Source organism: Platalea leucorodia (assembly GCF_965183815.1).
Source record: "Platalea leucorodia genome assembly, chromosome: 2".
Classification (NCBI taxonomy): Eukaryota; Metazoa; Chordata; class Aves; order Pelecaniformes; family Threskiornithidae; genus Platalea; species Platalea leucorodia.
Window position 1 is genome coordinate 70,717,868 of NC_138824.1, and position 69,331 is coordinate 70,787,198.

At 44.6% G+C, this 69,331-nt stretch overlaps 3 protein-coding genes across 3 annotated transcripts in view; 2 read left to right on the forward strand and 1 right to left on the reverse strand.

Moving 5' to 3' along the window:
* Positions 1-53,261: 53,261 nt before the first annotated feature.
* Positions 53,262-60,321, reverse strand: PDCL3 (phosducin like 3). The gene is made up of 6 exons (XM_082305164.1): positions 60,211-60,321; positions 58,664-58,793; positions 57,867-57,957; positions 57,081-57,224; positions 56,012-56,220; positions 53,262-53,643 (listed from the first exon to the last, which is right to left on the reverse strand). The coding sequence occupies exons 1-6, from the start codon at positions 60,214-60,216 to the stop codon at positions 53,501-53,503; spliced, it is 723 nt and encodes a 240-aa protein (XP_082161290.1). The 5' UTR covers positions 60,217-60,321; the 3' UTR covers positions 53,262-53,500.
* A 4,686-nt stretch (positions 60,322-65,007) lies between these two features.
* Positions 65,008-65,412, forward strand: LOC309602544 (histone H2A-like; the record flags this gene model as incomplete). Its single annotated transcript, XM_082336207.1, has 1 exon — positions 65,008-65,412. One exon carries the CDS (start codon positions 65,008-65,010, stop codon positions 65,410-65,412), a length of 405 nt encoding a protein of 134 aa, XP_082192333.1.
* Positions 65,413-69,204: 3,792 nt separating this feature from the next.
* The window catches only part of LOC309602555 (histone H2A-like), a gene marked incomplete at both ends in the record, with an annotated part of 414 nt that continues 287 nt past the window's right edge, over positions 69,205-69,331 (forward strand). Inside the window, one exon of the mRNA XM_082336216.1 lies at positions 69,205-69,331. This exon is cut by the window's right edge and continues 287 nt beyond it. Within this exon, the coding sequence (XP_082192342.1) occupies positions 69,205-69,331 (127 nt within the window).

Below are 69,331 nucleotides of genomic sequence, written 5' to 3' on the forward strand. Positions count from 1 at the left end.
AGGGCTCTGGACAACTTCCACACTCTATTGCTGTTTTTCTATTACATGCATTCGCCGCTAAAATGTGTAATAGAATCGAGGACACAGTTATGAGTAAAGAGTCTTCTCGCACATGCTGTTCCATAATTAAAGAACAGCTATAATAGAAATCCTACTTTTTTTTTTTTTTTGCATTAACGAGCTCAAATTCTTATAGGCATTAAAAGGGCATATGCTTTTCTTCTAATTTAGAGATTAAAAAATCTCACGGCAGATCAAGAGGAAGGCTGTAGTCTGAACTCTCTAGTGAAAGAAGATGCACTATCATTAGCAACGAAACAATTTTAATTAGCCCATTCCTGGATCTGTGGTGACACATGCCAAATGGATAGAAGTTTGGAAGAACGGGAGATATTATCCTCTTGGCTAACAAAAGGGGGTTTAAGTCCATAAGAAACTAACACCTTTCAAAATATTTTAATTTACAATTTTTAATTACGTGGGTTTTATATTATCTTTTTGTTGTGTTGTTTTTTTTTTTCACTAAAGGTACTAAAATCCAGTTTGGGGATTCCCCCCTCCCCCCTTGAATTGTACTTCTTTCAGTCCCATTTGTGGATAGAGCATATTTTTATTAAGCTAAAGAGAAGAAAGTCATCCTAATTAGCAATGCCTCATTGCATTAGAAATCAAGGTCTGTGGCTACCAACCTGCGGAGACGCAGTGGGAAGACATGATTGCAGTTTGATTCAGCTGTATCAGGCACTGAGTAAAGATTATGCACTCACAGACGGGCACGCTGTCTCGGAGCGCAAGTGAAGAACGCCGTCCTAACTGCACCGTGCATGAGCAGTGACAGCAGACCCTTTCTTTTGTGGTTTGAAATCTCAGCTCTGTTGTGTTAAAAAACACAGGATTTTTAAGGGAGTTTCCCACAAACCTCATCTCTGGGACACGATATGTGCCAAAACCACCCCAGCAGCTGTGTGCTGCAGCACAGTGGCTTGCCTTCTGCCCCAGCGGAGCCTGGAAGGATTTTAAAGAGAAAGGCTAATTGCAACACAGGGTAGCTGCACACTGGAGCTGGCTAACATATAAGTCCCAATTTCTCATCCCTCTGCTTGCCAACTTATATCCGATGTGGTTAATGGAAAGCAGCTGCAGAGCTACTGTAATGATGCCCAGCAGCACTGTTTCTGGGTCTCCCACCCCACAACTTCCCAGTTGAGGGGATGTGCTAGAATCAGGCTGGGAAAAGGAGGATGAAGTTTGCGCATGCCTTCATGGCCACAGTGCGTAACCCTCGTGCTTCCCTCCCGCATTGCGCTACTGAATCACGCTCGTGATGGCAGGAGAGGGAGCTCGTGTTTCTACATTGCGTCATGTCATGGGGTGGTTCAAGGTGCAAAGGCACAACGGGGGAGCACCTGTCTGCTGAGGCGTCTGGCGTGCAGGGCCCTGCGAGCCAGTATGCCCATGGCATAGGTCTCTGCGTGGTAGCCCTGGCCGCTGCCACCCCTCCTGGGCCTCCAGCCCACCCCACTGCCCTGCCTGGCACCCGGCACCCAGTGCAGCACTGCAACAGGGGGCTGCACACCAGGGCCATGGGGAGCACATGGAAGGCAGGAGTCACGCCAAGGCATCCCATGCTTCGACTTCATAGCCAAGTCGGATTTTAATTTCTTCTTTTTAAAAAAAAAAAAAAAAAAAAAAGAAAAAAGAAAAGAAGCTTCCGTCCTAGAGGCACCCTCAGGAGGAGCAGGCAGCACTGGGTGCACTCAGGAGCCTGCGCAGGTTGACACAGCCTCTTTAAACATTTAACATCTCTTGAGGTGTGATGTGTTTTTCTGTCTCTTGGGAGACTATTTTTGTGCCCTTTTCTTCTGACGGGCACTTTAGTCTTCTGGCTTTTAAGTCCATTTTTGGTATCCTGGCACGTATTGGTATGCCCTCTGAGGTCACACAGAGACTTACAGACTCTGAAAGTCTAGCAGGGGTAGCACTGTTGGTATTTTGTGTGATTTAGTTCGATGGGTGTCTTCTCCCTGTTATTGAGAAGGATACACTCAGATACTCTCAGCAGAGGGTAGGTTTGGGTTTTCACCCTCTTTTTTTTTTAGCAGAGCAGTACAAGGAGACATTTTGGCTCATGGAGTATGGTTAAACCAGATGATCTGACTTGAAAATAGAGGTAAACATGAAGAAATTTTTTTTTAAAAATCACTAAATGAGAAGCAGCTCAGCAGAACAAGATCTTTTTTTTTGAAGGATCTCCTCCTTCTTAATGTCTGTGAAAAAACATAGTCAGTCACCACGAGCTGTGCAAAAGACCTTGACCCAGTGGCTTTGCTGAAAAAGGGGCCAGCATTCCAATAGCAACATCTTTCTAGGTTGTTGAATCCTGTGTTGCATGGAAACAGTATAAAACAGAAATACAAGGGCAGAAATCAGAGAAGTTGCTAAAAAAACGAACAGAGAATTTTATTTTCTTCCTTTACGCTGAGGCAAAAGTACATTTTACAGCTGTCACGTGCTGCTGACCGCAGGGGTGACCCAGGCAATCTCCCACTGCCACCAGCTTCCTCCCTGTCCAGGCTGGCAGTTAGAAACCTTGTTCTTCTGCCAGTAAACAGAGCAGATTTGAGCTAGTTGTCATTGTGATGGCAGAAACCCCAGAATATCAGCATAAAAGTCTTTTTTTTCTTCTGTAGCACTGTATTTTAAAGAGATTTTTGAAACTTACTGGGAAAATACTTCCACCTTGAAGAAACAAATGAATGGTAATGGTAGTTTGCATACTTACACGGACAGCTGTTATCTATTTTATTAGTCAGTGCTTGGATCTCAAAATCAAAATCTGAAATTCATCAACATTGGCAACATCCTACAGTGGTTTCACAAGAAATAAATACTTCTGACCATAAGCGTTCTGAAGTGGCTTTGATATTTGCATTAAACTCCTGTTCAGAATTATTTCTTTGGGAGCAGATTTCACAAAACTCCTTCCTTTGTTAAAGGCAAGGTATCATATCAAAACACAGGCATTTGGATCTAATTCATAACAGCAAGATTTTTCTTCATGAAAAAAACAGAGTGCTACCTTGGCCCACTGTGTTTCCTGCAGATGGGTTAGATGTTAGGAAATAATTTCTAGCGTCTTCTTCTCTTTGTTTTTTTTATTTTGTATACCCTTTCCTGGCAAAGGCAGCATACTGTGGTAGTCTTAAAGCCTTTTCAAAATACAGGCAAACGCTCCCTTTTTTTCCCCTGAAGTTACATACTAAATTATAATGAGGGGCTATTTAATTTTCCACTCATCTGTCTCAGGGAAATAAACACTGAAAAATCAGAAGTCATTCATAATCTCCAGACAACCTTGTTATTTTTAATGCGAGAGAAAATATTTTCCTTGTATGTTGCTGCCACATAGCCCTCCCAAAGAGCACTTGGTGAGTAACTCTGATATTATGCTAAAGCCTAACACTCAGGAAAACTGAGCTGATCAGGAAAATATTCAGGAAAGTACACTCATGTGCCCCAGAATGATCACTTTTCTATTAGAATAGCAAAACACACCCAAAGCTGGGATTCTCCAGCTATGCACCATCCACACGTGTGTCTGGATTTGTGTGCACATACATATGTAGCCTTTTGGTCCCCCTTTAATGCTGAATTTGCTGGTGAGTAGATGGATAATGACTGCACCTATCTCCAGGTGCTTTGATACATATGCTACAGAGATATTTCAGTAAAAGAATTTATCTGCAGAGGCTAATTTTTTAACACCTCATACAAACTGTGAGTTTTTGCAAGTCTACTCAGTGTCCTCAGCTATGAGGAGAGTGGTTGAAAACTCAATGAGCTGCGTGAACAGATCACCGAGGAGCCTGAAAGCACGTCCTTCTAAAAAAACTTTCCTGGGTCAACAAAAGGCAACCAGGTCTTGCACCGTCCTGCACCGGCACATTAGTGATCATGCCAGTGATCCGCTGACCTCCCCCTTCCCACTTTTGGAAGTTCTCTGTCCAGAGGGAAGGAGTCAATGGCCCCTGTTGCATCTTTTCTCTGTGAGTGCAGCCCAGCGCCAGGTATTGCTGCCCCCCAGCTAGACACCACCTCCATCCCCTCTTATCTGCTCCTGGGGTATCAACTGGCTGAGTAGATGCATTTTTTTCCTTATATCAGTGCCATGACATTTTCTGCAGGATTTTCTTTCATTTAAATGTTCTTCAGTGTTCCTCCAAAATGCATATTCATTTTTCTTACCTTCTGAAAGGAAGGCTTGGCCCCTCTTCTTTATTACCTAGAAAGATTAAATTAGCTTCTCCACTGATAGTAGACAAGATATACTTCATATTCCAGAGGCAATCTGACTACAAGACCTGAACTGAGCAAGACTAATTCAGTTGACTTCACTGAAGCTGCACTAATTTACACCAACTATAAATTCATCTTTTCTTGTGAAATATGCCTAGGAGTGACCTTGTGGTATCCAACTGACTGAATTAATTATGGGCAGCATCTCACCCTCAAAATAATGCAGAAATTGAGGAACTCCTTTTTCAGGAAATTGACTGAAACATTGCATTTTCACCTTCACAGAGTATGTCAAAGGGCAGTACTGGAATAAATACAGGGGCAGAATTAGGCCAATGTCTTACATAGTCCTCATACTAACCACCATTCATCCATGATGCTTTTAATATACAGATGAAGAAAACACGGTGTTTTTCATAGTATCCTTCTTTCCTCTCCTTGCCTGTTCCCTTCTTTTCACAGTAATTTTTTTATTCTCATCAAAGTTTGTTTGTTTCTGAAAAAAACCCACTCTGTATAATGTATTGATTATTAATATGGAATACCACAGAATATAAAAGATCCAGGTGGCTACATAGAGACCATGAGAGAGATCTTTGCAACCTTTTCTTAAGCCACCCGTGTTTTGTTTATCTGTGCAGGGTCACAGCTCTTGGCAGGAGAGCCAGCGTGACCACAGGGAGACCACCATGCCAGAGGACCAGGGTGCTGTTCCAGCCAGGCAAGGGAAGGTAAAAATTCCAGTTTTCTGGAAGGGGCACCTGATTTCACCCAATGAACTAGGGCTCAGGCCAGCAAAACCTGGCCATGTCATGCTGCCTGCAGTTTCTTTACCATCACCATAGAAATCCATATGCATCAGGTCATTCAAATTGAACATTGCTGTGCTATTTGGGACTGCAATAGCAAAGGCCCTAATTGGCATGAAGCTTCCTGATCTTCCTATGCTAACACTAAAAGGCCACTGTCAGGAGCATTCAGGAGAACAGGGGAGAAGAATATACATGTTTTTCTATATGCATGCTCTATATTCTAAAAAAAAAAAAAATCAGCAAAATCTGACTTGACTTACTGTCCCTTCCCTCATGAAAACTTCAACCAGCATCCCATCTGCCCCTTCTACCTGGCAAATGAAATCAGAGCTCTTTACTTAAAGTAAATAACTGAATACATTTGCCTTAACCTACCCTAGCTCCTTTTTAATCAGGGAAAGAAAGCACTTAGAGCAATTAAAGCAAAAATCAGTGTATAAAAATCAGCTTATAAATTAGTTTCTCTGCACTGTCAATTATTTTAAAACCATTTTTGACTGCTTAAATTAATTCCAATTTGAATTCAAGACACACACTGCCACAGAGTGAAATTCAGGATACCAATTTTTTCTCACCACTACTGAGTTTTGCAGTCATATCTTTTCTCTTTTTTTTTTTTTTTCTGCTTGTCTTGAGTCATCACTAATGAAAGTTCTAAATATAAGTATGACTAACAATGCAAACTTTAGAAACTGTATGTAAACTACCACAAGAAAAACAGATCAGAGAGTTATGCTCACCAGAAATTCAAACAACTGTTGCCAACCGCTACATACAAGTAATGATTACTGCATTTTTCTCATTAGAAAGGCAGCTGTCATATAGCTTACGGTTTGGACAGAAAGAAATAAGTTAGCATATTGCTTAAGAGCTGTCTGCTATATCCTTAAATGTGACACTCTTACTGCATTTTGCCAAAAATATGCTAGAACACAAAATCCTTCATTCTGCAGAATAATAAATGTCATGTTTCCATTTCCCACTGTCTCGTCAGATTGTTTAAGATAATCAGGATCAAATAAGCACAACGAGCTCAGGACCTCAGACTTCAGAGCAGTGGTTTTGACACTGTCACAGACAAGTGACAAACTGAGCAAAGACGAAATGCCTGGTACCGTCGCTGAACCCATCACAAGGATATGGTTTTTATCTTTTAGCCACAGCTTTCGACAACAAGCTACCAATACAACCTGAGAACTCCGCCATCAGACAGCAACACTTAAAGACTGTGGCAGACATATGGTCAGGACCAAAAGTAATTAGCTTGCATGCCCAAGTAAAGGCATCTAAATGCCTGGCATCTAAATAAGGCCTGGCAACCAGGCATCCCTTTAGATGTCGTGTGCTGGAGGACCCAGATCAACCACCAGTTCTGAGAATCTCAGTGAAAGAAATGCAAAAGCAAATTTTCAACACATGTTGCTTGTTTAAGCATACCCTACAGACATCAGTCATAAGGAATGTATGAACAATTCTCTCTGGTCCCAGGGACTTTCTGCAGATAGAGTGGAAGTAAAGCTGCTTAACACCATTGCAACTGGGACCAAAATAAGGACATGTTATCTATATTTTATCCATAATACCTGCAGGTTTTCTTTAAAAAGCCCGGCAACCTATAATTCAATAATAATGTTGATTTTTACCTGTGGATGGGTAATACAAAAGGAAGTTCACCACTGAGCCTCTTTTCCTTGGTCATTCTTTGCCACTAACTCCCCCATGGTCAGTTCCATCTTCCCCATCTTAGATGCAACTTTATGTGCATCACAAATTATTGTGCTTCACAAATTATGTGAAGAAATAAAAACTCATGTGCAAATAACTTGACCAATATCTAATCAGTGCTGATGCCGCATTTAGTGAATTCAGTGATGCTGAATTTAGCAGAATTCTGCTGTCTTGCGTGGACTTTCACTGGAGTCTTCTGTTCTGTCCTATCTTATTCTCACCATATCCAACATCATAATAGCTGAACCCATAAGGCTAGCTTTGAACAAATCTGTCAGCCTGAGATGAGATGCTCAGTGGGATTTTCAAAAGAGCTTATGTAGTTTTTTACCTTGGCGTTTATAAAACTGCCACGTTGATGAGAACGATTCCCCAAGTTTTGCTATACCATATGGTCCATGTGCTGTTAGGAGGCCATCTACTGTGTTTCCTTGTTAGTCATTCAACTACATATTGCGTCCATCTGCAACTCTCATATGTAGTTTCACTGTAATTGCCCTTTTCAGAGTAGTGCGTTTCATTCTGCTTTGTGCTGGCTTGTGATAACGTTCTTTCCAAGACATGCTTCACCACATACTTTTTAAAAGGTGCAGTAGTGGCCATGCTGAATGGCACAGGAGATGCGTACGCAGAGCACACCTGTGATGTAAAGGGAGAAGAGGATTGGTGTTCAGCTTAGGGATGAAAAGAGCACATTCCTTTCCTTGCTCTCCTCCCCCCTGAACCCGACTTCGGCAAAGCATTTCAGCTATTCCAGAGATGCAAAGGATCTCCTCAGCCAGCTGGGCTCGCACTATTCTTTCGCTACTGCCGCTCTGCCACACTTCAGAAGGTCTTGTCCCAGCTCAGTGCCTCCTGAAGAGTCTTTAACAAAACCTTCCTCAGCCACTACCTCATGGCATCTTCAAGATCCCTGGAAGCAGCGGTATGAGTGGCATCATGAGAGGCTGGAGCTGTGAGCGTGTTATTATCCCGGAGCCAGATAACTCTGTGCTGCGATCACACCACAGGCTCCCACCTGGGCAGCAGCAGCCAGTGTGGAGGTCGGACACTGCACTCTGGTGTCAGCAGCGTGAGCAGGAGGCACCTTCCCTTCCGCCAGCGCTCTGCAAATCCTCCAGCACGGCACTGGCTTTCGGGATAATTCGAGGCTGACACAATTTGTATTCCCTTAAAGACCTCATTACACATATTGCTCATTTAACCTTTAAAAAAGCTGGAAGAAAGTGTGCCAATGGATTCTGGCTGATAAATATCTAAATTAAGTAAATTTAATTAAAAACTGTTGTAAATGTCATCTAATCTGTGGATGCTGTGACAATTATGGTTGTAGCTTTGAACCAGTTTCAAAATGTGTGAGGATCTTCTTACACAATCTTGTACCGAATGATTTTTTTCTTCTTGGTTTCAGGAGAAGAGTCAGGTTGGACTTGCATTTTATTGCTCAATAAAAATATTGAACTGAAATCTTGGAGAACTTTCTTGCATCTTGTTACTGACAGGTGATGCTGGCTGGAACAGTCATTTCTCTCTACAGCCATTAAGTGTTTTTTGCCAGATAAAAGACGGGGGAGGGAAGAAAGATATGTGCTAAGTTTCATCTAGGGAATCCTACTTCTCAGTACACAGGAAATGAAAAGATCAATGCATTTTTTTTTAACTTCTATTCTGGCCACATTGTGCTGTTTGGGTGAAAACACCATCAGCCCCTATGTTACTTCAGTGCACACCAGGGATAGCTACTCAGTGGGGAGCACAGTTTGATGAATTTAGCAAAATCTGGTTGGCTGACCTTTCCGTGCTGGAGACATGATTTCATTTCTGTTGTCTGAAAACGAGCACCAACAAGACAAGTTATTTCCACGTCCCAGCTGGAATATCACAGTGCTAATGTGTTTCCAAATATTTCTTTATCTGTACAATGCTATTACTTTCAGGTCTATCTAAGAACAATAACATTTCTTTCCTTCCTGCTTTCTTTGTGTACCAGCAAAAAGTCAGTTTATTTTGCTCTGTTTTTTTCCAGTCACTCTGTATGCTGCAAATATCAAACCAAAAAAAGTGCTTCTTGGAACAGTGGGGTAGGAAAGCTCCCAGAGATATATTCTCAAACCGATGTTGAGGCACATGCAGAAACTGTTTCAAGAACTAGTTCACTAGTAGTATCCACAATATGTAGGATCCCAGACAGACAAACTGAGTGGAGTACTGGCGACCCGAGTTCAGTCATTATTTTGCTCTAGTCACCATCTGATTTTGCTGCCAAATTAGTTCTTCTGGTTTAATCATTCTTCTGATGTCATTAACCCTCAGGTTTAAAAGCCCACTCCTACTATAAAGGATTTGGATTTTTGTTTTGTTTTGTTTTGATAAAGGCAAAAGGGATCATTCAACAGATCACTCACGTAGAGGGTGACCAGGCAAAGCCACACCAGCAGAGCTGAGGTGGTGCGCCTCAGGGGTGACCGGCGGCCGAGAGAGTAAAGGAGGAACAAACAGCTACAGCAGGGCAGAACAGGTAACCCACACCAGCAACAGGAACAGTTTATCAGACTGTGCTTTTAAACTCACTGTCCTCCATGGAGGTGTTAAAAATAACCACCACTGGTCTGTTTGCCTAAGGCCTGCACTGATGTAAGGCAGGCTTCTCCGGTAAGATTTCAAGAGGTGGTAAGTGCCTAGGTGCCCTTGGTGCTTTTGCTAATATTCCTCTGCGATTGCACCCTTCAGCAAAGTGGTTTATGAATCCCAAAGAAACCCAAGAAGGATGTAAAAAATGTTCAGATAATTCAAAATATTCAAATCACTGTTCACCAGGTCACAGGTCAACCTCTACCACAGTCTGAAAAATACTTTCATCTCATTTAATAATTCACCTTTTGAAGACTTTTGAAACCTTTCTCTGCTGCCAGAGAACAGATTTGGGTCTAAGGAACGCTTGTGGGTTTATTGCTTATTGTTCAGACAGTCCGAGGCAGGGTACCAGTCCTACTCCCAGTGAAGCCAGTGACACATGCACGACTGAACCTATGGAACAGATTCCATATAAGGTGAAATAGTACAACCAATACGCAAATGGATGTATAAAAACTTGTGGTTTGGGTCAATCCTGTTTCGTGACAAGGAGAGGGAACAAGGACAATGTTTTCCTTTTTAAGTACAGCTCTCAAGTCTTTGTGGGTATGCTTATTTCAGAGAGAATTCCTTTCTGCCTGTTTTCCTGGTACCTCCTGCGCAGAGGTGAGCAATCTTTTTTTCCAGTTTCAGTTAAGGATTACTATAGCAGGTACAATATAGAAAGTCATAGGTAAGGTAGACGGATTTCTCTTTGCAAACACATTTTTCAGCTTTGCCCATGGCTTACTCCCAAGACCTTATTTCTTTACTTTTATATCCTACTACTGTTCACATCCCCCAACCAAAAGTAGCCTTTGCCTAGAAAAAAATCCTGCTAGCACTTCCAGATCTAGCTTGTATACACATCGCAGCTGATTTCAGGATCTCCTCAGGCCACGTTTTTCTCTCGTCCTCTTGCTAACACTGCCTTTCTTACCATTTCTTACCGTTTCTGCCTTTCTGTCCACAGCTGTGCCCTCGCCCAGACCCTTTGCCTCAGGAAGGCATTTCCAGGCAGGAGCTCCTGCCAGAGCTGTGACCTGGTTCCCAGTGGTCTTCAATGCACAACCAAGAACAGGACTCACTGACAAGACCAAGTGGGTCTCACTCAGGTCTTGGGGCAACAGCAGTGGGATCCCACCACCCACCACCCTCCTCTGCCAGCGCAGCCCTCCTCTGGTTGGTGCTGCATGGGGGCAAGAGGGGAGGGAAGGAGGCATCAGACTGAAGGGACATCAGCCAGAGAGCAAAATCTGCCCCGTGCTTGCTGGCACCTCCACATGCTTCCCAGTTAGGCATGCAGGAAATCCTAGTACCGTGAGTACAGCTCATTTCCTTCTTCAAAACCTGATTCCATGGAGCAGTCCCATAGAAACTGAAGGGCCAATTTACGAGAATAAGCTCTAGCCAAGTCACTAACAGCTTTTAACACTGAGCTGTAATGAGGTCAACTCAAATTTGAATGTGTGTAGCCCCAACTCTTACTGTCTGAATTTCCATAGAGACTGTCTTGCATTCAACAGCGCAGAACATTCAAGTGAATTAGACTAAAAATCACCATTCTTTAACATTAATTTGCACACATTTTCTTGCAATGCATTCTCCCACTTTGAAAAAAAAAAAAGATTACTATTTTCCCCCCTCAACATTCACACAAAGTCACTGAGCCGATTCCTTTGCACGCACAGCCAGCAATAGAAATGGCAGGTGATCTGTACATTCTCCTGCCTGCAAGATGCATATCGTATTTTTCCCTTATAGCCCGTGTGCTTTTCTGCTGAGCTGGACACCCAGCATTGTCACTCCTAAAATATTTGTGAGTGCTACAGGATTTTCTAGGGAAAGATTTCTTGGGGCGAGATTTAGTCAAATTTAATCTGAGTCACTCGGTGCAGCTCCATTTGTTAAGAACAGCCCCTGTGCTGAGAAGAGCCCGTCGCTGTGTTTTGCCTCACGATGTTGCAGAACACAATAACAACAACATTAAATTCAATACCCTTAAGGGGCAGTTGTAGTCAAGGGTCACATTTTCCTTCATTCCAATTAACCTACTTGTCATATTGGATGGTAGATGCACTCTGCAAACTGCCCTCAAGTGCTTCTCATGCTCTTTTAGTAGTAGAAAGTGGGAAGAAATAAAATAGTTCATGCTTTGCTGTTTGACTTGTCCTTGGTATTTTATCTTATTAGGAAACCCACAAGAAATGAATACTTTTGTAAAGATTTTAAGCGGTCTGAAAGCACAAACAGGTTTCTGACTTGTGCCTGGAACAGTGCGGCTGGTGACACCAGTCCTGGGGAGAAGAGGGACCAGGAACCTTGGGTTCCCCCCCAGATTTTGTTCAACCCATCTGCTCCCATGCCAAATGAAGAATAAAAAAAAATTTGGCTAGACTGCACCTTCTCTGGCATAATGCTACATACAGCAGCATAATGTTACGTGGGAAGAAGAAAAGCGGTCACTCAGGTGCCCCACTGAAGAGGCCTCTCGGCCTCTGTGGCACCACCGCCCCTTCCTGGTCCTGCCCACCTCCCCGGGGCTCCCCCCGCCCTGCCCAGGACCAGGACCATGTCAGCCCCCCAGGGCCGTCAGCCCATGCAGCAACACCACAGCTCCCCACAGCCCTGCCCTGCCCGGCCATGGGCCCTGCTGAGCCGGGCCCACTTGCAGGCCCATGTCCCTGCTTGGCCTCGGCCCGTCCCCGTCCCCAGGCAGGTGCCCAATGCCTGGGGCTGGGGCTGCTCTGGTGCCCGCCGGCTGCCCTGCTCCTGGCTGGGGGTGGGACAGGCCCTGGCGTCCAGGCCCTGCCCTGAGCCCCATGGGGACCTCCCAGCCCCACTGCACCATGGCTGTGCTGGAGGGTGCTGTGGTGGATACACATACCAGGCATCTCATGCCCTTCCCTTCTCATCTCCAAATTTGTGTCCCCTGGAGTTACTGTTCCCAACACCCTATCTATCTGCTGTATCCCACCTCCTGACAAGCTCTCAGAGACAGGCTACTCGCCAAGCTCACTGACAGTGTTCAAATAACCTTTGAGGTGCTTTCCATAGCCACATGAACCTTTGGCTCTCCCTTCAGACACGAGGGGCTGAAGTCAGTCAATCCAGTGCCCTGTCCCTAGCCTGCCCCAGCAGGGCCCATGTGAGCCTTCAGGTAGAGGAGCAGACCCAATGCCCTCTGAAGAGATCCTCTCCAGGAGGAGAAGTCTTGTCCATTGCTGTACATCCCAGGAGACTGAACAACTTCTCCAAACAGCCACATCTCTCTTTGCAAGAGTTAGTTTCCGTCCCCAGTTGCACCTGGACTGTTGTCCCTCCTTCCTTTGACCCCAAATCATGACTTCCCATGACTGGCCTTATCTGTTTCATTATATGCTTGCATATCCCACTTCCTCTGACACGAATTTCTGACACGAATTTCTGACATTCTGATCATCAGGCATTCTGATCCTCAGTTTTCTGTTAAATAAACCATCAGCTTGTGGTCATGTATGTTTTGCTGGCAACATCCTCTAATTCTGCTACATAAAATATGGATCCATGTTTGAGTCCACCTTGTTTTACTTGATGCTTTATTCTTACTCCATTTCCACCAGTCCCCTGGGTTGATGTGTTACAGACCGCAGGTTTCATGTCCAAACCACTGCTTCAAACCACTTGAACTCATGCCATTAAATTGTTAAACAATGTATGAGACACATTGACTGATAATGAACTTGACATGAACACAAGTCTTTTGGACTCTAATATCCACTAGTAAAATTATCTCAAGGGAACGAATAAAATAGCTCAGTATAACTATGTGCTTTTCCCAGACAATTAAAAAAATAATAATCTATGCTTACTTTTTTTCAAAGGGAGCAGTGGATTTCATAAGTATTAATATCCGCGGGACCCTTATCTTAGATTTTTAAGTCTCTATATTAGCTCCTAACATTTTTTTTAAACATAATTTCCTGTGTTACCTCGGGGGTTAGCATCCTGGTGTCTCTAAGCAAAGCTCTGTCTAGAGCTGAGAGCTCTCCTTTGGATGGCAGAGGAATCCCATAGACGCTTGTTTTCCTGGCAAGATGGGCAAGTACTTTATCACTTTCTGCTTTCTCACAATAGCATTGGCCTGTGGCTTTTCTGAGACTTCTTAGGTTATTTTTCACATTTGCAAGTTTTAATTCTGGACTCTGTTCTATGGCAACTTCATCAAATGCTCTATAGCTGTTGTCCCTAGACTGGGGCAAGGGGTTCCTTCAACACCTTGGGGTTGTTTCTAGGTGGGCAGGAAAGGCAAGGTACAAATTTGTACACAGCACATCCAAAAGTATGGAGAACACTGTTCTAGAGCGCCTATTTGCAGCTAACCTGTTTCTTCCAGGTTTGCATTCAATTTCCAAATCCTGCATTTATGCTGGAAAAAATATTCTCTACTTTCTAGACCTGGTTTTGCATGGTATCCATTAAAGGCCTGTACCCATTTTCAGCTAACTTGTCCCATAAATACAGTCAGGAATTGTTTTGTACCCCTGTCACTCCTTCCTAAATTGGAAGAGTTCGATCCACCTGTCAGAGGCACCTCATTCACTGCTTTATTTTACATGCCTAGTGAAGCACTCCTGAACTATGCAAGTGCCCTATCAAGTCAAGAGAGAGAGGTAGGTGCCTGTGGAGACCAAAGATCTCCCTTTCCTTGGAGCCCCAGTGGACGGTAAGCTGCGTATTCACCAAATCACCACCTTCACAGCTTTTCCTGATAAATGGCACAGATTGAGCTGAAAGACACATTACCGCTTCATCACTGTTCCTGTGACCGAAGGAGCTGGGAGGTACAGCAGTGTGTGCTGGCATCTCGCTCCCTGCTCACTGCGAAGTCGTGCTCCAGCCTGCACCATGCTGCCACGCAGGAGTGCAGCCACAGCCTGGCCCTGAGGAGTCCCGGCTTTGCTCTCATTGCTACCTCAGAGCAGCCAACGCTGTCATTGACGCCTTCGGTATCTTCAATCGTTTTTAACAACATTTTCTATGCTCATGTTTATGAAGATTAGTGATTTAAGCAATTAAATTGCAAATAAATTTCACCTCTCCAGTTCACAGTTTCAAGGAATGTTTGTGTCTCTTCTTCATCTGGTTAGAACAAGCATTGCAGCAGAAACAGCAAGCTTATGCGAGCTCCTCATATGCCCTGCTGTGTTGATTTCTCTCCTGTTCATTTTTGTGCGGAGTTTGGCACTTTTAACATTTCCATGCTACAGTTTTATTGTTAACTTTCCCTGCTTGAGTTAATTGAAAGCTATAAAGCACCTGAAATGCCTCAGAGGCTTCCATTGTCAATAGTGAGATGAGCTTTCCACACATCTTCATTTCCCTTGGAACACTTTGCTTGCAGATACAGAATAAGGTGCAGCTGGAACTTTGCTTGTTTTTTTCCTCTGTTACCAGATAGTTTTGAGCTCAGGTGAAGCTCTTAACTGCTCCAATAATCTATAAAAAGCAAAAAAAACCCAGCAAAATGAACCTTGATACTGCGAGATGTTGGGATATCTCTCTGAAAGCAATCTCTGTGCCACAGCCAGGAGATGCACTGATATTTCCAGACAGAAGAGACTTGTGTTTTTTCACAGTTGTGAAACATGCTCTTCTCCTTGCTGGCTCTGCAAGAAATGGGAGCTCTGCAGGCCTGGACAGCAGCAGCCTGCCGAGCTTTTTCTTTTTGCTTTTGCCCAAGCTGCAGTTGGACTCTTCTCCTCGCTCCCTGCCAGCATTCCTCTTTCACTGCATCCCTGACTGTCGTCTCCTCTTTTATGCTCTGGGTATTCTTGATCTTAAATCATAATGTTCAGCAAATTGGGTTTTGTCTTGACTGTAGCCCAAGCCTGAAATATCCCTTTACAGAAGCAAAGTAGCAGCTAATAAGCAAAAGGATAAGGGGATCCCCCCATCTTCAGCCTACAGGTGGTTGATGAGACCTGCTAAGCAGTGCAGACCACTAGGCAGACATGAGGACAGGAGCCTGCTGGGACACCCATCTGCATGTATCTCCTTCCCAGGTGGCTTGCAGGTGACCTGGCATCATACTGGGGCAGCAGCAGTCTGCTCTCCACAGCCATCTTCTTCCATCCTTCAGCTGGGTGTGGGCAGAATGACTGCCCTGCACCTTCTTCCCCCTCCTCATGGCATGGGGCAGAGGGCTGCCACATGTAGCCATCCTCTAATGAATTGCCACCTGGCTGAAAAGGCTGCACACCATTTCCTTGGAAAAAAAAGGGTGTTTAGCAGTCCTGCAAGGTCACCAGGGAAAGCAAAGAGCCCTGCTTTGTCACCAATGCCTTTTCCTTCTGGGGCTTCACCTGGAGCTCTGGGGCTCAGCTTGCCTTGAATGTGAGAGCTGTGCAAAGGTACCCTGATTTAGAAAAGCACTTAGGCACATAGAGCTGTACATGTGCTGAATTTTAAAAATACTGCACTGAACTGTGGTCTGATATCCCTCCAGCCTGACAGTGCTCCTTAGATGGGTAACTCCAAAAATGGCCACAGAGGAAGGGTCTGAGCTGGAAGCACTTTACCCTCCAAGAACTGGAATTTCAAAAGACTGAATTATTGTATGATAATAGAAAACATCTTCCTCTTAGGCAGAAATCTGGGAGCAATCAATATGGATCTGCCTTGCCAGTTGTTTCCACAGAGCACGGTGGTTTTGCTGTCTGCTTGCAAGCAGGATGAGGGAAAGGGCCAAGGGGAGGCTCACGCAAAGGGGGGACCCCACCAGTCGGACATCAGCCTGCTGCTCGGCCCCAGCCCACCGCCACAGGGAAAACCCTCATAGCTGGAGGCTCAGCCACGGATGAGTAATCCCCTTATCTGGCTCATGTCTTGAACCCATACAGTTTATTCTGACCCTTGATATTCAGCTCTGCTTCCTAAGGAAGTGTTAAGTTGCCTGAGTTTGTATGAGCACAGAATCCCAACAGCTCTTTCATTACAAGGGACCTAATCGAGAAGGCAAAGTGACACCCATACAGATAATTTATTTCTATCATCACTTCCCCAATTTTTTCTCCCCAGCGAAACTGCCTTGAGCATCTAGTTATTCTCTGACAGCTAGAGTGATAATAGGAGGGTTTTTTTTCAACTGCGGTGCTATTCAAGATCAGAAGACTTCACATCATAAAACATCATTAAAGTGTGAATTCAAGGTTGGGAAAGATGAGGCCTTTACAAGACTAATGCAATTAATTCTGCTCGTTAACTACAGCCTCAAAATATGTACATAGAGTCTGATCTCACTTCTGCTGTGGAGGGTTAAGTCTGAAAATGATTCTTTTCCAGTGGATTTCCCAGTGATAAGGGAGCATGGAAACTCCTTGTATTACTTACCAATAAACACAAAGTCATGGCAGGAGGAACACTATACGCTCTAAATCTTTCGGTGTGCAGGAACTTCTTGTCAAAGTAAGAAGCTTAAATAAATTAAGGTCCAATATTAAATAATTTCAGTAATTGAAATGTGTTAGATTGAAAGTGGGTTTCTTTTTTTTTTTTTTTTTTCAAATGTAATCCTTCTCACTCTGCCATCCATCTCAGCACTTGAATTCTGGAAAGCCTCAGTTCTTTACAGTTTACCAGAGCTAATTCCAACCTCAGTCCTCCTTGCTTTCTTTTCACAGAGGAAATCGCACAGTGGGACATTTTTAATATCAGGGAACTTTGATGCAAAAAAGCAATTTATTTTTCTGGCAGCCTTCAGTATTCCCTTTGCTATAGCCAAAGGTATAGCAGTAGCATCCTGATAATCAACCTCTTCTTTCTATTTGGTCCTACAAGAAAGACTATGCTTGTGTTTGCCTGCAATCATTAAATGAGCGTGTTTGTGTGCATATGAGAGAAAGAAGAGAAGAGGAAAGAAATAAACATCTGTCCTACTGATATACAGCCCTATTAGCTGGGCCCTGGGGAGCTTTCCTGTTCTCCCTTCCCCTTTGCACACATTCACATGGCTTTTCTTCTCTCACCAGTGATTACCTACATCGTGTTTCCACACTCTGGCAGCTCCTTGGGACAAGGACTTCATCCTGTATCCCAAAAAGCATAATGTCACCACCATAAACTAGCCATTCTGCAAGCAGCCAAAGTGATGAAGCCTGCTATCCTATGGACATGAGGGGAAGGGTAAGAAGGGAAGGGACAGAAAAGCAAATCAAGAAGCTCTTAGCTCTGCCCCGCAATGGACAGGGGAGAGAAGGGTGGCGTTAGAAAAATGAACTCACAGAAAGATTTCAGAGCTAACTCAGACTAGTAGCTAAAGCTAATGATACCAGAAACCTGATTCAGTGCAGTATATTTGGTATTCTCCCTTGCTTGCACTGAAAATGTTGCCCTCAGTTTAATTTTTTAACTCGTGTGAATGCATCTCTTTAATGCTTGTTTCATAGATTTTTGTTTCCATCTTATGGCCTTAATGTCTATTAGAAATACAGCCTTGAGGCAAACTTTCTCACAGCAGTGCCTTAGTTTTTGTTGTATGCTGCAGTACATGTAGTTGGCTCTGACAGCGTTAGTTCTGCACTGGTACACTGTCAAACTGGCTACAAGAAGTATTGTGAAAAAAACCCCATGAGCTAAGTGAAAAAAAAGTCCTGATTTTGGGTTTTTGTTGACTATTCAACTCCATTTTAATGTCCTCTTTTCCCACATCTGAGTTTTGAAGCCAAAATCTTACAGCAGCAGTTGAATATGACCTGACTTTGCCAATATTGAGTCCAATTGATACAGCTTAATGTGCCTTTCAGACTTCTCGTCTTATAAGACCTGCTCTGAACCGCTCAAAACTCAAGCAAAGTTGTGATCTGACTGGTTTCTTGGGTCGTTCTTTGGTCAAAACTGCATGGGATAACACATCTCAGCCTGAGGATAAAACTCAGACAAATGTGAAAGTTTCTCCAGACCCAAGGGCTGCTTTAGTAAACCTAGGCCAAATATTCATATTTAGTAATGACACTAAAAATCAAGGAATTTTGCAATGAAAGTATGAGCATACACACTGCTCATACTGTATGAGTAACTTAAATAGCTTCAACAGTGTCAAATTCATGTCTGATTCAGCACGTACCCAAAGCTTTGGAGCCTACATGGATCAGTCATAGCAGTGTTTCAGACTGGGGCACTGGGAGTGTATCTCTGAAGGCAGGTCGGATACTCCTTTTCTATGGTGTGGGAAAGACCAAGTGATCTATACACTTCTTTCAAGCACAAAAATAAATGCAGAAGTTTTACCTGCCAGGGAAAATAGCGTAAGAGGTGATACGCTGCTTGCACTCTGTGGCTCTGAGCTGTTTGGGGCTGGCTTAGAGGTCCTCCAAAGGTAAGGATAGCTCAGAGGACACCACCGCCTCCAGCGAAGGAGGCAGACTACTCAAACACTCACGTTCTCATGAGGCCAAAGGATTCTCGTTGTCTCCAGTCCCTCTTTTTCATTTAACAAGCAGTGAAGAGACATGATGTTACCATCACCATCCCAGAGCGTCTTACAAGCAACAGGCAGCTGTGTATACAAACAAGTCTTTACATCTCGGCTGTGGGGTCAGGGTAGGTGTGCGCAGAGTAATACCCTTGCTACCTTTTCTCTCTTCTCTCTGGAAGGTGTATATTTATGCAGCATGGGTAGCAAGGAATACTTTGCATTTTTCATATATTCTTTTCTCTGGTCGCTGTAATGTTGCTCATTATTTCTTGTCACTTGACTGGAATTCTCCAGTTGGCAGAAATGTAATGAGAAATTTACTCTTGTGAGGGCATTAGGTAAGAAAAAAATATTGTTTTCAAAAGGATCTCATAGATGAGATCCTGAAACCACGTTTGCATAGCTTTTAATGTTTTGCCACATTGTTTATCCTTAGTGAAGTGTAAAACTGAAGCACATCAGTGTTGCCTAGGAATTAGTATGAGGCAGCTAAGACAATTTGTTAGTATTCACTTCTTCTCTTACAGAATTTGTGTGTATTTGTGTATGGAAAACTACAGTGAACTTTCCAAAACAGTGCAATTATTTAACTGTACTGACACCATGTTTTTCTTTTGAAAGAAGGAAATGTGTCTCAAACTTATATAAAGACTGTCGCCCTTGTCCCTGCTTTTACTATAACATTGTTTGTGCTGTGGCGCTGACAAAATCTTTATGTCTCTAAAGTTAATATAAAATATAAGAAAAATAATATATGTCTCTGTATTGCTCTCTCTTTAGAGTTGCAAGTGTTTAACTTAACAAAATACTATTTAATGTCTCATATCTGAAGTATTTTTAGAAACATAACCAATAGCATTAGCTTACAATTGCTGTTCCAATTTGTGGTTGGTTCGTTTTCTTGGCTAAACTTGGGTATGAAGTTAGTATCACAGCTAGAATTACAACTGAACACAGAAATGCGTAGCCAAGCATTATTTTGTTCTTGTAAGAATAAAATAAAGAAAATCTGAAATAAATAAATATTGTTTGACTTTTATGTTCATTTTATTGACTCTCTGCTTGCAGAAATGTAGAATTCTACTGCAGTCTGGTTCAGTTTTCAGTCCACTGGTTTACTTGGATGAAATACTGATGAAAAGCTCCAGGCTAACGATCCCAGACTCACAAGGATCAGATTCTGGCCCCACTAACATCAGTGGGAGTTTTGTCATTTAGCCTCACAGAATCCAAATTTTGTGCAGCTTTGCAAAACAGCACCCAGGCAGTAACTGTGCTGCCTTTCCACCTGGTATCTTGCTTCCTTTCCATCTTCCTCTCCATCAGCTTGTCTGAAAATCATGAACGTGCTTCTGAAACCCTTCCTGACCAAGGCCCTTGGTTACTCCCTCTCAGCAAGAGTTTTGCACCTGGATGAATCATGGCTATGATCAGGAGACTAGCCCACAAGTTCTTGCACTGATTTAATAAATTAATTTCCTGCTTGAGCCAGGTGCTCCTTAGGCTCTCCGCATGTCCAGAGACAGCAACTGTGCCTATGGTAAAAAGTAGTGTGGACCCACAGACATGGGCCTACAGAGCAAAACAGTCAGTGTTGAGGTCCACATCTCCACATCGTACACATTTTATCTCAGACTAGGCCTGGTCAGTCCTGCATGCTGAGCATGCGCTCATTCGTGGCTGTGGCACCTTGGGTGCCCCCCTGGAATGCCTCCTCCAGCTTGCTTTCACCTGCAAGGAAGCCAAGAGCTGCTCTGTCATGAAAACCGATGTTGTAAGTGGGGACAATCAGCGTAGTCCCTCCTAAAGCACGCTCCTGATCTGAACTGAAATACCAATGTAGTTGATCCAGAGGCTCTGCCAAAAAATGACTCACAGCATCTGCTCTGAGCTGCTCTCTGGAAGTCCACCGGCTAAAGAGGAATGCAAGGGAAACTATGCCTAAATGTCACCGGCCCGCGCTGGCACGAGCTGTCCTTCCGCTCTTCCCTTCCTTCTCTGCCCTGCCCACACATCACTTTTAGATCCTTCTTTCACTGCAGCGTTTTTTAAATGAAGAAACAGTTTTAGTTATTGGTTTGAAAGGCTGCTCCTGTCATCTGTAGTCTGTGTTTTGTGGTGCATATATCTGGTATCCAGCTTTTCCAAGTCACAGCAATATACTGTAATTAGGATGTACAGTAAAAGTTTGGGAATTAGGTTAAATAAAACTCATCTTTAGCTCTTGATTTTTCTGGCAAAGTTACGATGGGAAATCAAAGTTTCCACTTCCCAATTTAGAAAAAAGGATGATCAAGTAAGAGCTCAGAAAAAGAGTTTCTGAATTCTTTCTTTTTTTTTCATATGGAAAATCAGAGAAGGAGTTGGGTATTTGGGACACAAATACCGATTCATTGTGTACTGTCCTCATTTTCCCCATGCAAAGTGCAGTTGGGAAGAAAAGCTCTAGTGGGCTCACATGCTAATTTTTCTCCTTGCCTCTTGAACTTGCACAGATTTTTCAAATATTGACTAGGCTTTGAACTTGACCTACTTAAAACACTGGATATGGTTTTCGCTTAAACAAACACCCCTTCAGATCATGTCAGTATTATAAAGGGGCCTTGCAGCTACTGTGAACATTGAGAATACCAGTATCTTAATACTCCTTTATACCGCTAGATGTATTGTGTGGGAAGTCAGATGTTGTTCTCTGCTTCACATGGCTTGCATGGCTTTCAGTTTTCCTCAGGACCCGTTTATACTAATTGGTATGGGATTGAATTTGTTCTCAAGTCTGGACCTGCTGATCACCTCTATGTTGAATCCTGAAACGGGAAGCTCGTCGTGAAGGCAGGGTCGGAGGCGGAGGAGGCCACAACTCCCCTCCATGTCCTCTCCTTGCCTGCCAACAGCAAACTCACAACTCATCTTCCTTCTGCAGCTCATCTCACCTCTCAGCTGCCTGGCATTTGGCCTGCTTTATTTACTCCTCGTTGTTCAGCATTTTGTGCTTTTCATGAAATCTCCCCAGGTTTCTGATTATGCTCCATGGACAAAGAAGCAAAATACAATTCAAAGTTGGCCTGGTGTGAAAACTCATAGGCATCTGCTGACAGAAAGAAAGAGAGAAAAATGATGCAACGTTGTGGCTTGCATGGATTTTTGAAACGGAGACTTGCATGGATTTTTTGATATATAAAACCCTTTTCCTTCTACACAGTTTCACAAGCAATACTCTTGCTGCCAAGAGTATTCTCAGCTCACCTGAGAAGAACAAAATAAATTACCTTTGCAGCCTAACAAGGTTTCAGTCACCCAAGAAGAAAAAAGCCTATTTTTTCCACTCCAGCAAAATCAAAGTACTCCAGTCTAAAAAGACAAGGAGAATGATAATAGTAATAACAATAAAAGTAAAATGTTACCCTTTTTGTCTAACCAAGATTTCTGCAATGAAACTAAATGTTATCTACGGTGCTGGAGGACAAATGGGGCAAGGAGGGTGAGAAGGGGCAGAGGTTTACCCTCCGCAAATGGGAGGCAGTGGCTTGTGGGCTGGGGGTTTGTGCAGGGAAGGAGACCCCGTGACCCGACAAGGGCTGGAGAAGCAGGACCTGTGCGTCGGCTCCATGGCTGAGGAAAGAGGCACGTGAATATCACACAGCTCTGGCTCTCAGCTGGAGGGTGGTGGAGGGTAAAAGAAGGCTGCAGCGGAGCAGATGGGCTAACTTTGATGGGGACTGGGGCACACTGATGCGTGACTGGCAGGTAAAAGGTCCAGCAGCTCTGCAAATGGGGACGGAGCTTTGCACCCCTATCTTCTGTGGGTCCCAGCTCCATCTCCCACCTGCTCAGCCCTGGCCTTTGCCCGCTCCAGGTCTCTCCCCCACCCAAAGGGCTGCGGGACGCGGAGTCTCACGGGTGCCCTGCTTGCCACCGAGGCACATCAGCAGCGCCGGGTTCCCGCGCCGCTCTGCCAGCGGGTGCCACGGGTGCTCGCGGGGATGCTTGTGTGCTGCACGGCCCCCCGGGGCGCGTGACAGCACCACCACCGTGCTGTCGCAGCACGACCACCGGCCCCACGCCGTGACAGCCACTTTGTGCGAAGAGCCTTCACCCATCAGCCGAGTGTTATTTAATTCTTAAACTTATGTGTACTTTAACCAGATTCTTTCATTCAGCCTGATGAAAAATATTCTGTTTGATGTTTTCACAGACAGCATCTTAAGGCGTTGCTTCAACTTCTTCTCCAGCTCTGCCCTTTCCGAAGTCATTATTACTCATTAGGTATACTGTGCAGAAAGCAAAGTAGGTCACGGATGAAAAGCCCCATCTTAGCGAGAGGCACCAGTACTGCACAAAGCTATTTTCAACTTTCATGAGATAAAAAATGTTTTCTGTAGGATGAAAGCTGTCACTGCCAACTTACAAATGAATGCCAAGTATGTAAAAACTTTCATTTCAGATTCCCAGGCTTTCATATGTTAAACGCATTGTTTTAGAAATCCATTTCAAAGATAATTTCCCCTGTATAACCCACACTTGCTGGCTCCCCAGTAAGGTACACGGCCAAGTTAAGGGACAGGTACTCAGCTGGTGTAAATCACTGTTGGCTTCATCAGGACTGGACCATTTTCACCCCATGAGGATCCGTCCTCAAGAGTCCTCAAATGGGAAGCAATAGAGGAGACGGTCCCCAGGTGGGTACCTGTGGGCAGGATGACAACCTGGTGCCTGTCTACTGTAAAAATCCCTCTCAGCCCCTGCCTATCTGTGCATGGCACTGAAAGAGTGGATTTACACCTGCAAATAATTCTTACATCACTATTAGTTTGCATCGTGACCCATTAGCTAAAACAAAGCTTTAATTTTTGTTTGACTGCTCACCCAACTCCTATTTTCGTGTTACTTGGAGATGTCAGATAAATACTCAGACTTTCTGGAGTGATCCTTAATCTCTCTAAATTGGTGGGCATCCCTCTTCTGGCTCTCAGTTTAACAAAACACTCAGCAAATGCTTTGTTTTATTCGATTTCCACAAGGACATAAACACAGTATTTGAGTAGAAATTAGCCTGCACTCATAGTACGTCCCTTCATCAACAGAATATGTCTGAAGCACTTTCAACTGCTAGAGAGGTAATTAATAAAATTATGCTTTCAAGTTATTACTGCATGAAATAAGTTGACATATATGGCAACAGTAATGCTGCTAAATTTGTTTTGTCGGTGTAATCACCTTGCTCTGCTCATTAGGAAAGTCTGTTAATCTTTTCATTAAAAATCTGGATTTTACAGTTGAAATTCAATCTTATTTTTCTCTTTAAAACAATAGTTGTTTAAAACTAAAATGCAAAATATGACAACATAAGGGAAGACCTAAATTTATTATCATATATTACAATAATATAAATTACATTAAAAGTAACAAGCAGTATATGTTTGCAGCCACAGTTTTAAAGAAAGTCATCCTACAACTAGGGGAATTTATTCAGTAAACACTTGGAAGTAGGGTTTGCTACAGTGACAAACCATTTTTTTTTTTAATCAGAGGTAACTTCTACTGTAAGTACAAACAGCACATTTTCTGCTTTACATGTTTTTCAGGTAGCTCTGGTCAAGGACTAGATCATTTAAATTGAAAACCAAGTACTCACTTGAAAACCAAAAAAACTAGTTTCCATCCTCAGATCTGTGAGTAAAAAATAATGTGAGAGGATGAAAAGTACTAGTTCTAAGACAATCAAAAGGCAAATGACTGTAACTAACCAATTTAATTAGACAAACAGAAATGTTACCTCCTTTGTTTAATAAAACTGTTCAGTTGCTTAAAGTGCTATGGCACATCCACTTTGTCCGGCGCATACAGCCCATCTAAGTTAGCATTGCTGAGATAATTCAAACAATAACAAAGTGTTGATTTCACATATTTTAATTAATTCCATTTTCATTCAAATTGTAAGTAAGAAGGAACATCATCTAATAAATAAGAGATGCTTTGTCTGGCATTTCAAAATTAAGTAACTTACAAATTAAGGATCTGAACAAATGTTTGTAAACCATAACTCCACAGATGATAAATTCATGTGGATTTTGTTTACCTTCTAGTCTTGCAAAAGTAAATATAAATTTGCATCAATTATTGAGCATGGGCCTTTGTGTGGGGAAATATTCTAGAAGTACAAATTTAAAACAAGCACCAAACAAGTATTAGCCATTCTTTGTTAATGATTGAAATAATAATTTAAAAAATTGCTTAAATCATTTTGATTTAAATCAGTATCTACAACCTGTAGGTATCCACTAGTTTATTATACACCTATTTCAAGACACACAAAACCAATTATATGCTATGCAATCCAGCGGTGAGGACCGTGCACGGGAACCAGGAGGCTCGGTGGCCGTTCCTCCTCCTGCTGTAGACCTGCTGTCTGTGCCGGGCAAATTATTTCACCCTTCAAAGAATCACAAGCTGTCCTGGCCAGGACAAGACATTCGGTCCCGTGATCTCAATAGGCACCCAGAATCACCTTGGTATTGAGTAGAGATGTGCTACACTGCTTTAATGTACGCCGTTATCTGCTGGTGCTGCACGCACCATTTGGTTGATTATCTTACTTGTCATTTCAGAAAAGTTTGAGCTAAACCAGGCAGGATAGTATATGGGATGTGTCTGTCTTCCATTTTTTTTATGATGCCATGACTGGAGAGCTGTCAGTGGCTGGAGAGCTGCCTGGCGGAAAAGGACCCGGGGGTGTTGGTTGACAGCCGCCTGAACATGAGCCAGCAGTGTGCCCAGGTGGCCAAGAGGGCCAATGGCATCCTGGCCTGTATCAGGAATAGTGTGGCCAGCAGGAGCAGGGAGGTGATAGTGCCCCTGTACTCGGCATTGGTGAGGCCGCACCTTGAGTCCTGTGTTCGGTTTTGGGCCCCTCACTACAAGAAGGACATGGAGGTGCTGGAGCGTGTCCAGAGCAGGGCAACGAAGTTGGTGAAGGGTCTAGAGCACAAGTCTTATGAGGGGTGGCTGAGGGAGCTGGGGTTGTTTAGTCTGGAGAAGAGGAGGCTGAGGGGAGACCTTATTGCTCTTTACAACTACCTGAAAGGAGGCTGTAGCGAGGTGGGGGTCGGTCTCTTCTCCCTAGTAATGAGTGATAGGACGAGAGGAAACGGCCTCAAGCTGCGCCAGGGGAGGTTTAGGTTGGGTATTAGGAAGAACTTCTTCACCAAAAGGGTGGTCAGGCACTGGAACAGGCTGCCCAGGGAAGTGGTTGAGTCTCCATCCCTGGAGGTATTTAAAGAACGAATAGATACGGTGCTTGAAGACATGGTATAGATGGACTTGGCAGTGATAGGTTAACGGTTGGACTCGATGATCTTAAGGGTCTTTTCCAACCTTGACGATTCTATGATATGATTCTATGATTCTATGACTGCGTTCAGGTTTTCCAAGTGTCCCAGAAAAGATATAAGGCCAGCCAAAAGAAAAGTCGAACAAGTGCAAGGAAATTATTGTATGGAAGAGAAATAAGAAATCTTAACTCCAGATTTCTGTACTTGCTTACATGTTTGTTTTTTTTAATGACTCGACCCACCAAAGGACTATTCAGTTTGTCAGATGTTTCCTAGAACTAATGTATCATGGAGGATTTCCAAGCTGCAGCAGATTTCTTAACCACTGCCTCTGGATTTCCTGAAAGGGGCTTTTCAAGGGGGAAATCTAAAACTCTGAAGCAAAAAAATAAAAAAAAAAGAGAGATGGAGAAACTTGGTACCAAACTAAAATAGCACAAAACAAGAAACTCTGATTAAGTTAAGCAATGGAGGAAAAAAAAACAAAAAACAATAAACCCAAACCAAAACACCCAAGTGCTTGATTCCTTGATCAGAAGAGAAAAATGTGTAAAAAACCCAGATTTCCTTGACTTTTAGTCTTACAACAACAAAAAAACCTAAGCAGGTCTATACCAAGTGAGGTAAACTAAGCATAAAGAAAACCATTCAGAAAGCCAGAAGGCGAAGGTTGCCACTGGTGGCTCTCCGTTGGGGTGGCCTGGTCGAGGCAGGTGTGAGAGCGGAGGGGACCCGCCGAGCAGCAGGCAGCAACGCAGGGCTGCAGAGAGGGGCTATGCCACAAAGGGTGCCTGCGGGGCGCCGGGGAGCTCGGGGTGGCGTCCTTCCCCCGTGCCCAAGGGAATGGGACTCGTTTTCCCTCCCCGCCACATGTCCCTCACCATGTATGGGGGGAAAGCTGTGAAGCAGCTAAAGGTACGAGGCTGCAGGTGGAAATTCCCAACGTTATACCTATCATGTCTTCTTGGGAAATGAAATGTCAAAAGTACTTTGGGGTTTTAGGAGGACATAGAAAGACGACAAACATTTTAAGGGTTAAGTGCCTTGGTCAGTAATAGAAATAAGGCCGTATAGGTTTCTGAAAATGATTTGCAGTGTACTTAGGCATACAGAAATTGTAATATATGTTGCTCTTCGAGTGTGAAAACCCCACCATCTATGTAATGCGATTTGTGAGGTCTGCACAATACGAGAGGATGAAGGTATTTCAGTCTCTGAGATGTCCTCAGATCTGCGTTTTGGCTTGTAGTGCTTGAACTGCAATGCCTATTTAGAGGAAATGATATGCACGGAGTGTGTCGAATGGGCGAATGTGCTAACGCTCTTCCTTTTCAGCGGGTCGGGGTTTCTTTCCCGTCAGGTTTGCATTAATGACCCACTGACCTACTTTTCCGATCCACCTGGCAGAGCTCTGCATCCCTGAAACCTGAGACTTGGTCTGCTTCACAGATTTGTTTTGTTTAGGTTTTGTGACAGAAACCATTAGCAGAGTGACACTGCAGATAAAAATGAAATGTGCTCTGCTCTTTGGTATTGCAAGTGTATTTTTATTTAATTGTGTAAGTGTTATCCATCATGATAGAACTGTTTCTTTTTTTTTAATAGCTCTGTGTTTTATAAGGTTTTCTTCTCCCTCTCTCACATTACAAAGAAAAATGAGCTGTGTACATTTATCCAGTGATTTCTAACCAGTGCTGCTTCTTCGCCTGCTGCAGACCAAGAGTAAAGGGAAAAGGCAGACATAATGGATCAGCGAGGAAAAGGCATCTTCTGCCTGTCTTAAATCATCTACTTTACAGAGAAGCTTAAATTGCTAGAAATAAAAAAAGCTCCTTGGTAGCTCAACAGCTGCATATAAAACAAATCATATTTTTCAGTGAATCGTAAATGTCACTGTCTCAGATAACATTTATGCTTTCATAGAAATAGGAACTTAATTTTCCCCAGTTATATTATTAACTCACTTTGGTGAATCAGATCACCTACATTAAAACAGAAGCAGCCGGTGACTCAGAACAATGATACGTTTAAAGATCAAGCGCAGCATTTGCAAGTACCAAGCTGCATGCAGATGGAACTGCTTCTTTGAACCACCAGATAAAGATTGATCTGTTAAAATCCTGCTAAAAATGGACACCAAATGCTTGTTGTCAGAAGTGACTGACAGCCTATGTCCTGAGCCGAAATGAGGTTGGGTTTGTCTATTCATTCAGTGGGTGCACGGTGACAGCACAGGAGAGAAGGAGGGCTGTGACGTGACGAGCTGACTGCCATCACTTTACTGTCCTTTTAGAAATTCTCCTAGTTGGAAAAAATAAATAAAACCCACTGTTATTGCAATATATTCATTAACATTTCAACCTTTCTGTTTTGCTCCCTCTGGCTTGGTACGTGTATGGCCCCCCCATCACCCTAGTGCGCAAACCCGTCATGACTGTTTATAAAGTCATCCTTGCACTAATTAAAAGTCAGTACCTTTATCCCAGTTTTCCAGATGAGGAATTAAGATGGGAATTAAGATGGGAGTAACAGGAATGACTAGCCCAAGGCTGCACAGAAAAACGCAGATTCAGTCCAGCGCTATGACCACGACCCTCCCGTCCCCTCATCTCCATGCATGCACACTTTATTTGTTTAAGAGCTGGGAGATGTTGACTAGGATATGTCCGCGGCGCTTTGTAGGCAGAAACAGTCTTGCTTTGCCAGTGCTCTAGAGCAGCCAGATGTGTGGTGTTGTGAATCAAAATCGAAGTGGCCATAGCCAGCCTGGCACCAAGTATGAACCGTTCAGCTCTGCTCTGTCTTGGGGTATATTGAATTAAGCACTAAACTCATGCAGCTCCAAGGATGCTCAGAGTACTATCAGGACTTGCTCGCTTTCTCCTGTAGACATATCTTTAGCAGGAATATAGCATGCGGGGCAGGAATGTCCCCTATAAAACATTTCCCATATTATGAGCTCAAACAATTAACATTCAAAACACTGAAAAAAAGTATTTGTCTACCTCAGTCCTGTCAAGTAAGAGGCTGATAGTTGCATGTAAGATACACATTACTTGATTAGCATTTAATTTGTGCTTGACTCATCTCCACTTTAGAGTAAAAAGATGCCGCTGGTGACACTGCCAATCTTTTTTCATGCAGTTATATATTTAATTTAAAGCAAAGGAGCCCAGAGACTGACACAAATACTTTGAAAATATGAGCTGCAAGTCTAACTCACACAAAAACGTATGTGTGAATGATGATAGCAAATCCTGCATGCCAGCAGAAGACTGGCTGATGGTAGTATTTCAGAATTACACCTAAATGAAAGGTTTTCTGTTAGTTTAGGGGTTGTGGCACCTAATCTGCATTTTCATGAATTAGTCGTTTTCACCACGTGACAGAAACATTTTGAGATATTAATGAAAGCAATGAAAAACATATGTCACTGTCAGATTCCAAGCTGAAAAAAGTTATTATATTTCCTCACCATGTATATTCCAATCATTCCAGCTACATGTATATTCCATTTCATCCTAGCCTCCCTTACTCATGAAAGCAAAATGAATCACAGGGTAGACTGTACAGCTATTTGATTCAGTCCCTGCAGATTGCATTGATTTTTGTAACACAATAAACATTCTTTTCACCAGTATGTTTTGCTCAAAAGATGTTTATATCGCATTTATTAGACTTCAGAGCTGTTGAGTTTGGAGCTATCTTTTAAGGCAAGTCTGTAGGGATTTATTTTTATGTTTCTGATTTTAAAGGCTGTCTTGACATGTGGCTGATTTAAGTCTTTTTTTAGGGTGCTAATTTTGAGTAAAACAATTTTTCAGGTATCCCTGGATTCAACCATGGCTCTTCCAGAAACCCCAAAGGCCCCAGGGTGCCCACAATTGACCTCAGAAACATGGAGACACAAATGATGGCCCGATTTATTTATTTAACAGCATTAAATATATGTGTATATAAAAAAAAAATTAAAAATATATATTGCATAAATATAATGCATTAGACTCTGTGACCCAAGAAGCAGCCATTGAAGAAAGATGTGGAATTGTTGAATGCTTGTGAGCTGACCCAGTCTGAGTGTTTATCTCTAGTCAAGTGTCCTACGGCTTAAAAAAAATCGCAGCCTAATACAAATTTCAGGCATCTGAGATTCTTTTGGCAATTTCTCTTCGTTCCTTCCATCTCAGTCTTCATTACTTGCCTTCATGATCTTTGGGTCAGTAATGGCTTGTTTTTCAAACTAAACCTGTGTTGAGCTCAATCCTCAAATACCCGCTGGCATACACATGTTCATAGATGTTCCTTCATAAAAAATAGAAAAGTACTTGAAAAGTAGCAAATTCAAAGGTTGTACTTGGCTTAATGTTTATTGAACCACAGAAAATGATATTTGCAAAGAAATGAATGTTTACTTCCCAAATGGGAGTTCCGTTCTGCACTCATCTGAGGGATTAAGTACCCTCCTTTCACAGCCCTCACGTGGAAATGGGGATACTCGGCACATCACAGCCTGGCTTGGCATTTTGCAGGAGCAAACCGCTGGGCCTCTCTCTTTCCTCCATGCCTTTTCTTTCTGTTCTTCAGCCAAAGAGCTATCTATAATTTTTGTCACTTTCATTTCCAGTGTGTCACCATGGATTATGAAAAGTAAGCCACTGTCCGCCCATTTAACGGAGTGCATCACTGCGGATAATCACTCCGGAATGTAAATCAGTTTACTGTTACCTGGTTACTGCTGGTACACGCACAAAATGGAGAGGACATGGCTCTAGTGGGCTGTAGGTTTAATGTATGGTGGTGAATATATATCAAACTCACCTTATTTTAATAGCCGTGCTCAGAACAACACAGCGGTGTGATGCATTCATCTGCATGCATGGGAACATGTCCGCCTGTATTTACAACACCATGCTGACGAGAAGCGTTCCCACAAGCAGGCTTTAAATGGAAGTTGCCTGTCACATCCATTTTTCTGCCAGAGAAGCGGCTCGTGGTCTTCCCGGGAGGCGGCAGAGCGGACTGGCTGCAGGGCAGGAGAGGGCATCGCGCCGGCTGGGAGGAAGGTCAGCATGGGTCACATACGTACCTCCTTTCCTAGCATGGGGTCCAGCTCCAACCGTCTGAAGGAGCTTATGGCAAACAGCCTCAGGAGGCACGGCACAGTCCCTCTCATCCCTGCACATCACCTCCAAATTGGAGGAAAACATTGCAGAAAGGAGCAAGATCCAAACCAAGCCCCAGTAGCGGCTGTGGGGCCAGGAGGTGTGGGGCTGAGGAGAGCATGAGAAGGTAGCCTGGAGCAAATGTGCTACAAGCTCTGGGCACAGCAAACCCATGCTGTCTCATGGGGCAACTGCTGTACAGCGGTGCTAAACCAAGCGGTTCAGAGAACCTGCTGACAAATTGCCACGTGGTGCAGGGAACGTAGGGCAATTAAATCCTTCTGTGCTCAGTCACTCTTCTTTTAAAGGAGCAATGTGAGATCAGCATTGCATTTGGTGCCACTTACTCGCCTGACAGTGCTGCTGCTGCTGTAGCTTTAAGTTGATTGTCACTGAAGGATCCAACATCCCTTAAATCAGTTTTTCTCTTAGAGGCAGACTTTCTCCCATACAGTCTGAGAAAAGTTCTGCCCTTGAACCAGAGGCATTTTTCTGGCAGTGCTCAATGGAAAAGTACTGGATGGATTACAGTAATGATGCAGGTTTGCTTTGCTTTTGTCCCCACAAACTGCTTAAGTTAGACACAGAGATACAGGTGTCCAGTTTCCACAGTAAAGGCTTGTGAAAAAGCAGACACATGCATATGCATGTATGAATACACACACACAATCCTGTGGCCACAGAGATACCGGCACAAAAAGATACTGAACCCCTTAATGGATGTGTCAAAAATGAAATTCTTTGTATTCAAAAAAGCTGGTGGTGTTTTAATGCCGGTATTCAACACGCTTACATTGCTCCCTGTGTAGAGAGGTATTTGCTACCAGAACCAAGGGCATTTCCAAGCAACAAAGGCACTGTATGTTGTTTGTTGTATGTTTTAGCACAGAATGGTGCAAGCCTTACAGGAGCGACCAGCACTGCCTGATGTCACCAACTTGTGCCTGGGCACACAGTGACAACCATGAGGCTGACCCCTGATGACACTGGAGCGAAGCCCTTTCCTACTCTTGCAAGGTGCTACTTCTTCAAAAGGTTGTTTATTCACCATGCCCAAGCTCTAAGACTGGCATTTCGTATCTTGTTTCATTCCCAGATATGGTCCTCAGATCCTGCCAGGAGGGAGCAATCCCCGTTGGTAAGGAAGTCCCAGGGAGGAGGGTGAGGAGGGGGGGCACAGAACAAGGCAGTAAAGGTAAGTAGTTTTCCTTCGTTGCTTTGGGAAGAATTCAAAGGCTGTCTCACAAAGAAACCTAATTTGTCCCGATCTCTGCATAGCAGTGTCTTGGACTGCTGATTTAATGGGCATTGGCCAGATTGAGGGGTGGTCTAACCGGTACTTAACCAGACCTCTGACTATTTGCCAAAATCTTTAAAATATGAAGTCCTATGTTCATAATGCATCATTACTTTTTATTGTGAGCATTTATCTCATGCCATTGAGCAATGACTGATTAGTGGAATTTTTTCTTCAAATGGGAAAATATTTTTCTTTCCCCCCCTCCCCCAAGTTTTCAAATTTCCTCTTTCTCTGCCAACAAAATCACTCTGCAATAGTTCTGATTTTACTGCCAACATGAAAGAATTTAGAGACACTTTTCTGAATTATACTTGACAACTCATTCAAGTAGCCTCTTGAGCCCACAGAGGTATCTTTTACATTATCTGTTGGCACAGACACTTTTCCTACAATTGTACCTAAAGTTTGTGCATATTCCTTTCAGGTTCCTTTCCTTGAAATGCATAAAGTTAAAAGAAGAAACATTCTTGACAGCTTATTGTGTAAATCCTTCTGACACAGTTTCCACATTTCTGTAGGAGATGAGAACTGATCAGTACAAAGTAGGTCAAGAAATCCTAAGAGACACAGTGACTGCCTTTGATTTTTCTACCTTGAAGTTCAAAGAGCATGAGTAAGTTCATTGAAAGAGGAAGAAATGAGTTATTTAAAGAAATAAGGATTCCACTTTGCATGTAGTACCCGGAGAACTTAAGCAAGAGCAGGTCACGAACCAGGCAGTGTGTGCACGCACGTATGTGTGTCTCTATGTACTTTCCAAATATTGTTTTGGGGCAGCACTGTTATTAATTGACGATGGACTCTTCGTAGCATTGAAAGCTGTTCTTTTAATAATGAGTTCAATGCGAAGTTTGATACTATATGCTATGCCTATACACTATGCCTCATATCAACCTGAGTAGAGAAACTATTTCTTCAAACAATTTACTTAGGCTAAGGATCATGTGGACTAACATTTAGAAAAGACAGCAGCTACCCTCTCCTTCAGCTTGTGTGAACTGAAGGTAAACAGACTTTCAGGATGGGAACTGTATATTTGTATAGGAGCTGTACCCAATGAGCCACTTGGCTTTAGCGCCAGGCACTGGCACCTAATCCTCTTTTGTTTTCAGCACAGACATTGCCTACATGATTATGGTGTAGAGAAATGTTAAAGAGAGTGATGATACACACAGGTGAGGAGTTACAGGACTGGGACTTAGATCAGCTGTGAGAGGACTACATCCATCAAGAAGAATGACATTTTTCACTGTTCTTCTGTTCAAGGGAGAGATTAATTGGGGGACTCTTCAGGGGCTTCAGTCTCAACTGCCACATAAGCATTGCCTGATATGCCAAGCCAGGTAATGAGGAAAGAGCTGCACTACCTCAAGGTCCTCCCGGCCACGTTGTTGGTCCCTCTGACCCTGGTTGGCTGGCGTTTAGAAGAGACAAATCAGAGGAAGGTTAATGTGACAGATGGAGACAAATGCTGCAAAATGATGGAGATCTTATCCCAGAAACACTAGCGTGGTCAATTTAAAAGCTGTTACTTGGATAAATTCCCCTTATGAGCAGTGAAAGATGTTCCGATTAAAGCTGTGTAGGTGGCTGAATTCTGTGGTGTATGCTGTATCACTATTAAAGATGTTCCCTTTGTTTCATACCAGAGAGACACAGCAAGTAAACCTGTCTGCTGAATTAGAAGTAACATGACTAAAAATTGAGAGTAAGTAGTTTCAATTTACCTTGGCTTTACTTTATAAATTTTTGTTAAACACTGTGCATTACTGCCATATGAAAGGTAGGTTTTTCATGCTCCACACCACTGGGAAGATGTGCTATAACATTACAATGTGCTCCTCCTCATGCTTTTTTTCACTGGCTCACTCTGAAAATAGTCCCAAGACACCGGGAGGACATACCTCCGGGGCTGTTCATGAATGAACTGAACTCCAGCTGTACTTCAAGGGAAATGAGAGCAGTCCACAACTCACTTATCTCTCTCCTCCCACCCTGATGCTATGAGACTAGGTGGCCCAAGCAAGCCTCCTGCTCCAGAGGGTTAACCTTGCGTTTGGCCAGAAAAGGGTGGCCTTTGGAGCAGTTCAGTGATGGAGAAGCTGTATACAGGCAGGAACAGGAACGTTAGGGGATGATCTGTCCCTCCTGTAGCCCAAAATGGTGGTGTCTGTCTCTCAGTGAGTCCTGGCTCTGCCTCAGGGAATCCCTCTTGTCCTGCTGCTTTGTGCTGTGAGTGTCAGTCCCCCACCAGGCAGCTGTGTTTGCCGCCTGGTAGCACAGGAGGAAAGGAGCTTCAGCACACAGGGTACGCTTTGCTCTACAGCTTTCTCAAGACAGAGGAATGATAGGGAAGGGCTTCTCTGGGATATAGGATTGCTTTGCCTCCATAATACGTCACCTATGGGCCATGTCAGGACCTGTTGGAGTGTCCAGCTCTCCCTGAGCCCAGCACAGGGCAGCTGGGCTTTCCCTGGTGACCCAAGAGCACAACCCATCCCATGGCACCAGCGGCCCGCGCGTTAACGGGCAGAACCTGTAAAAGTTAAACAAAGCTGTTTACAAACAAAAAAGCACCGAACTTCACAAGGATATTTTAAGAGGGACCTAAGTCACCCAATTGTTGAATAGCGATAGGAAGGAATGAAGAGCAACGTTGCAGTAGCTGTGATTGTCAGAGGTAGAAGTGAGTCATGATTTACAGTGGGGTGGTATTTCTTCCTAGACTGGCTGATGTAGCTGAAAGAAAAGCCCAGATGAGCCCCTGGGAGCAGAAGCCCTTCTTCTGGTTGCCAGGTTTTGTTTCAGACCTTGCTCGCAGCCCAACAGCTAGTCTACTCTTTCCTAACTGGATCAGCTGGTGTAAGGAAAGATGCTACTTCTACTAACAACCCTCGTCTGACTAAAGTGGAGAAATCAGACTTTGCAGCACTGGGATAGGCTGCTTGTGAATAGCTCTGATTTTTTTTCCTGCTGTGCAGTGACCTCGGCCAACAAGAAGTACATAGCTCTTGCTTGCTAACCTGTGAGTCTAATTGGTATTCTGTAAAAGTCCTCACAATGCCTTTTAGTTAAAGCAAATGTCAGAAAACACAAAGTCCTGTTTTCTTTGTGAAAATTCCTCCAAAGGGAATTGCATGAACCCCAACTGCACGCACACTACCCTCAGCACAGGCTGCACATCCAAACACTTAATTTGTGCTTTCGAAAGCAGGGCTGTGCAATACAATCTTCAAGATGTTTACTTTCCTAAGTCTCTTTCTGGCCAAGAAGAATGACTTAATTCACGGGGTGGTCCAAGCTTTGTTTTGTGTTCCTGGAGCCCAGATGCCCATTTGGAGACTCCCCTCGCAAGCCATGTGGACGCAGCACCTCCCCGGGCTGAGGGTTTGGCTGTGCGCAAGCACGGTAGGAGGCATTTGGAACTGCTGGACTTCACCCAGGGCGCTAACAGCTGCTCCCCATCGCCTCCCATCCCACCACGTAGCTATAGCAGAAGCAGAGCTAAGCCAGATGGAATCAGCCCACAGGCTGGATTTGGCCTCCAGTTGGAACTGTCTGACTTCATAGCTTGGAGCTAATTAAGCTAATGATTGATTATTAGGTGGCATTTTTTTTCTCTAATGCCATTTACCTGAAAAGCATTGCAGTTTTACTCTGATGGTTGCTGGGAATCTCACCTAACTTTGGATTCCTGTAAGTCAGGTGTTGAAGGCTGAACTGGTCACCCGAGACTGCTTGTATAGATGATGCAGGGAAACAGGCATCTCCAGTGGGTGAGCGGTCTGATCTGCCTTCGCCATCTCTTCTGTTTTTCCTATCAGTGACAAAGTGAGCAAAAGGCTGGCTGGCTCAGGTTTGGACATTTTTACTTTCAGATACCAAACTTAAGGCAGATGAATCTCCCACTCACTAAGGTAGATATTACCAAATTAACTAGAAGCTGTCACTAGCCCCTTTCTCCAAAAACTAACCCCTAAGAAAGCTGATAAATAGGTAGGAGACTCACTCAAAAAATCCTTATGCCCTATATGTGCAAAAATAAAGATTACAGTCTCTGGAGTATGGTGGTTTTCTGGCCCATTTCTGGGGCAGCCTAATTTCCTGTGCTCAAGAGCTTTCCTTTTATAAGAAAGGGTAGCAAGCCTCCACCAGATTTTCCTTTTCCATCCCCTTTAAATAAGGAAAGCAGCACCTTCAGCAAGCACGGGAATCCCTGTGGCCCGCCGCTCTCACCCATGTCCATCACTTGCTGAGAAGCTCTGCAGTGCACCCCAGCCGTGGGGCTAGCTCCTGCCAAGGCTCCCAGCTCAGCTATGCCTGTCGCAGAGCCTCCAAAACCCAGACGTGTCTTGAAGTTGAACTCTTTGCCTGGGAGCTTCTCTCCAGCAATTTCAGTGGAAAAAGTGGAGAGAAACCCTGCTCACCTCGGTGCTTCTATTTCTTCCTCCTTGACAAGAGAGCTTTCAGATGTGGGACAGGTATTGAATTTCTGTGTGCCTGAGCCATGCGTGGTGTAAAGCGAGGTTAATAGATTTTTACGGCCAGAGGGAGTATCCTGATCAGTTCATCTGACCTCTGGCACCACGCAGGCCAGAGACGGGAGCTGTAATTACACCAAGTTTCCAGCAGAAATGAAAGAACACAGCCCATACCTAATTGTCCTGCCAATCAGATCATCCCGTGAGTCCCCAGATTCTTTGACCCTCAGTAATTTTTCTGAGAGTTGATAATCACAAGGTGTCTCAACATGCGGCTCGTGTCTTGTGCAAAAGAAGACATGTCTTTGGCTTCAGAAAAGGAAGAGAAGTAATCCGCGCGTAGTTTCCTGCGAGTTGATTTTTTTCCTTTCCATTTTTTTTTCACACAAGGCAAAAAGCAGAAGGTAGGTGCAGCTTTCTCCTTCCCTGACAGCTCTTTACAGCTGTTTACAGCTGTGCTATGCTCTCTCCGGCTGAGCGAGGCCAAAGGGTAGCATCTCGGCTCCTGCCTAGCTGCAAGGTAATTAATAGCGGCCATTGGCCCTCTGACCTCTCGACTGGTGATGTGTCTCCAAATGCATTTCCACGCAGTTCCAGGCCACAAATACCCTCTAAGACCTACTTTTAAAAATACCTAGAGGGTGGGGAGACAGTTCCCAGGCAGACTTGTTGCTGATTTTTTTCCATCAGATATGTTAATACAATGGCATTTTGGTGTAAGGAAACTTGGACCAGAGAGTATTTAGACACTACTGAAAATATTCCTTGGAGCTGGTCTCACATAAGCTTCTGCATTAATGAGGGATCATCTCTATTTGCACCAGTTCGCCAGCAGCACAATCAGCAAGCAATTAAATTCTAACAAGAGGCTTGTGAGAGGACGCCCTGCACACAGGCACAGGTTGCTTGGGCTTAAAACCAACCAAACAGGGGGTGTAACTCTCCTTTTCCCACCCAGCCACCCCCCCGGTCCCAATATATATGGATTTTTTCCAGTTAATACTGTCCTTATCAATTGCTATTTCATCAAGTCCTATGGAATGTGTAAATTCTCCCTCTGCCGGAGTGTAATCCTATTTGGCAGAGCATTACAAGGACTATACCAAGGGTGATTGAGAGGTCGTAGCAGAGAGGCAGGGAAGGAAGCTTGCCAGTGCGTGTTCGGCTGCAGTGGCCAACTTGGCAGTCTTCTTATCATCTCTTCCCATTTCCATCCTCTTACGTACCCAGCTCGGTGCTCAGCCACCATTTAGAGCAGGTGTAATTCTCCTTCCTGGATTGCCCCGATAATACTCTCCCAACCAGCTTTGGCAGCACCAGGCCCCCTGAAGAAGACAGGAGGGACATTTGCCTTCCTCAGTTGAATGATCTGGAAAGAGGTGAGCTTTCCAGAGAGCGATACTGCTCCAAGTGCCCCTGGGTAAATCAGTCGCTCGGAGCTGCCAAGTGCAGCTCAGTACTGAAACCTATGAACATCTCCCCTTTACATTTTGTTAGTTTTGTGCCACCTTCTAATGTTTTAATATTGACATACCTAATAAATCTTATGAGGCTTGAAAGGATGATTTTAAAAGTTTATAAGAGGTAGAAAAGCATTAAGGAAAACTTTATTCATTTTTTCCAACTTGCCTCTTTACCAGTAGCTGACTTTCCAGGTGAATTACTTTCCTCTAAAATGTCATAATAGTCCCTTTAACTTTCAAGGTCATCTGTTCCTTTCCTTTGCCCAAGAGGAACAGTTGCTTAATTTGGTTTTAAAGACTTCCAGTGGGGTCTGTAACGTCTCTCTTCAGACAGTCCTGTCCAGTGCTTCATTTTTCTTCCTGTTAGAAAGCTTTTTCATAATGCCTAACTTAAGTCATCTTTGCTGCAATTTGAACCCATTATTTCTTTTGCTTTCCACCAGGGAGAAGAATTTTTTCCTCCTCTCTCAGCAGCAGTCTTTTGCATATTTGAGGACTATTATCATTCTCCCTTCCCCCATCCTTAATCTTCTTTCCTTTAAGCAAAGCAACCCCAATGCAGTCATTCTTCCTGGTAGGTCATGATTTCCAGCCCTCTGATCCTTCCTGCAGCTCCCTTCTGGATTCACTCCAGCTGGTCCGTATCTCTCTGGGAATGTGGCGCCCAACACTACACAAAGTGCTGCAGCTGAGACATTATCTCTGCTGACTAGAGCAGACAGATCTTTGTTCAAGATGGTGTATGAGTTTTCTGTGCTACATGTAGTAATTTCCAAAGGTAAAAGAGAATCTGCTCTTCTACAAAGAGCAATAAACTATCCCTTTGATCCTGATCCAAACAGGTTTTCTTACCAAAAAAAAAGGGAAAGAGAGAAATTAATAGAATTCAAAACTTATTTTGAATGTATCTAAGAAAAGAATACATTCTTAATCTTGTCCACGGTGCACTAGATACTACTGCATAAATAGACATTTACTGAAACATACTGGCAGAACTAGCCCAGGAAGTGAAAATAAGAAGGTTTATCTGCTAGTGGGGAAAGAGGTCTTCCATTTTCCCAGTGATCTCGGGTAGAGAGCAATCTTTAGTCTCAGTTTTCGCAGCTCCCAAAATCATAGAATCATAGAATCATAGAATCGTCAAGGTTGGAAAAGACCCTTAAGATCATCGAGTCCAACCGTTAACCTAACACTGCCAAGTCCATCTATACCATGTCCTCGAGCACCACATCTATCCGTTCTTTAAATACCTCCAGGGATGGAGACTCAACCATTTCCCTGGGCAGCAAATCACCACTGTTTGGGGGAATCCTGGGATATAGCACACAGTTCCAAACTAAGCAGCACATCTAAGGTAGTAGTTACTTTTTTTTTGGAAAAGACTAGCTTAGCATCTAGCTTTTCTTCCCCCTATACTTGTGTGCTTCTAAAGATCATCACCAACAATAAGAGTCAACACATCCAAAGCTCAACCAATGGTATTTAAATATGGATGATGAGGACAGCAGCATAGCAAGGCATTTCAGCTGGGGTGGAGTGAGGATGAAGTCCACCCCACTTGCCCAGTGCTCTAGGGTCCTCATGTAAAGCCTGCATAACACCAGCCTCCTCTCCCATGCAGGCAACGCTGCCACGCTATTGCTGCTGCTCTTCCAGCAGCTCAGCCCCACTCAGAGAGCAGAGCTGCTGAGCCCCCGGGTGGGTGAGCAGCCCAAGCCCACGTCCGCCCCACCGTCCCTTTCCCCGCAGCGTGGAGTGCTGGCGCCCGCAGCCAGACGCAGCTTTTCTGCTGGCAGACTCCTGACGTGGTCAGCCCGGAGCCCCGTGCGTCCCTCTGCAATGTGTGAATGTCACCTTTTAGCAGAGATTATTAGTAGGCTTTGTCTGACTGACAAGCACTTGTGTTTCGCTTCCAATCTTCGAAGGCAGGCAGGCGAGGGGGCAAAGAGCACTAATAGAATTCTTCAATGTCATTTTAATAGGATCACTGTTTTGTGATAGCTATTTTTTCCCCTCTTTATCTTTCTCTGTCCTCTGCTAGGCTCTGTGTTAATGCCCTCTGGTGATACTGAAGTCTTTCCAAGTTTCTCAAAAAAAAAAAAAATCCCACCAGCATTAATAATTGTTCCAGGAGGATATCTTCCCTTAAAGATGCAAGGTTTCTCTGAAGCCATCTGCCTGGATTTTCTTCCCTTGGGACAGAGAGAACAGTTAGCAACTCAGTATTTCCAAAAGGAAACTTGCAGCTCTTGTAGATAATACGAATGACCCAGTTGCCCTGGGAAGGGAAGTGCCATCTCGTGTGCGGTGTGTTCCATATGCTATCCATCCACCTTCCTCAGTTAATGAGGCTCAGACTTCTTCATGCTGGTCAAGATAAATATAAAGCTCCCTAGCCCTGAAATCACCATAGTGAGGTTGCCATGGTAAAAAGGAAAAAAAAAAAAAGTTCAGTCCATCACAGATTAGGCTAAAGCCTGATACGAAGAGAGACACTAGCATTGCACTGAGACAGGAAAACATGTCTGTCTCCAAATTACCATGATCTAGGTAATGTTTAGATTTTTTAAAACATCCTGTTCTGTTCATTTTTCTAACAGGATACATTGGGATTCTGTCTTACGGGAAGATGTTCTGAGAATAGGGCTGGGAAATTGGAGCTTCCTAAACATCTAACTCAAGCATTGATGCTGAGCCATGACAGAAGCAGAAATCCTGGTCCACACCACTTGTATTAATGCTTTGTGACCTGGCCTGCAAAAGAGAAGGATATCTCATCCAAAATCTAGATCCCAACTCCACATTTCAGTTCCACTGTTGATAACCGGGCGGCTTAATTACCTCCCGGAGTGATTATGAGGCTGGGTTATTTAAGGTTTGAAAAGCTCTATGGAGGTTCTAATAACAGACTGTCAGTCATGTTACAGGAATAGAGATGTACAGGGCGCTCTGCCCACGGGCACAGGCAGTAAGCTCGTATGGGCACCACATGTACCCAAACCCAGAAATTTCCTGGCCCACCGTGCACACCCATGCCGTGCACACCCTTGGAGCGCCCTTCTGCTCCATGTGAAAAGCGTAAATCGTGGATCATGCCTACTGCAGTTTAGTTTTCCCTCAGCTGCAGAATCCCACCTGGGCAGGACTCTGAGGAAGAAGGCAGACTGCCCAGTGGCCAGTCCATTTCAAGGAACTTCACTTATTGCTTGCTAAAATATCTTTTTGCTCTGTTCTGAGTGACTATCCACATTCCAAGCAATAAGCAGTCCACCAAGACACAGGATCCTGAAATCTCACAGAACAGCACTACAGCTTTGCAAAGCACAGCATGAGACCCTAAGACTTGAGAGACCGCATGTCCTCCTTGTATGTAAGGAGAGACATCCACCCTGCCGCTCTCATTATTAACGGGTATATTGGATGCTGTGTGCTCCGGTAGTTCTAGGCAGGTCCTCCTCAGCCATTTCTCAGTGTGTTCATCCAGGGTCCAGCTCTGATTTGGAAACTCTCTGGATTGATATTGCTTTTCTCATCATAACTGATGGTGAGGATGAAGGATTTTTGGCCATAAAAAACCAGGGGTCAACCTGGATAGTTTCTTCCTCTGTAAACAAAGTATCAAAGCAATACTGTCATGCACAAATGTGTCTTCAGGAAGAACAGAGGAAGGTGAACCTATGAAGATGAGCTGGATCACCACCTGTAGCAGGAATTTAGGACAAGAGCTTTATAAGAAGTATCACATGAGGGCTAAGATCCCTCCTAGTCTATTCAATGAGTGATAGACACTGAAAAGCTCCTCCATGGATTACACACCACTATTCATTCAGGTGAGGGATGTGAGACCACATGCTGTTTCCTGAGATGTGCCACGACACGACTGCACTCCTGCTTACAGCTGCCAGGAGCTTCAGTACGGTTCGGTGGGAGAAACCAACTAGACTCTCAGTTACTGAGCATCACACAGGGCTGTGCCTAGATGTGCCCTCACCAAGTCTAGAAATTAGCTTTTGCTAGCGGAGATGGCAAGTTCTGCTGCTCTCCTGAAGAACCCTCTCTGGTGCCTTCGCACAGCTGGACGAGGGAGCAGAGCTGCTGCGTGGAGAGGCAGCGGTGGCAGCTGTGTGGCAACATCCTCGCATGCGGCTCAGCTACAAGGAGGCTGACGGCTGCTGCTCTGCAGCAGTGGCTACCGAGGAGCTGCATGTCCACAGGGGCTGCAAAGAGGCTCTCAAGCCTCTTCCCAGGCTGGCTGGCTGATGGCGTGGCAGCCACCCACCCAGACTGGTACCTGCAATGTCAAGCCAGGGACTTTCCTGAGGCTGATCAGAAAATCAAAGATCTGTGAAGGGACTCTCACATATTTGCATAATCAATTTGGATGAATATTTTATCAATATTCTTCTTTCAAACCAATACAGTATCCAAATACAAACTTTTTGGTTTTTAAGTTTCTGGGTCTTTTTTTAACACCACTGACAGATATTATCCCTCAGCTTCTTCACTCCATAAAGTTTTCTCAGTTTAGAGGTGTCTGCTCCTGGTCCAGGGTGCTCTCTACTCTCTAAATCAGGAGAGTCCTAATGCTGAACCCATGTAGCTCACCCAGTAAAAGCCATCTATTTATGTAGGCATTTTTCCAAAAGCGAAGTAGACCATCCTAGAGAAAGGCATGGAAATGATCTTACCTCAGACAGGGACAACAACGAGGAACTGGCACACTTCAGTCCAGTGAAGACTTTCACATATCTCAGGCACTGGGATGGGACTGCTCTGCCACAGACAGGCTGAGCCCGTTCCTCAGCCTTTACTCGATTTGGATCCAAGCTCTTTCTGGAGACTGATTTAGATGTGATGTTTTTGTGGACAAGACACCTGGAGCTGTGGTGATGGGTGAATCAGAAGTGTGTATGGACAGCTATTTGTGATGGCAGATGTATTCTTCCCAAAAAACAGTCTTGCAAAGTTAGTGCTATAGACACCATGTTCACGTGTGGTAATAGGTCAGAATGCAGGAAAAACAAGCTGCTGTCTGGTGCGTTAGCTAAAGCTGTTAGAAACCTGTGGGACAGATTTACACATGTCTGCAGTGAGACGTATTTGAATATACAGCTGGTGTGCATATCTCACTGTATGTATTCACAGAGACTTCAATCCCGCACACAGCAGAATTGAGCATCTCAAGTGCTGCCATTGATATTTCACTGAAACAAGCAGTATGTCTAAAAGTACACAGGCAGACTGTAGCAAGGAAGGAAGGAAAGGTCCTTTTTGTGGAGAACATTGCCATCTTGTGCACAACTGCATTTACTTTGCACCTCGCATGCTTGTGAGAGGTGATACTGCATAAATTTCTCATCCTTCCCGCCTCTCCCGAAAACTCCAACATGCCTGAAGCAGCATTCGAGCTCTTGAATGGAGAAGCCTTCCTAAATAGGATCAGCTTGTTCCAGTCCTCAGACAGTGAGAACAAGATGTGAACTGCTTTCTGGGCGAGGAAATGTTTCCTTTGTATCTTGTGAAGCGCTTCATTAAGTATATTTAATTTAAAAAGCCAGCTGTATCATGATTAAATCAATAAAATAGTGGAAAATCAGGGCTAACAAAGTTCTGCAGAAGTCTTTTATTCTTTACCAAGCAGAATAGCAGCATTTACTCACAGACTGTCTACAGGTGCCAACAGCCACGCAGATGCACAGTAAGTATGGCAACAGCAGAGAACTCCTGTACAGGTAAATCTGGCGTAGAAGGACAAATATAGACAAAACGACGACTACCCTAGTGTAGCAATTGCCCTCACAGTGTTTCATAGCTCACTGCAAATATGAATTACTAAAACTCTGAAATGCCAATATGTGGTCAGTAAACACAAGTATGAATTTTACTGGTGAGGCATATAAGGCCCAGTGAAGCCATGGTGTTTATGTAAGGAAAGGTTGCCACAGCCATAGAGAGCATCTGAACCCATTTCCACAGCTCGTCCATGAGCACATCCTCCCTAAACCACAGAGCAACGTGTACCATAGCAGCCTGGGAGTGAAAGATCTGGCACCTCATGCTCCATAAAATCTAGATCATTCCCAGGACTTCCACACTATGCTGCGTTCTTCCATACTTTTTTAACCATCACCTGCAGGTTGGCACCTCTGCTCCAGGTAAGCTTTTGTCTTGCTGCCAGCGAAGCTGGGGTGTGACAGCTGGTGGCTCCAAGCACATCCAGAATGTCGGTGGGCCTGAGCACCCATCCTGCGTAGCCCCACCGGCTGCTTGCCCTCAGCCAGGATCCCATCTGCACTGACTGCCACAGCACCACCAGGGCATGATGAGCTCTGGTTTGCATATGTTCCCCATTTGATGGGGTTACAGAGCAAAATCCCCCAGCACTGACAGGGAGCATGCGACTTCTGCGTCACTGTGTGGAGCTGCCCTGCTCCAAGAGACCTTATTGCTCTCTACAACTACCTGAAAGGAGGTTGTAGTGAGGTGGGGGTTGGTCTCTTCTCCCTAGTAATAAGCGACAGGATGAGAGGAAACGGCCTCAAGCTGCGCCAGGGGAGGTTTAGATTGGATATTAGGAAAAAACTCCTTCACTGAAAGGGTGGTCAGGCACTGGAACAGGCTGCCCAGGGAAGTGGTTGAGTCTCCATCCCTGGAGGTATTTAAAAGACAGGTAGACGTGGTGCTTGAGAACATGGTTTAGTGGTGGACTTGGCAGCGATAGGTTAACGGTTGGACTCGATGATCTTAAGGGTCTTTTCCAAGCTTAATGATTCTATGATTCTAAGGGGTCCTTTGCACTGTGGGGGAAATTGCTTGGCCTTTTGGGGGCCCTCTGTGGCGGGAAGTTCAGTCTGTAGAAAATTCTCGATTTCCCTCTGCCTGCTTTCTAAGCAAGGTAATCCTAGAATCATAGAATATCTCGAATTGGAAGGGACCCATAAGGATCATCGAGTCCAACTCCCTGCTCCTTGCAGGACTACCTAAAACTAAACCGTAATGTCTGTATCCAGCTTAGTTCCTAGATCTCCAGGGCACTACCTGCATCTCGGAACAAGGTGAATGAGACAGAACCCAGGGGATATGGCAGGGCCCGGTTTCTTGCATGACTTCCTAAGGAAATCCCATGTGCTCCACACAGACTCAGTGACAGCTACAGCTGATGTGGATTTGATGTTACAGCTTTCCCCCTGGTTGAAGCCTGGAGCAATGGAAGCATGCCAGTTTGTTAGCTAGGAGGACGTCCGTGTGATTGCTGATTATCCTACCACCAGGAGAGGAGGAGGACAGGGGTGTGTGTGTTTTGTAGAGGTGCCACCAAAGCTCTTCATCACCATTTTCTCATCAGGAGCACTCTGAGGTTGTAAGGCCTGAAGTATCAGCTACTAGTCAGCAAAAGGAGAGAGATGTTTTCTCTCTCTTCCTCTCTTTTCTATACCCGCATTCAAAGTGGGACAGTTACCAGTAAGCCAGCAGTGGCATTGGTACTGAATTGTTTTTAAAATTGCCCCGGTATCTCTTTTATAATACAACACAAAAGCACAGGGCAGTAGCTAAGTTTGAAAGTGTCATTGTAGTGCTGTTAAATTGAAAGTACCATTTGACATCTTAATGTAGAGAGAAAGCCCATCTTATCCACTGGGCTGGATCTGTAACATATGCCAGGTGACATGATGCCACCAGTGCTTAATGTCTCTTGTAAAACTGGATACAAAGAGCTCCTCTCACCTGAAAGCTTCCTAGCTTTTCCTGAGCTTATGCTAAAGACAGTTTATTAGTATGCAAATAATACAGCAGTATCTTTTCCTGACTTGAATTATGCAGGATTTTTTGTACTGATCGATTTTACTTATTGAAAACCTGCCTGATTACTGCTCTCATTAATAGTGGCACTTACTTGCAGTCTACCCCCTAACATTTCTCTATGGATCAGAGCATCCATGTTTATCTGACTTTTTTCTTCCTATACACTGAAGTCAGGGATGAAGCTTTCAGGGGTCTGCACCAGAATTCTCTTAGTCTGTGATTTAATGCTCTCATCCACTCTGCTATCCTCAGTGCACAGTCTCCAGCTGCACACATGAAGCCCACCCTTTAAGAACAGTGCTTCTCTTAGTGTATCCCAGCACCAAATATTCCTGAATCTTCGTCATAATGCCAGGTCTCAATTTTTTCTTTATTATCTTCCTCAGCTCTACCCTTCTTCTCTAGCAACGGGCAGACTTCTCATTTAAGCCTCCCATCTGAGCCCCTTTTTACCTGCCTACGCCTGATGCCCTTCATCTCTTCACTGTCTTGAGGGCTCTCCCGCTCCCTCTCTTCTCAGGGGGAGAAAGAAGACAAGAAGAAACTTCTTCAAACACTTCCAGGATCAGCCCTTTGGTCTGGACTTGGCTGACCCTGCAGGATCCGGTTCCCATCCCATTCCCCAATGCTATTAAATTTGCTAGCTAGATGTAATCAGAGGGAATGCACCTCAGCTGAAGAAGTTTGGAGGCGTTACCAGACAGGAAACCCAACTCCACATTTTGCATATTCTCCTGTTTTTGCTTCATCCCACTAAACTTTGCACCTTTTTACTACCGGCACTTTCTTGCTAAAGAAAATAGTTGATGCCTTGATGCTGTGGCAGAGATTGATCTTTGCAAGTGTGTATTGCTGGTCTTCTCCTGCCATGAAGGTGGCCCTCACAAACACTCCTCTAATCACCTGAGGCCAGGAACAACTAAACCACAGAAAGTCATAGTCAACTTGAAGGATCCAGGACATCCCTACTTTCAGCTTTACGTAACAGAAATCATCTGCATATGGGCAGATAATTAATGAAGTTTCCTAACACCCCCAGACAGTCTGTACTATTTCACAGAAGGATAAACTGCGAACAGGCAAGAAGAAAAGTTCAGTAGCTGGTTCTGCTGCCTTCCTTGTAAAGGAAAGCATTCCCCATGGATATTTAGGGGAGTTGGATCAGGATGACACATGCCATAGCAGGAGTCACTGTCACTTTGGGGGTACGCAACAGCTGTCTGGAAAATCAAGACTGGCTCTTGCTAGCAAATGCTGTAACTTTTGCCTCCACAAGAAGCATCTTTGTGTTTAAACTGTTCAATATACTGGAAGAAATATGACTTCTTATAGTAGATATATTGAACCAGAGGCTTACGAATATGCATAATTACATTCAACTCATTAATTGTCCATTAACATCTCTTACACGGACTGTTCTGCCTGAGATTATATAATTCCTTGCATATTTAACATTTGAAGTGTTAAATACAAACAACCTCAGAATTACTTGATATTTTTCCTGCCATTTTTTATCAGACCTCAATTCCTTCAGTCAGCTCTGTAACTTAAAATTACTCTGGTGAAGTCCTGACAAATTTGGCATGGTGTCAAGAGATGAAAGTTTTAACACGTTATATGAAAACAAGTCAGATCGTTCATCAATCTATCTCCCACACAAGCCTAGAGAAAGTCTCTCGCTGCTTGGATTTTCTTTTTTAATGGTTCTGCCTTCCAAGGGAGGGAATGAAGCTTCTCCCTGCATCACAAGAGCCATCTGCAGATAGATAGACCTAAGAAGTTCAATACTTTTAATAATTCTGTGAAGAGCTAAATGCATCAATAACATACTTTATGCCTCCTGCAATCCTTTGATGACTGAATTAGCTAAATGAGATTGAAATGAGGAGGGATTTGTAATGGGCTGTAATGAGAAGTAAGTTCAACTGCCTTCCAAACAATTGACAGGGAATAGATTAGTTTTAGCAATGTAGTGATTTAAAAGAATGGAGAAGGGAAAGCATTCCCCTTTGATCTCAGTGAGAGAAAGTTTCTTTAGTCATGATCCAATCCCAACAAATATGCAGCAAAAGATTCATATAGTAGTGCTTTTTTTTTCCTACCCCCTTCACAAAACAAAAGCTAGTCCAAACTAAGTTACTGAGGTTTGTATTAGAAGTCTCATTTTCCGTTGCTACACAGCCTGTGAAATAGGAAACTTCCCTAAATTTACAGAGAATAATGACAAATTATTATGAACTTGAGTTTATAATACAGGAATAAAAAGTACACCTTAACTTTCATGGGACTCACTGTAGATCAGAGCTATTTTCTTCATGAACTCTATAAAAGACAAATATTTGTATTCAGATGTCATGCTAACTTATGGCCTTAATGTCGGGTGTTTTGTCTGTACCCGGACCCAGCAGAGCTGGAAGCACGCGCTCAGCTTTATCATTGTGAATCATCTCATCTAAGTTAAACTACTCCCGGCAGTAAGGCCAACCAAATAGCCACCTGAGTGTATTTGGGAAGGGAGGTGATGGGCCAGACCCAAAGAGGAGGCAGGCAAGGCTGAACTGAGCCCTGGGAAACGGGGTCCTGACCAAACCAGGTACGGCACAGCACAGGTATTCAAAGGACACTCCTTCATTTCACCTCCTGCGATCACAGCCCTGCAGACACTTCTGCCTACACGCAGGCTCCCAGTCGCGGTGGGATGAAGTACCTGGAGAACTGGCAGCTTAACTTGCCCCTCCATGGCCTTGCCCTGCTTGCACAACACCTGGCTCTCGCTCTGCATGTGAAGTGGGTGTAAAACATTACCCTCCAGGTTTGGCAGGGTTTGGTGAGTGCAGATTGTGAGTGTAAGCGACTCTAGGTAAAGGAAAATCAGTGGTGACTTACTTGGATCAGGGCAGCCTGCTATGAACTTAATGTGGCTGCTTGCATAACCTGGGTAAGCAGCGGACTTCCAACCTGTACCATGAAGAAAACACTTTTTATTACTAGTGATTCACTTTAATTTCACACAAAAAACTCCAGTGTCTGACTGTCCACTAATGGCAAATCATCTGTCCCTGTCTATTGCCCGAGATCACCTCCCCCCCGCCGCTGGCACTGCTGCAGTGTGGGATGAGTCAGGGATGCTTTCACAGCGGTATACTGAACAGTAACTCATACGAGCCTCAGCACTGTTAACAGGATCGCTGCCTCTGGCTTCTCCCATGACAGGTGACAGAAAGACCCTTCTCACACCAGTGAGAAGTGAGCATTGATCTGACACTAACTACTGACAGGCTGCAAAAATATTGATAAGTGCATTTAGCAACGGTGCCCCAAATCTTTGCAAATGAGAGTTCAGGCTCTCCAATTATTTTCTCCCATTATATTGCCTCATTCTGCTATGTATATTAATTGGCTGTTTTGGTTTGCTGTTTAGCAGCCAGCTTCCTTTTAAGCTAAAGCTCATTCCCCTTAACTGTGTGCTTCCACAGCTTCTGCTCTGCCGAAAGGTTAAACCGATCTCATTATCCATTTCCTGCAGAGACCTAATTTCTACAAAAGGCCTTGAGCAGGGCAATACGATTGGCAAGAAAGAGAATGAGATTACAAGAAGCTGTTTTCACACTTAGCTAAATACCGAGAAGTACAGAGACCATTTGAAATGATGCTCCGCGTGGGTCTCAGCAGCTGGGCAGAACATTCAGCCTCTTCTGCTTTGCAATTATTCTCACATCTGCCCCTTTCAGCACAGCATCCTCGCATGGCATCCCCCAACATGTCAACACATTAAGCAGCCCAGGACAAAAGACAGTACAAGGCAGACTTTATCTCCATTTCTCCTGAATTGTTACACACTGCTCAGTGACACCTATTATATAGCAAGGCAGCCCCTGCTGTAGTCCTGACAGGCAGCAGGGAGCAGGCCAGAAGAAGAGGCAGTCTCCCCCTCCCCTACCATCTCCTGGGCAGGCCTGGTTCACCCCTTGTAGAAGATAGACATAACTACTACTCAGGGGGCACAAGTGTCATTCACAGGCACAAGGCATCTGGCTCACCACAGCTGAGCATCTTGGGGCAACCAGATGGCCATACACAGCCCTGGTCCTCTTCAGCTTCAGTTCTCTTGGTGGTCCCAGAGCCCACAAAACCCACTAGACTCTGTACAAAAGGGGAAGGCAGCTGTGGTTTTCTTTTAAGACCTTGCTGGAAGAGAAGACTGTGATGGAAACAGCCTGAAGTCCCACCTCCCCCTTTTATTTATCTAAGGGTTTATCACACCACACGCCAAGGGCATCAGCAATTCAGTTCAATTCTCACTTCTGCCCGAGGGGCTCAAACCTGCACCAAGGCAGTGCCTCATCCACCAGGCATGAGCCCTTCTGGTTGAGGGGACACCATCTCATCTAAGATGGCTTACTTTGCAGATTAGGAAACAAGAATCACTGTGCTAGTGCAGATAGAAACAAGCAGGAAGCTTTTGAGGAAGACTTGCAGAGTTTCCGAAGTAGAGGGCTTGAGCATCCCCCTTCCAGAAGGGGGTTCAAGCCACATACTCTAAGCCGGGAGCCACCGGCGAAGGCCCTTGCAAGCTGATATGGTCTGGTCACAAGCTGTACTCTGTCCTTCAGCTTTCTCTGTTGATTAGCTCTAACAGGTCTATGGTTAGTATCCTAGGGATGTCTGTCTGCCTTTGAAACACCAGTTCTCCTGATTGAACAACAAGCTTTGGATCAAACTCTGGACAACAGACTCCTCTGTCTGTAGGTATTCTGGCTCGAGGTCTTGCTGCCTGTGCTGTCCTGTGCAGGATGCAAAGAACACAGGGCTGCCCTGAAGCCAGTCACGCACTGGGACAATTTGAGGAGTCTTCATCCCTAGATGTTTCCAAGATCCCGCAGGACAGAGCCCTCGGCAACCCCATCCAAATGCAGCAGTCATCCTGCTGTCAGCTCCTTGCCTGCTGTGGTCCATGAATCATCAATGGTCTAGAAGACAGTGAAAGGGCAGCTGCAATGCTATTGCTACTCTGCCTCCATAGAGGCACTGAAGTGAGAGACAATAAGAGAGGGAATAATAGAAGTTAACCAAAAAAAAAAAAAAAGTATCCAAAGCATTGCCTACTTTTTAAATTCAATTTCAAATTGAAGTTGTCACAGCAACTATACAAGATGGACTGCAGATTCCACCTCCCCTTCCTAGAAGGTTTGATAAACTTTAAATTAAAAACAAGTTGGGAAGAGTATGGCAGCTGTGTCTGCATCAGCAATCCAGACAGCTCAACAGCAGCGGATCTCGAGGGAGAGGCTGAGGATGGGACATCCACTCTACACACATTTCAGAGGGCCTTATTTCAGGCTAGCTTTAGCCTAGCTCTTTGGACTGACTTCCCCTTTGGGGGCTGCTCCTCTAGATAGTCTGCTCCAAAAGGAAGCCAGTCCATGTGCTCAGAAGTCACTCCAAAGCACAGTTAAATGAGGATAAACAAAAGATTAGCAAAATATGCAGTGCAGGCTTCTATGGAGAGAAAGAGTTGTTCTCCTAGATTGTAAGTTGTAGCTAAGGACAGAAAAGCATTAGGTCTGATAGCATTTTGGATAGTCCAGTGTCAAGAGAAGTGTGGTGCTACGTACAATAATAATATTCAGGATTTATCAACTCGTATTCTGCTGCATTTGGCTCACTTGCACAGTGTTAACATTTTTGCTGTTTTGTGATTTTTGGCAAAATAGCTAAGAGACTTAAGTGACACCCAAATCACCATTCAGATCTCAGAGAAAGCTCTCCATCAGGATCTTACAACTTCCCCTGAAGTTTAAGGAACAGTTATCTGTTGTTTGAACTACACACCGATTTGACTGGGGAGGCAGCGTGCAGGAAACATGCTTAAAAGTTGCTATGAACTAATACAAAACTAAAAAAAAAAAAAAAAAAATGCTGCTCATTGAGTGTTGCATTCTGTACCATCCACCCCCAGAATCCATCAGCAATATAACAAAATGTCCTTGGGGCAGCCTTGTTAGCAAAAGCTCTTGGAGCTTGTTAGCCTAAGTGTAGACAAACTGAAAGCGTAGACAAATTGAAAGTGTAGGTGGACATTAAATCCAACCCAAAATAAGCAAGCACCTCTAAGTGTCAGCAGATCTATAATTAAGGTGGTATTTCAGTTCATTCTCTTCTAAGACCTCAATTATTATTATTGTACCTAGAAGATTTAATATAGAAAGATGTCAGGTCTTCAAACATCATTTGCCCTCCCATTTGGCAATGTCACTGCTGTAGTAACACATCAGACTTCTGATTTTGTGGAAGAAGTCAGCAGTTTCACACTCAAGCACCACCATCTTGAATTTTCTTTCCCAATTAGCAGATAAGATGGTGCGACAAGCTCAGCCCCTGTGAAAGGCAAAATACCGCTGCTAAATGAAAGGGGGTTCTGGATGCAGCAGGTCCCAGGAGATGCTGGCCGTCACCAAAGGCCTCTCTCAAGATGTCTGGGGTCCCAGCTCACGGCCTCGTGCTGGCCCCCCTGCCAGCACACCCCTGCAAAGGACCACATGCCACCTCCAGTGGCACTCACATCATGGGTCACCTCCCCTAGCCCTCCACACAGTCCAGGCTGTTGGATGGCTATGCACAATGGGCTAAGAGAACGCCCAACTAAGTGCTGTAACCAGTTAAGACCAGATATTTAGATCTGATTTACACAAGTTCGGCTTGTCAAAACCAGTGCACTTAAGGCCACTTCATATTTCAGATTTTTTTTAAACTAAGTCAGCAATTTACTAAGAAAATAATAACAAGAGACCTCTGTTTCTACTGATGTCTGTATTTTAAAACTTTGAGTAAGATTTACTCAGGTTTCATAATATAAAATGTCTTTCAGGATCTTAAGTGAAGCTGCAATAAGTTGTTTTTTTAAAAAAAAAAGAAACTTTTTTAGTTTCTAGACAGATGGCTGTCTTGAAATACTACCCTTCTGGGGCTCAGCGAGACCTTGATGAGCGTCTCCAGTGCAGCCAGGGTTTCCACCTAGAGCAAGTGCACTGTATCAATCTTGATGCCAATGCAGGAGTTAGTCATCTTCTGAGTCACTCTCCCCCCTGGCTGGGACACACGCCCTGATTGAGGACATGAGCTGGTCCTGGATCTGCTTCCTGGGGTTCTCCTCGAGGTCTGTCTTGATGGCACCCGACTCTGAAATCTTCCACTCCAATTCTGTGCAGAGCAAAAGAAGAGAGCCGTGAATGCAGGCGAGCAAACTGGAAGAAGCCCACCCTTGCTTCCCCAGCTGACTTCTCTTACCACCCTGCCATCACCAGCACCAAAACCAGGGCCCTGCTCTATTCCTCCCCCTCCTCTTCCACCCCCAGGCCCCAGCCCCTGCCCTGTCTCCTGCACCCGCTCCAGCCGAGCCCTCCCTTCACAGCCACTAGTGCTGGCACGGGTTTCAGCACAGGGCACAGAGCTCAGGGTACCGCTCTGCAGCCTGCCGGTGGCATCCCTGCTCCCTCTACAACCGGGAGTGTAAAAGAGGCAATTGATACAGAGCAGCAGCTTTAAGATGAGGCAGCCCTCCTGGCAAGAGTGAATCCCACCTCTTTCAAACCACATAAGGGCAGAAAACAGGTTCGCACATTTACTGCTGGTGAAGGAATAAAGCTCGTGTTACAGCTCTTTGCATCATATACCAAGTTAATCAGAGTCAGGGGACAGAGTTGCTGAGGAGCAAAAAAAATTGCAGCAATTCCATTTACACATCTGAATTACAGATATTTTTCAGGGATGTACTTCATAAACGCAATTCACCTCTCTCCCACTACACCATGCACTGATTATTAGTTCCTTAGCAAGACAGTAAGAGAGACTCCACCATCCGTAGTAGGCCTATTACTATATAGACCCAAATTGGATTGCTTCCCAGAAGTGGTAGAAAGTCGACACACCACATTCAGTTGAAACCTTTCTCCTAGTCCTGCTGGCAACCCTATCATTAAATCTAATTTCCTTCAGACATTACAGAGTAATGAATACCACCTCACACTTTTTTTAATCTCAAGTGGAAGTCACCTAGGTTTACAGGAAAAGGAAGGAATAAAAGAAAGTGTGGAATTTCAGTTCCCAGCTTTCTGCAATGACTGAATTAAGCTGGGTCAGTCACCTTTGGACCCCCCCCCCCCCAATCAACTATTTATGTGCCAAAAATGGGAGAAAGCTAACTGTAGGTTCTTCTACCACTGCTCACTTCAGTGCATAATTAGGTAACCGCTGTAGAGTTAGCTGTTCTCAAATCAGCAATCTCATTGCTGAGCTTTTCCCCTTCTGACAGTTGAAGGCAGGGGAGCATTTTCTACAGCACACGCTCAAGATATCCTGTAAACTTCAGGGGTTTAGTAAAAAAAAAAAAAAACCCACAAACAAACCAAAAACCACAAACAAAAAACCCCTCTTTGCATCCTATCCCAGTACAGGCAGTGACATCATTCAGCAGGGACCTTGAAATGCTGCTTAACTGTGGTTCATGTCAGATAAAGATGCCCTTAAAGTCTGACCTTGAAAAAGCTTGAAGGTATTTGGACCAATATGCCTACCAAGAAAGCCGATGATCATCCTTTTAACTGAAGTAAAATCCACTAGGTTACATCCGAGTTGCATTTGCTTTCAAAGAGCCTTTTTCACTGCTGACCTCTGTTTTCAAGCACTGCTGTAGGATACCATCCCTGACCAACCACCTCCAAACAGCAGCTTTTACTGAAGAGCCAGAGTGCTCTGCGAGACCTGCATCACTGCCCTCATCTCCCAAAGCACGCCGTGCTGATGAGGCTGCATGACCCAGCCTGCCTCCAGGCTCCTGTGATGGGCAAGGAGAAATAGGTCTAGGGAAAACTGCAACCTCCAGGAAAGGTAACAGCCTCTCCCCACGGAGCCTTGGGCCCCCTGAACCACCGAGGCAGGAGCTTAATGTGCTGCCACCTCCAGGAGATGGCAAGAGGAAAAGGAAGCAGCCCGATTTAGGCTAGCAGCCCCATTTGGCCAAAGGGACGGGCTCTCTTTAAAGGTTAATAAGGAGTGAAGCCTGCACGTCAGGAAGGTACAACAGACCAATATATGCCATTGGCTTGAGAATGAAACAAGCCCTACAATGCAACAGGCAAGCACCAGTCATCAAGTGCACGGTTGATCAAGTAACCAGGGGCAAAGTCAGTCATTCAGGTACAAGAGCCCCAAAGAATGTGCGTGGGTACTATTTATCTTTTACTATATTATGGAAAATTTGTTTCATCTGACACAGGATGTGAATGCTTGCACACACATAAGATAAATATCTGTATGTTGGCCTACTCAGCCACTCACCGCTTTTACAAGATAGCCTTAATCACATGTTGTTGAGCCATAAGGGTGAAAAAGAAAAAAAAACAAACAAAACACAAACCAAAAAACAAAAACCAACAAAACAAAACCAGAAAAACCACCCAACCAAACTAATATGATTTTTAGTACCTCCTTTTTCCTAAGCCTGACTTCTCTCACTCCCCGCAAAGCAGTTTTGCTTTTCCTTTGGAAGACCGGAGACGGAGACACTCACCGTCCCTTGTTAGGTTCATGCCACCGAACACCAAAGGCCCAATGAACTGAGCTTTGATGTCTCCCTCCAGGTAGACGAATATCGTAGGCAAGTTCTTATCGGGGTAGTTGGGAATGCAGGTCGTAGAGATAGCTTTGATGAATTTCACATCTCTGAACTTTCTTGCAAGCCCGCTCATATGTTGATTTATTAAGGCACAGAGTGGAATTCTGTCAAGAACAGCAACAGACACGCATAAGGAAAAAAATAAAAGACAAATTAGACAGTAGCTCCAGAAGAAAGGTCAGAAATATCAGCTCGATGAGTGGCATTTATGGAAAGACAAATTTACAAGAAGCAACTTCCGAATACTTTTGCTGTCTGCTATTCTAGCATTCAAAGGAAATCAGCATCACTGGAGGTTTTGGTGGGTGGCGAGGTTTTTGTTTTAAGAGATTAGCAATACAACCTTCCCCTCTATCATACAGAGAAATTGGTTTATGAAGACATGATATTTAGAAATTGCATGAGCAAAGGCAAAATAGAAAGAAAAGCAGATCCTGGAAGAAAGTATGCAAATGACAATGAACACCTGTCAGGCAATTAGAGACAGTGAACAAAACCAAGTATTTCTAACCCTTTCCGGAAAATTCTAGCAACTTGTCAGATCTTTTTGACAAGTTTTTCCATCATGCTGACAGGACTGGAAACCACGTTCATTCCTTTTTTATGCCTCTAGACACCAGGCTAAAAGACACGCAGTGATCCTTCTAACGCACAGCCCCTCGCACTTTATCCAGAACAATTTCCAAAGCTTCGATATTTCCGTGGCAGCAGCCACCTCTATGGTAGCTGTATGGTACAAGTCACGCTGTGCTGTATGGATGTATGAAAAAGCCACTTCATGGTAACATCGTTTTTGAGCTAAGTTCAGCAGTCTTGAGTCAACAGTAATGAAATTACTAATTCAATTTTTTATTTCTTAGAACTCCAGAATCAGTTCCTTAATGTCCACAATAACTACACCTTTGTCTAGAGTATTTTCAGCTATTGACAGTGAAAGGTTTAAAGGTTAAAAACAAATTCTTACCCTTGTTTGTAGAGGTGCAGGACTACCCATATACCTTTTCCAGCTTTCGTAACCTCCTGAACATAATCTTTTCCTGAAATCTCCAAAACTTCCCCAAATTTATTCTTCATTTGAGCTGCTTTCATTTCTGCTAACCTTTGCTGCCTGAAAAGCAAGGAATGGGAAAGAGATCTTGAGAACAGACGCATTTCTGACAGAACAACACTTAAAGGAGCTGGTTGAAACCCAGACTTCAGAGGAACATTACAAACTTCTTCAAGCCCCAGAGCAACAAAAGCAAGTTGACATAGTCAATATATTTGCATTACAAGTTAAAACCGCCAACATGCAAGTACAACTATGTTTCACGAATTCCACCCCCCCCCCCATTTCTGCCCTCTGCAGATACTACACTACCAAACTAAATGGCAAAAACCATGAGAGATGGTACAGATAAAGAGATAATGGAAAACCAACGCTGTAATTATGTAAAACTGCAGCACCTTAATCTCATTCATACAAAAATTGGGAAATCTTGGTGGTGACTTTCAAAGCTCTCAGAATCCTCAGCCATGCGCTCAGCAGGTGCACATTATCTCTGCAAAACTAGGTTGTAGATAAAGGACACTGAATATAAACCAAATTATCTTATTAAAGACACTTAGAAGCTCTACAAGAGACCAGAAACACAACCCACTTTTTCTATCATCAGGCCTAACATCCTCCTCTCTTCAACAATATCTAGCAGCATATAAAAGAAAAAACCTCCAATTTTCATTAAAGCCCAATTCTGCATGCTGCTCTGACCTGTACATTTCAATAGCTTTCTCATCTTCCTCATTAAATTCATCTTCATTCTCTTCTAGCTCTTCCAGAGTCATGTCCTCATAAGTTTTCACTAGAATGGAAGAAAGAAAATCAGTAAAAACCTCATTCCAGGATCAAAACTCATCAGCTTTTCTCAGTCCAACAGAATTTATTTACTTTAAGGACAGATTAACTATGGAAAAAATGGCATTTTGGAAGTATTACTGTTACTGGATTTTTAGAAAGCATTAAGCACTTTAAACATATAGATAGGAAGACAATGATATAAAGGACTCTGAGCTGAAGGCTGCCTAGACTAGCAGACGGGTACCTGCACTAGCTTTCAAGTTTGGTGGCTGCAGCAAAGACGTACCTAACACACATATACACACACACACACACACCACGGCAGGGATGCCTGAACAACAGCGGAAGCATACAGCAGGTAATGTCATGAGACACTTTTACTTGCACGTTCATATGGCAGACGCCCTTCGCACTGTTCTTATTTCAGTTTTCAAACAGTTACTTCGATAAAATCATGGAGCTGACAGCAAGAACAAAGCTTCCCTGTGCTGGAAGAATCCACTTGTTCAGGAACGTATTTGTTTGATGCTGCTAACAGACAATCACCCTATAGGAGAAGCAGCTTTGGTGTCCCTTACAGACTTGGAAAAGGACGCGCTGCTTTACAGGCATATAAAAGTTACTGCTAGCCATTTATTTGTACAAGCTTCCCCCAGGAGCCGTTCCAAGACTTGTCCTGCTACTGCTGCCCGAGTTGGCTAGTCACTCACCGAGAGACTTCTGAAGGATGGCAAGCTGCTCTTCTTCCTTTGCACGCTCCTGCTCCTCCAGGTTTTCCTTTGGAGGAAGGATACCTTTCTTGCGCAGGATGTCATTCCACTCCGTGTCTTTATTTGGGTCCTAGAACAGAACAAGAAACGGATGATGTGCATGCAAGGTGACCTTTACCACTTCCAAAACTTAACACGGGCAAGTTTTTCAAGAGACACAGCACAGTGCTAAACTGGTAACTGTCTGGATGGCACCAGAAAGTCACCGTGTGCATCCTCCTGACGCTGAGGCTTCTTTGCGGCCCCAGACCAGTACCCTGAAGAGTGACTTTATTTAATTCCATCCCTCTCACAGCACATGCAGGAGACCTTGGTAAGGCAGGGTACAAAAGTCTGAAGCGTTGTAACCATCGTTGCAGCTCTCACAAGGTGCAAGGAAAGGGGAGGAAATCAGCCAGGTGGGAAGCACGCCAGCCACAGCGCTCGCGTACGGAGCCTCAGCAGAACAGCAGGCCACCAAATCAGCGGTCATCGCATTGAGAAGCGCTGGTGAGAAGACACACAGGCACCTTAGTTAGCCTGGCAGGCCTAACTCTGGGTATATGGGAAGTCTCCCTGGTAGATTCAAGTCAGTGTGACTACACAAGTGCTTAGAGAGGAGCAAGCACAGTCTCTGCCAGACAAGCCCATTGCTAGGCAATCAGATCTAAATCTATGCCTAGACTGTTCCTGAAAGTTAAAGAGACTTTACTGCGAAATAGTCGCAATAATCCTGCAAAACAAGGGCAACAGGCACCCATGCATTGTTGAGAAACTCAGCAGAAGTTTTTCCAAGTTAGACAGAAATTTTATTTTTTTAAATACATGAAAATCCAGTGACAAGCACTCACAGGCTGGCTTTGCTTCCTTTCTGTCTTGACCTAAGTTCACTTTGAAAACTGGATACCACACCTACTCCTTTGCTATGGCTTGTATCGATACAGCTTACACTAGGTCTGTTCAAGAGCATATCTCTCCTCTAGACCAAAACCCAGTACTTCTGGACTAGCGGGGGGGAATAAGGAAAGAAAGCAAAGGAGCACATCAAATAGCACACCGTATTACTTTTTTTTTTTTTTTTGTCGCTGACTGTGGTCATTTTTCCCTCGACACAGCATTTCACAGCATCTCCTATCGTTTACCAGCATAGTGACGAAGCGCCTGCAACACCCACCCGCGCCCTACAGCCGCGAAACAAGCACCGTACTCCAGGAGAAACAACCAACCACCGCACAACCAAGCCACGGAGCTCCACAACGCGACCGACCGCCACACGGCGGACACCCCCGCCCCCAGAAGGGGGATGTCACCGGGCTCCCCCCACCCCGCCGCGGCTGCCCCGCGGCGCTCCGCCGGTGCGGGCGGCCCATGGCTGCCGGCGCGGCCCGAGGCCGCCGGCTCCGGCCGGGCACGCTGCCCGGGCCCGGCTGGCCGCCCGGGCGGGCTCCCCCCGCAGCACCGGCCGCACGGGGGCCGGGTGCCCGGGCCCCCCCCCCCCGGCTGCTCACCTGCATCCCGCCGGCGGGGCCGGGGCCGGGGCCCGGTCAGCGGCGGCGGCAGCGGAGCGGAGCGGGGCCGGGCAGGGCAGGGCCGGTCCCGGCGTGCGCGGCGCGGCCGGAGGAGGCGGCGCTCCCCGGCGGGGCGGGCGCAGCGGCGCGGCCTCTTCCCGTGCCGCCTAACAAGGCCCGTCCCGCTGCCCGCCGCGGCGCCGGGCGAGCTCACGGGTGTCGGCTCTTGCTGTGGGGTTTTTGCTTCCCTCCTCTTCTCCCTCACCGTCGGCGTTTCCCATCACCGCCGCGGTGCCAGTTTTTAAAAGGTCCGGCCCCTGCTCCTAACGGGGATCCCGCTTCATTTCCCGGGCAGGGAGCCGCGGATGCACACCGTGAAAAGCAGCGGGATTTAGAAACTGGCCTCCCCCTGCCAGGGCCTCGCTGCTCCCCGTCCCCCTTCTGCAGGCGTGGGTGCCCCATGCAGCACCCCAGGGCTGATGGGCACCAGTCCCTCCGGCAAGCAGCTGTGGTGGGTGCCAGGGCGCCCCGGGGCCTGCAAGCAGCTGTCCCTGCAAGCAGCTGTCCCTGCCTGCCGCCCCACGGGTGCTTCTGGAGGGTTTCATGCAAAGGTTGGTCACGTAAGTCATGCATCTGCACGACCCCGGCGGGGCTCCGTGTGAGCTGCAGCCCTGCCCCAAGCCCATCTCAGCAGAGCTTTAACCCAAGTACCGTTCCTCCAGAGAGATGCCCCTACCCTCTCCTCATACCCCTCAGACCAACATCAGCTCGCAAACGATGCAGGATGTAAATCATGGAGGCCAGAGGAATTCCTGCCTGGCTTTCAGGTGGCACAGCCTTGCAGCCGGCACAACCTAAGAAACCTGTCCCCCTCCCCAGGCTGTATCCTCGCCAGCGGAGCCCAGCCAGGTCTGCAGTGCAGCTCTGCTCGTGCCTTGCCCCTTTTATCGTTGTTTCAGCAGCACAGCAAGGGGTACAAAATCATGTCCTCTGAAAGCAGCCTGCTGAACGCAGCCTGGGAAAGTTACACAGTGGAGAGCAAAACAAGGAATTTGATATCAGATTGAAAAACATGTAGCGTATTCTGAAACTCTTATTTCAGAAGTGAAAAAAAACCAGGGAGCCACTTCCTAGCGCTTTCCAGCGCTCCTTTCTCACCTGTGAAGCAATCAGGCAGGAAAAGAAAGTGCATTTTCTGCGGGTCAGCCCTGCTACAATGAGTTCACAGGCACCCTTGCGATGTGGCGGCAGAGTTGTGAGCCCCCCTCCTCCTGCCCAGCCCTGGGTGGCTTGTCCTTGTTGGGCACCGAGGCTCTGCAGGGCGCGCAGGGGAAGCAGCGTGGCCATGGCATGTGGGATCCCAACCAGGCAGGGTGCTGCTGAGCTGGGCACGGCCTCAGCTCCTCACGCTCGCCAGCCAGCGTCCTGGAGCTACCATAAACCTGAATGCATAAACCAAACTGAGCGCCATCATAGAAACACCCCAAATAAATTGTCAGCCATAGGGAGTACTTCCCTAGGAGCATCCAAATACAGTTGGTGAGTTTTGGGGCTCTCCTTGGCCTTAGTTTTTCTCTGTAACTCTTCCCTTTCCTCTTCATTGAGTCTCTTTTTGTCTGTTTGTATTTCATATCCTGCTTTATTTCTCCACTGGCTTCTCTCCTCATTTTTCTTTCCCTGTTCTGTCACAAAAAAAAAAAAAAAAAAAATCGAACCTATATTACCTATTCGTATCAGACATAATTATCAGTACTTCAGATATTGTTGGGATTGGGCCATAGCCAATTAGCATTACAGGAATTTGGTTTTTAGTTTTTATTTTTATCTTTTATATTTGAGTCTGTCTTAAAACACCACTTGCCAAACACTGAGGAGTAGGTCGAGTATGGCGACCGCAATCCATTTGGGATCAACAACCCATTCCCTAAAAATGGGCACCTCTGCCCTTTCAAAGAATTGAGCAGACCTTGCGCTTTTTTCTCAAAGACATGCAGCAGAGGAGAAGGGGGAAGAGACCCGCTCCCACCTCCCCCTCCTTTTATGCTCTAGCCCGATGGTCAGCGTGCCGGCCCAGAAAGGGGGAGCCCAGCTCTCAGCCCCCAGAAAAACACCCCCACACAACCTGCCAGCAGCCCTAAGAGTGTGTTTGTTCTGGGCGTGCGGAGAAACGACTGTGTCTCCGCTCCGCCAAGGGCCTGAAATGGAAATTCAGAAGCTCGGTTATAACACGTTATGACATCGTGGATGTCCTGTTAACACCCACGTATCCTGAAGCGTGCCGGGGCACGCACTTACCCTGTGCTAAGTCTGGTTTACTGAAGGGAAGGCACAGCCACCTTTTCCACCTCTGAGTTAAAGGAAAAGGATAGCTGCGCTTTGAGGGGACATCGGTCCTTATGGTGAGTATTTGGACGCATGGAGGGTGCCCCATACCCGTGTCCCAGGGCCCTGCGGTGGAAGAAGACTCAGCCTCACCCAGCTTGGACTAAACGCTCATCCTTGTGGGAAAAGTGGCTGCCTGAGTGATAGATGGAGCCACAAATATAGATGATAGGCGAACTTTAATTCAGAAAGTAAAGGGCTACAGAGCCTTCCAGCAGGGCAGCATGTCAGCTAAAGTTTTTGGGATCACAATTTTGGAGTCTCCTGCAGGTGCTCCAAAGTCTTTTGGCTCTGACCCGAGCTTAGTACCTGGCATGCAGAACTGAAGGCTTAGCTGTCGGTGATGGTTTTGCTGTACAAATGTTTTGTCAGAGCCCGGGCTTTCAGGAGGACCTGCTGCTTTAACAATCATCTTCTGTGGCTGAAATACCATTCACACCCGTGGCTCTTGCATGTTGCTGGTTGGAACTTGTTTTGAACACCAGAAAACAAACACAGAAAGAGCATGAGCAGAGAGCATGCACTCATTTTTAAAAAAGGTGCTCAAAAATAATCATTTGCATTAGGTGAGATTTTTGCCCAGGTGAACTGAGAGGAACTAGCCAGGGAGCCTTGGCACCTGAACCCCTCGGTTCCCACAGTAAACCCTGAGTCCCATCTGGTGCAGAGGGTTACCAGAAGAGGGGGCAGAAGCCCAAACCTTAGGAGCAGTCCCATCACATCACTTGGTGGGGCTCCGACACAATGTGAACGAAGCATAACTCTCTCTGCCCAGGACACATATAAAGCAATACACAGTTTCCCTCCTCCCACCCAACTAAAATTACATCGTATTTATAAAGCAGATTTCTAGGGGAAATGTGTACCTTTTTTATCAAGCTTCAGCAGGAAAGAGAGGACTGTTTTTACACACAGTGTACAGACAGAAATACTCCAGCCAGAGTGGGTGAGAGCTGGCAGAATCACAGTGAGACTGAAATATAGCTATGGCTCAGCCCTTGGAGACAGCCTGGCTTCTCCCCCCCCTCCCCAGAGAATTTGCTTCTGGACATCTGTAATGTATTTCTTCCTTTTCACCAAATCAGGGGTAGAAGAAAGATGAACCACATGTGAGAATGACTCATTAATTGTCCAGGTGACCCACTGATTAGGAGAAAAAGTTGCTGATAAAAAGGTTCTGCCCCTAGGGTAGGGGGAATGATGTTATGTGGTTTGTTTGCCTTTGAGTGCAGGCTATAGCAAAGCACAGACTAGGCTAAAATAAGAATTTTTGAAGGTAATGGGATATATATTTTATATTTATAATATGTAGCAAAGATTTGGGGTTATGGCGGACTTTGTTATTTTGTAAGTTAACAGCATTTGTAGCACAGTATGTCTGTAATGAGAATATGAAAATTAATGTCTGGTAATAGGGATAAGGACTTATGGCTTGGTTTGCTTGGATTTTATTGTGGGCTGGGATTTTTTTGTTCCTCCCTCTCAAAACTTATTCTGTTTTTTCTTAAATATTTAAATCTCTCTGTAAAAACAACACATAAACCCCACATGGTAATCTAGTGATGGATGTTCTTGTATATTGCAAACAGCTGTGCTGGAAGCTAACTGTCCTCTTTACTCATAGATTAGAAATGTTATTTAAATGAGTATTTTTGTCACTCCAGTTGTAAGAGTACTCTAACTGGACTGAATTCCCTTAATCTTGAGTAAATAGGCAGTAATTTCTATTCTTTAGTCTGCATTGTGCTGTCCAAGTTAATTCTTCCTTTACCTGGTACAGAACACTTCCAGTGTTCTCATAGCAGCCAGAGAATATCCCTTGGGGAATTAATTAATTTAGAACTCTATGAAAACCTCTTGCAGTATTTTGGGTATAAGATGCTGTGGGCTGCAGGAATTTATCAATTGTTAGATTTAAAATGAAAGAAAGATCTAACTTGATAATGGAAGAAGTTAGAATACAGATTCCTCTTGGAAGAAGAGGCAGGCTTGGCCTCATGTTAGCTTTGAGGTTATGGTGCTTAAGAAAATGTTATTGAAGAAGACCCACTGTGCCTCAATCCCAAATACATTCCAAGTAGCAGGGAAAAGTCTCTCTTCTTTTGAGCTCTTCATATCTACTTCAATAAGCCTTTCTTGACAGGTTGTCAGACCACTGTGGTTTTACAATGAGGCCTCTCTCCTAAAAGGTAGGCTGTAAAAGGGTAGTAGTAGTTAAAATCTTAGCTCTGCTATTAATGAACTGTGGTGTGTGGCTCTCTTTCCTCAAGAAAAGAACAAGCTTTCTTCTTGATGTGGAAGAGCAGAAAGTGTAACTCACCTTGCTGTCATCTCCTCTTGTTATCTGTTAGCTGTAGCCCAAGCACACGGGTAATTTGAAGATCTCCAACCCTTTGTGTCTCCTCACTCATCAGAATGTCTGGACGTGGAAAGAAACACGCAGTGGCTGGCAAATCTGGAGCTGCACCAAAGAAAACCAAATCAGCCAAGGCTGGACTGCAGTTCCCTGTGGGTCGTGTCTACAGGCTCCTTAAAGGAGGGAACTATGCTGACAGGATCGGTCCTGGCGCTGCCATCTACCTGGCTGCGGTGCTGGAGTACCTGAGCGCGGAGATCCTGGAGCTGGCAGGGAACGCTGCACGGGCAAACAAGAAAGCCAGGATCCTGCCCAGGCACATCCAGCTAGCCGTGAGAAACGATGAGGAGCTGAACAAGCTCTTCTCCTGTGTGACCATTGCTCAAGGAGGGGTTACGCCAAATATCCTTTCCCAGCTCCTTCCCAAGAAAACAGCCAGAGGTGCTGTTCTTCCTCAGGAATAAGGTGGTATCCAGTGAAACTTGCTTTTCCTGGTCTGGTCTGTGCAGTTATGGATGATGGGACTCAGTTGCTCTAATTTGTATGTATTTGCTTCTTTGTCAAGTATTTTTCCTGCTAATTTTAATGCCTTTTTAAAGCTTGTAATAAAGTTCCTAGAATGCAACACTGTTCTTTCTTTTCTCAGCTCCCCTTCCAGGGATGGAGGAACACAGAAAATGTCAAAAAACAAACAAACAAACAAAAAAAAAAAAACCCAAACAAACAAAAAAAAACACTTTTAAAAAAGTGAAGTACGTATTTGCTTTTGAAAACTTGTTACAGGTAACTGTTGTGGAGCAGGCAGAGGAGCCAAGACACACACTGCCATTCATGGGAACATTTCCTCATCACAGATTCGTGGTGCAATTAGTTCAGTGCCTCAGAGGTTGTTTAACTCTGCTTTAGAAGTTAGTAACCCTGTGCTTTAAATTCTTGTTGCTCATAAAGCTGTAGTGAACAACTACCTCTCTTCAGACTGCTCCAACATGACACTAAACCGCTATCCCCTCTGTCTTGTCGTAACAACCATAGGTAGTTTATTTAAAAATCTGGTGCAATATTTGTGCTATTGGTAGAGGTGCCTGTCTTGCTTCTGTCTATCGGTGCAGAAAAACAAAAGTCTCCATATCTAAACAAGCCCCTAGGCCTTTGCTGACCAAGTAATTGAGAGTCTTTGCCCAGGGTTTCTCTGTTCATGGTGGGTGCTGAGGCTTGCTGTGGACCTGGAAACCAGGGATCTGCTGCAGCTGCATTAGGATCAGTCTGCCCCTGAGGCAGTATCTCACAGATTTTGTAGCATCTCATACAGAGAAGAGGTGGTTAGGACCAGCTTCCTAAACTGTAGCTGGAGCATGAACTTTTTATTTGAACATGTTCTGCCTGTCCTGTTGAGTTTGGCCTAGCTCCTTTGTCTGCCTCAAGGCACAAGGGTGTCAGAGCCTACTGGCCAGGTTTTAGGATGCTGACAGACGTCAGAGCTGTATGCAGCTGAGTTAATGACTCACTCCAAGCTGTGTTTACACAGACATGGGAAGAGAGGACACCTGACTGAGCGGACACCATGATTTCATGGCGGTGGACAGCTGGAACAGTCATTGTATGCTGCCTGGTTTTCAAGAGCAATTTGATGAGATCTTGGCTGGCCTGCAATTAACCCAGTGAAGTGAGAAAAAGTGGAGGATGCTGTAGCAATGAGAAGTAAAAATGTCTGAGAGTAGATCTTAAGCTTTGTGCATGTAGTAAAGACGTTCTCTATGAAACTAGCCTTGTGCTGAGTGTTTACACCTGGAAATGGAGGGGGAAAAAAATAAAACCTTTAAAGGAGGTACATGAGAAATGAACACATGAAAGTCAAATTATTTCCTCCATTTGACTATGGCAAGGGAAAGCAGTCTTGGGAATGATTATTGCTTTGGACCAAGCAAAAATCTAAAGGTTTGCAGTAATGGTAGAAGACTCAAGCAAGGTACTAATTTTGTCCAATTTTAAGCACGGAGTTTACAGCACCCTTTGCTAATCTGGAGAACTGTGTGTCAGCCATCATGCCACTCCTGGACGCAAGCTCCTCCTGTGAGCCTGCTCTGCACCACACCAAACAGACCCTGCAAGGCACGGCCAGTGCTCAAGTAGCTTCTAGAAATGCCTTCACCTGCCATTTTCCGTATGATAGAAGACACTGAGTGAGCTGTGTGGCCCTACCTCTACTTATATCCAAAGACAGAGTTTTTGGTGAAATACTGGTCCAATTCAAAAGTCAGGTTTTTAAGTATTTCTTTGATAAAGAACAACCTTGTTTGCTTTCTTCTAGCTAATAGTTCAGCCCATTTGTAAATTAACCAGATAGCACAGTGATCTGAAAACTCACCCCTCCAGCTTCACAGGAACAGAGGGCAGATGTCTCCTAACCCAGCTGCTCAGCAAAAGTTTCTGCTGGGCCAGGGCTCAACTTTCCAGCACTTGTGTATTGAAGAAAAAAATTATTCAATTGTCTCCACAGCCTTGGCCCTAGAAAGGACATAGTATGCCTTGCAACACAGCTACACGTGACTTTGGAAAAAAACGGACTGTTTGACAGATAGGGACAAGTGCTAGAAGAGAGACAACCCAATGTCAGAGGTCCTGAGCTTTCCCAGGCTCTGCAGCGTGGTCACAAAGCAGCTTGGCCCCTGCTGGCAGCACACAGAGCAGTGGTACAGGTTGCTGGGTTTAATTCTTGATGAATGCAGTAAGGTGAGGTGTGCTCCCTTCCAGCTGTAATAAATTAACTGCCAATCAGAGATCCTGCAGTTCTCTCAGGCAGTAAATATTAGGCTTGTTTCCAGAGGAGATCAGCTAACAAGGTGCTAAACAGCTCTGCGAGGAGTAGTGACAAATTCTCATGCTCTCAGGTGTATTGGCTGTACTGAGTTGCTCTTGTGTTGGGACCTTGATTGTTTTTTATTTTGAGTGGCTGAATCATTGCTCACCCAGGTGGCATTGAACGATGCAAGATCTGGTAATGATATAGCTACCACTGTAGAGTTTAAAAGGGGGCAGCTCTTGCCAGATATTATGCTTTGGGGGATTTGGGTAGTGGTATTGTTGGAAAAGAGGCTAAGTTGATAAGTTTTTCAGGTGAGATTTTGTCCTTAAGAAATGACAGCGTGCTTTCTTTGTGTTAGATAAACTCCTGAGTGAAATAATGGGTTTGTAAGCTCTATGTTTGGTATGAGGCTGCTTAAGGGGGCTTTTAATTTTTTAAATTTATTTGCTTGCATAGGCTGTTTTTAAAAGCTTATCTTTCTAAGGCCCACAAAAATCTTCTAAAATAACTTTTTATTGTATTTTTAAGCACTTCAATTTGATATCTGATTTAGTTCCTCTCCACATCATTAATTAAAAACAACTAATGATTAATACTTGAGAACAATTCTATATACAAGAGTAGAATCTTCCTGTGTCTGTTTTCCAGTTGCTTTGTGTTATGCATTGAAGAGTAATTGGTACTATTCAGTACCTGAGACTTTATGTCAGTAATAAGTGATGGGGCTTCTTAAAATGAATGCAATGCCATACAAGAAGGTGGTACTTGTGCATTTGTAGTAGCCTGATGTACAGTGTGCTGAGCTGAGCAATTTCAGTGTCTGATGTAAAACAAGGCTTGTCTTGTTCCTGATTGTGGTCTGTTATGTTGCAGCAATAATTTCCCTCACCTCTGGAAGACAAGATCCATTTGAAGTTGTTTCCAGCAGACAAAGTTCTTCTCTGTTTTTTTTACTTCAGACAAAGATATGAATTTCTAGCTCTGGTTCTCACAAGGTCACCGTTGCAGAAACTGCTTAGGTTCTTATCGGGGTAAGTTCAATGAAGCTTCCCTGCAGGGTTTCTGAACACTTGAAGCCTAGTTTGCTTAACCTTTCTCCTTAACAGCAGTCCTTCTTTGATATGGGGTCAGAAGACCTTGCTCCTAAGTTTTACCTCGCTCTTTTGAAAAGTTTTGGAAATCTGGCAGATGGTTGGCCTGCTGCTCTGACTGAGCTTGTAGATGCTTCTTGGCTGGAAACTTGTCAGACTCTCCTAGAGCAGCAGCCTGACCCATCTGCTCCTTCAGACAAAAGTATGAACAACTAGCAAACTTTCTGAGGGGAAAAAAACCTGACTTGTAAGGGAATAAGAAAGGCAGTGAAATGAGGATGAAGAAAGGACTTAAATGCTCGGTTTCTGTGTCTGTTTTGGTTTTTTAATTCATTCTTTTTTTATACTAGATTGATGCTAGAATGTCTGGACGTGGCAAAAAAACCACAGAGCTCCTCCTTGTGCCAAAGAAAACCAAATCAGCCAAGGCTGGTCTGCAGTTCCCTGTGGGTCGTGTCTACAGGCTCCTTAAAGGAGGGAACTACGCTG

Excerpts from the sequence above, each read along its gene's own strand:
- PDCL3 (XM_082305164.1), bottom strand. Across the intron at positions 57,225-57,866 it reads AAAGCTATTGAAATGTACAG|GCAGCAAAGGTTAGCAGAAA; the intron begins GTCAGAGCAGCA and ends CTTGCTTTTCAG. Across the intron at positions 53,644-56,011 it reads CATGAACCTAACAAGGGACG|AATTGGAGTGGAAGATTTCA; the intron begins GTGAGTGTCTCC and ends TGCTCTGCACAG.